Source organism: Coffea eugenioides, chromosome 11 (genome assembly GCF_003713205.1).
Source record: "Coffea eugenioides isolate CCC68of chromosome 11, Ceug_1.0, whole genome shotgun sequence".
Classification (NCBI taxonomy): Eukaryota; Viridiplantae; Streptophyta; class Magnoliopsida; order Gentianales; family Rubiaceae; genus Coffea; species Coffea eugenioides.
Window position 1 is genome coordinate 32,915,201 of NC_040045.1, and position 72,089 is coordinate 32,987,289.

Genomic DNA, 72,089 nt, shown 5'->3' on the forward strand with positions numbered 1-72,089 from the left:
GGCTGTGTTGTAATAACAATGAACCACCCCCTTCAGGGATTAGGAGCCTACCCAATTACTACGGTGAGGTCCACAATCAATGGAGACAATGACGGACACAAAGGGGCCGTGGGATTGGACCATTAGGGGCCTTCCCAATTACTACGGCAAGGTCTACCATCAAAGGAGACAACGACGGGCACAAAGGGGTTGCACTCGGGCAACTGCCTCCAAAATTTTTCAAAAACTCTAACCTTCACTTGGATTATGAGATTTGACGAAAATTTTGAAATTCATTTAAATTGCGCTAGTTGTTTGGATTATTTAAGAGATCTTTGAATTTATAATTCACCAATCATCAAAAAATATTTTAAATAATATAACATAATTTACAAATTCAAATATCTCCTAAATAATCTAAACAATTAGAGGAAGTTTGAACTCTATCCTTTTACCCCATCCTCAGTAAGTGTTTTTGATTATTTAATATGTTTATCTCTTTTAATTTCTCTCTGAAAACGACATCTTTTGTAATAATTCACTCTAATTTCCTTATATATATAAATATATGAATAAATTTTATACATATAACGGTGTATACATTGTTACCATTGGATCCATAATATATGTGGAAAAGTTAAATTTTAAATTCAAATTTTGTATAGTGATCATTCATCTAATATTGAGAGTGTATATACTGTCTGTGCAAGAAAGATTAATCATATGTATATATATATATATATATATGTATATGTGTGTTTTATATATATATATATTAAATTTCATGATTATAATTTTAATGTATTTAGTATATCCTTACATTAGTTAAGGTAAGGAAACAGATAATTGATAAATAAAAGGAAATTTAATCATGTTTAGAATTATACTTATACGTGATTCACTTGATGTATTCGCCAAAAACCAACACCCGAACGAACAATCTAATCAAGCAAGTCAAAAACTAACTTACAAAGGAACAAGCAAGCATTGATATTTCCTCCAAGGCAAGTCTAATTTTTTTTTCCTTTTACAATTTATTGTATTTTGATTCATAATCATTAATTATTTAGACACATACATTATTTTCGATTTGTAATTTAGATATATCTTTTATAATTATTAATTTATCAGTTGTTCTTATTCTAAATTTATCTCCTAGAATTTTTGTGTTAATTTGTATAGGGTTAATGTTTATTCATTGAATTTAATTAATGTTTATATGATTTTGGTTAATGAGTTAATTTTCATGTTTTGCTCTATACTTTGTCTCTTATTACTAAAAACACTTAGTGATTTAATCATTTCTTCAAAAGATATATCTGACATGGATGATGGTTCTTGATACTCTTACTGTTGAAAATCCATTGGCTCTGTTGCATAATTAAAGTTAAAGTTATCTCACCGTCCTTGATCATACCCGTTTGAATAAGGGTCATACCATGCTTGAGATAGGGGTGAAAAATCTCCACAAGTATTGATTGGGGCACTCAGGTCATCTTGAAATTTGGGGCACATGTCTGTTAAATGATGCAAGACATAACAGATCCCACAGGTTGCAACAGCCACTTTCTCTACATGAGACGTTAGTGCATCTAAATATTGATTATTAGAAAAAATACGAGCCTCATTACCCTTTCTAGAAATAAAATCCAGTTTATCACCAAATTATTGAATATTAGCAGCCATAAACTAGTATAATAATAATAATAACAATAATGATGATGATGATGATAATAATAATAATAAGAGGAAAATAAAAATAAAAATAAGATGAACTCAAAAAGAAACAATTTAATCAGGTACCAGTCCCCCGCAATGGCGTTAAAAATTGATAAGTACTGAGCCTGTGCAATAATAAATACCTACTAAAAAAATACAATTTTTGCATATAAGGTGAACATGGTCGAATCCACAGAAACTAGAAAAAATTCGTTTCTTCTAGAGTTCAGAGGCTTGGGGATGTCGCGCCCCATTTTTGAAAATAAATTTTATGTGTTAAAAAAATGAATTTTTTGATTTTAGAAAATAAATAAAGAAAAATTTGTCATTTGGTATTGAGTTTAGATGTACCAAGTCACTCAAGATAAATAATAAATAAAACCCTTTTTAGATAACTCCGGGTCTTTAAAAACAACAGAAAAGAGTTCGGGAGTCACGGTTGAAGAAAAGGAAGGCGAAAATTTGATAGGTTCAAACCTAAAGCGCTTTTCAATTTAACCAAAACTAGTTACGAGATTTAGTCGAAAATTTTCCTAGTCTAACTTATAAAACTTATCACATTTGGATACTTATATATGGATGCATTCTTAAACCTAGGGGGATCGAGAGGGTCGAGATGTCTCTTCAAAGTCTAATTAGTGCCAATCATATTAATTGTGAGACCCAAAAAAGATCCTTCGAAGAGGTCATGAATATGCTGAAGATGAGATTCAAAAAGAGGAAACTATAATATAGATGACTTAAAAGAGAGGATTGCAATAGAATGGGTATGGGAGACTAAGATTTGTGACTCAATTTTTCTTTTACAGAGGGAAATAGGAGCGTGCTAAGGCTAAGAAGGCATACTCGTTCATTTCCCATATTTGAAGGGTAACTCTTCAAGCAAATGGACTAGCCTATTTCTAATTTCTTAAAATAAAATGCAATTCTAAATGATATGGTCCAAACATATAGATGGTAAGGGAATAATAGTAGGGGAAATATCATGCAATATGAGAAAAAAATATCCTAAAATGAAAACATGCATAAAATGCAATAAATGTCATGGAAAAACGTGATTCTAGCGCGTAGGCGGTCCTAAGGGTTTAGCATTGGATTAACTCATGCCTATAAATTCTTACTAGCATTGAGAAATTGGGGAGAGAGACCACAACTAATATTAGACCAGTGTGGTGACATCATGCATTTATTATAAATAAATAAATCTTATAAAACATAGTCAAAGTAAATAAACACATAAAGCACATAGAGTACATAACACATAAGCATAATATTTAGATGCAAACGCCCTAGAGAAATCGAATAAACAAAAGCACCCAAGCATGCAAGCACACAAGAAAATAAACGCATATAAAGACCTAACTATTACATTTTGGGGCCCTAACTACAATTTAAGGGGGAATTTAAAAAAGGAAGAATTGTAATTTTGGTCCCTAATCTATAGACCATGTGCAGAACCAGTCCCTAATCAATTGTACAAATCAATTTTGGTCCCCAATCTATTCAATTTTGGACAATTGATGAAATTTCTTCAATTTAGTTAGAACCAAGTCATGTGAGACCATGTGTCAGCACTTAAAACCCCTTTTTTCAACTTTTAAATTTTTGAAACACATTTTTTAATATTTTCAGCTTTTCTTGTCTTTTTTTTTTATTAAACAAAGACATAAAAGGCTAAAATTCGCTAATCAAGCAGTTAGTAATGATTAGTGGAAAAATCACAAAATAAATAGGGGTATCGATGTCCTCTATTTCTTTCTTTCCTCATGTTCTCTTGTCCAACTCAAGAACATACCGTAGGAGCCTCAAGCACTTTCTAATCAGAGAACAAAAATTGCTGATTTTGGCATAAATTTGCAAGAATTAGGCAGGACTTTGTTTTTCTATTCTCAATTTAGGTCCTCATGGAACCAATGAAAAATTGTGACTGCAAGCAGCGAGCAATAATGGTTACATCCTGGATAGACAACAATTCTAGGAGAAGAAATTTCACTTGTGCCATCAAGAAGGAATGGTTCTCTGTTTTTATTTTGGTTGATGAATTTGACCTTTGCGCTAAAGCTTTATGATGTTGGTTGTGAAGGGTGACGGAGGAAAAGGTTGCAATTATTTTGAATGGCATGATCCGAAAATGTGTAGAAGATCTACTGCTCTAATTCCTAAATTGTTGCAAAGCCTGAACTCTAAGAATGCTATAATTGAGAGACTAACAGCGTGGGAACAAAAATTATTGTTGGCAATTTTCTTGTTGGTATTTCTGCTGATTTCTTTATTATGTGATTTTTTCCACTAATCATTATTAACTGCTTAATTAGTAAATTTTTGCCTTTTATGTCTTTGTTTAATAAAACAAAAGTCAAGAGAAAGTTGAAAATATTAAACAATGCATTTTAGAAATTAAAAAATTTGAAAAAAGGGGTTTAAGTGCCGGCACATGATCTCACATGACTTGGTTTCAACTAAAATTGAAGAAATTTTATCAATTGTCCACTTTCGCACAAATTGAATAAATTGGGGACCAAAATTGATTTTTGAAATAGATTGGGGACTAATTCTGCGCATGGACTATAGATTGGGAACCAAAATTACAATTCTCCTTTTAAAAAATAATAACCTAACTATTACATTTATCTAACTAATTATATTTTTGGCAAAAATAAAATCCATCTATTAAATAATCTAGCTACATACATTTCGTGAACATCTATCTATTATAATTTGGCATTAAATGCCCTCAAAATAATCATCAAAAATCAAATATAATAAATGAAAAGTTTGAAATGAATAAAATGAGTATAATAAATACAATAAAAAGCACTCAAAACATGCAGTCATACATAAAAAACACATAGGAACACATAAAGGGATTTAAAATAATAATAGAAAGTATTTTCCTTGAAGTAGCGATTAAATCAGGTATGATTTGCCCTATTTATACTCCAAAATCAACAAAATAGTCAATGCACCAATTTAATTAATAATTAAAAAAAGGTAAACATATGACAAATTCACTTCACTACTATAAAGGGATATAAATAACCATAAAATTCCTAAGATTTACTAATTAAATCCATTTAAATGAGGCATGATTAACAATTAAAGAAGATAAACCAATTATACTTAAGAAATCAAAGCTATCAGGGATCAAATTGCAAAAATTGAAAAGTTTTTGAGGTCAAAATATAATAAAGTTTGGGACCAAATCGCAATTAAATTAGGGACTTAATTGAAATAAATTCAACATATTAGGGCTACAGTGAATTTTCTCCAAAGACTAGGGACTAGATTTACAATTTTCGTATCAGAATCTTAAGAAACAAAAGCCTGGACCATTTTTATTTATTCCTTGGGTCAGAAGCCCTTGGCCCAACTAAAAAATCCAAAGGGAAAGAGTGGACTAGCCTGGCTTCTAGTCCAATCGAAATGCTGCCTTTGGGCACAAAGCCCATGTGATAACCCCAGAAAATAAAATCAATCCATTTACCGAAACCCAATCAAAGTAACATTACCCAATTCCCAAATAAATAAAAGCCAACAAAATGTTTAGTCCCTAATTATATGCTAAAATTCTGAAATAATTTACTCAAAAGCCTACATAAAATATGCAAAAAAAAATTAGATTAAGGCGTGAAATGGGAAATTTTGACTTATTTTTACAAAGTTTTGGACCTTAGTGTAATTATGTAAAGGTTGAGGGGCCAAGTTGCAATATTTCTAAACTTCCATGCAATCTGTTCGAAGCTTGCTGCAACTTTGGAGGCTTATCATCCACCGAGAAATTGTGTCAGATGATTTCTAAACACACAATATCTTATTACCCATACACTAACAATAGATCTAAACATTCGAACACAACATTATTGGGTGGGAAATCTGGGCTAACAACTTGCAAAAAAGGAGAAAACCACAGAAGAAGAAAAGAAGAAAAGCTAGAAGAACTAGTGCAGCAGCAAAATTTTAACATATTCGATGCAAATCTGAGGATATACGAAAGTAAAAAGATGCAAAAGATTACCTTTAATACTTTATAGCACCAAACAAACGTGGGGAAATACAAAAAGAAAAAAAAAAAACACGTCCCAAAGCTGAATCTGTCAATCCAACTTTGCTGCAAAAACCCTCAAAATTTGACAAACTCACTAATTTGGGCTTCGATTTGTCTGGCTTGGGGACGTTTTTCCTAGATTCTTCTCAAACAAAAGTTTCTTTACTGCCTTCAGGGATAGTGCAGAAATCAAGACTTCGCACAAAAAACTAAAATCGCCGCTGGAATTTGGTAAGGAATCTGGCTGGTTCATCAGCCTGGTTCCAATTTTTTTCCAGAAAAAGTTTTCTTTTTTTTTTTTTTGCTCTCTCCTGCTCTCCTCTTTTCCTCTTTTCCTCTTTTTCCGCCGCTCTCCCCTCTCTTTCTTACCCTAATGGCTGCATTTTCAAGCCTTTCTCTTCCTTTTAAATGGAGCCAAATTGATCAAAACCCTCAGAGGAAAGGCTGAGATTGAGCTGGGTTTTTGTGGTTCTCTTTAGGTCCATTAGATCAATTTCCCAGCTGTTTTTTTGGATAAGAATTGGAAGTTGAGGTGTCCTTGTATGAATTAAGCTTGGGAGGCAAGAAAGGGAAAACAAATTGTATCCAAATTGCCCCAAAATGCCAGCTGCAGTGTACGGTTTCTGCTACAAAAATGCAGCTCGAGGGGAAGATCACGCGCGCGTGCTGTGGATCCCAGATTTTTTTTTTCCTACAAACATCTGATATTTTATTTTTTTTTTATTTTTCCTTTTCTGTCTTTCCTTTTCTTTTCTTTCTAATTTTTTTTTGCAAAAACAATCAAATAAAAACCAAATGAGATGAAAAGATAAAAATATAAATAGAGACAAATAAAATAAATAAAATATAACAAAACGAATAAAAATAATTTTTAAAAATTTTTTTTTTTTGGTGTCTACAGGGGGATTTTTATAAAAATGAAAATAATTAAACAATTCAAATAAAATAAACAAGTAAAAAAAATAAATGACAATTTATTAAAATTGAATCAATAATAAATAACTCTAGCTAAGAAATAACTTCGGAAATAGTTCACTCAATTTATCATTGACGCAATAGTAATTCCATTTATTAACTGATAAATAAGTTATAGCTGCCAAACAAATGATGACAGTCAACTCCTCCTCATTGGTGATTAAGGTACGACCGTTAATCACTGTCCTAATTAAGAAATAATCTTAGGTATGACCTTAGAATTCAATTTTCTAATTGCCTTAAGAGTTAGAGGAGCCCTGTTCTAATCAAATAATGCTCTACGAGAGTTATTTTAAATTAGCTCATATATTTTCCTAACACAAGCTCAATCATGCCAATTACCACTATTTTACAGCAATTAAACAATTACGGATTTAGCTACTCTAATTGGTTTTAAGTTATTAAATTAATTTAAATTCCGGGCCTTAGATATCCAATTAATGTAACAACCATAAGAAATAAATCAGAAAATATACAATTACTAGTAAATAAAAGAAATAAATATAATTAATTTGATCTCACAATTTTAGATGAACCAAATTCTCCGTTGTTTCTTGACTAGAATGAGAAGCTTAGTTCATATCCAAAGAAAAAGCCATGCGCCAAATATAGGAATTAATCGCCAAAATCATTTTCCAAGAATACGAGATGAAGTCTCGAAAAGAAAAGAAGAGCTAGCCGTTTCTGTTGTTTCTTGCAAGGAATAAAAGATATCTACTGCCACTACTCGTGGTAGTCTCCTGTTCCCAGGAAAAGAAAAGATAAAGGCAAACGATAATGCCTTTTTGGTCTTGTTTCCTACTGTGAGTAGACCACTATTCCTTAGCCAAATCAAATTATAACAAATCTCATCCTCTCAATAATCGACAAAGTAGGTAGCGTCCTAATAGAAATCAAATACTATCCATCATCCGAACCTTGTAACTTCAATTTGAATTTTGGAGATCACGTGACAAATCTCGAGTCTCTAGACATGTAAAGCTAGATCTTGACGCGCCCACGCTAAATAGCATAAAAGTCCAGTAAAAATCACGTTTTTTAATTCTTTTTTGCTCCAAATCCCTACAACTAATACCAATTACAAAAAATAAGTAGAATCTATCAATTACTGTAATATTTGATAAAATAAGAGGGGAAACAATCATAAAATTAATGACAAAAATGCAACCTATCACATGATTTGTCATACTACGTTCAATAGACTATTGATTTATTTAGGGATAATTTCATTTGGCATCCTTAAATTATATCATGATTCTTCCTTTAGTTTTTAAATTTTTGTGGTGGATGCTTTACTCTCTAAATTCTTAAACTTGTCTCATTTTATCATGTACAAAATTAAAATTATCAAGAGGACAAAAATCATGTTTTCAATACATATTTATTTTTTATGATATTTTTATCTCATATAAAACACATTAAAAGTACTACGATAAAAAAAATATAAGCAAATAAATTTCATTCAAAATGCACTAATTAATTTATTTCATTTAAAATAAGTATTGATATAAGCATTAAGAAAAAACACATTGAGTTGTTTAGACTTCTTTTTTGTGGATTATCTAATTTATTTTAGTGCTAAAAGATCAAATTCATAGTGTAATTGTATTTAAATATATTTAGTAACTATTAAAGAAAAACATGTTTAGTACTATGTTATAATTATTATGTGTATTTAAAAATTAGCCAAGGATATTTTGGTTATGAAAAATATAATTTCATCTTAATCTCGTCAAAAGGTTGATCACTAGTGGTAAAGTGTATATATTTGGAGTTTAGGGAGGCAAAGTGTTACAAGGGCTCAAATGTAGGGAGCAAAATACAATTAAGCCTATAAATTATTCAGCAAAATTATGAACGGTTTTGGCTTGATACATCTCCTTATCCAATGTAGTAGCTTACGATACTTGCCTAATCATGTTGACGAGCACAGAGTATACATATATCAATTAGCTCATTCATAGTCAAATTTTACATTTATAAAATCCTAAATGCCCTATACGTAATTTTTCGCAAGTATACGAGTAGAAATTGAATATAGGGTATTAAGGGTTGAATCCACATAAAAGATTGTCAATTACCGATGCTTTTTGAACTTTTTTATTATTTAAACTATCACAAGTGCAAGAAATTAACTCTACATTATAAACATAAGATAAAAGTAACAAAAATAACAATATAAGGCTCCTAGAGGTATGAAATTTTTTACTACTCTTACAAATGAAATTACCAGTTAAGTGAATGCTATTATCTTGGTTACTTATGGCGTAATTTTCTAATGTATGTAAAACCTACTTTCGTAGCAAATCAACTATACTTGTAACTAAGATATACCTACTTTCGTGATTATGAAATTAGTTATAATTAATTACCTCTATAAAATTGCATGAAACAAGTCACCAAAACTACATAGGTGCTCCTATATCCTCGTGAGTGAACTCCCTAGGTTTATTAACGCCTTGAACCTAGTGTTAGCTTCCAATTCTCATTAAAAACTTAACACTTTAAGATTATCACAACTAATGGCCGGTTAATCATGATTAGATAAACCCAAGTGATAAATAAGTTGCTCAAAATAATATCATTAAATAACCAAATAAATATCACTAACAAGATATAGCAAGTTCATCCATAACTCTAAGCATAAACTTTAATTAAACATGAAAAAGATGAAAACAAGATCTAAACTTGTATTATAGTTAAACATGAACTTAAACACAAAAGAGAAAGTGATAGAAAAGAAGTCACCCTTGTCACATAAGTTTCAAGCTCTCCCTCTTTGCTCAATTTTTCATCCAAATCTAACTACAAATACAAAAGGATAAACTATTATAACTATACTATATTACTGAACTAAGAAAAACTAGTGAAGACTACATTTTTGTGGAGTTTCTTTAACCTTCCAAAGTTATCATAATGTTCTCCAAAGGCTTCTATTTATAAAGAGATTCTCCTTGAGCACATAAACAAGCTAGATTTGAGTTGTAAAGTTTCTTTGGCAGCTGTCCTGGTTTGTTTCCACCGAAATTCTTGCAGAAAAATGGGTCAAAAAGCTGGTGTGAACAAAACACAAGTTGCAGCTGAAATTGAAGAATACGTGACCTCGAAAACATGACCTGAGGCTGCGTATTGTATTCACGTTTTGCTTTTTTGCAGGTTTGCTCATTTTTGGTCAAGTCTTCTCTTTGCTCTGCTTTTTGTCCAATTTCAACTAATATTTTTTTGCTGATGGAGGTTGAATTAGCTCTTGTACACGACATGAAAGTTGTACTCATTTGAGTTATCTTTCCAACGCACCAAGAATCATCCAAGTTAGAGTTGTGTGGATCGAGAAATGATCAAAATACCCTTGACTAGTCAATCCCCTATTTCAGCTTTCGACAACAAAATTGCACTTCTGTATTTTGACATTTTAACAATGAAAACGATTGAACCGGACTTCGAGGTCTTCACAAGAAATGTAGATCTATCTCTTAATTCAAAATGGTTTAAGAATCACCTCAATCCAATGTGTGTACCTCAAGACATAGTTGAAATACCATAAATTGTCAAAGTTGGAAAACTCCCATCCTTTTATTCTTGATTACATTTCATCTCTTGAACATTTTGCACTTCATGTCTTCTTTAAATTATTTCAAATCATCAATAATCATCCAATTGTCTTTTCAATTAACTCAATTTGATGATTGAATCATTAATCCTACAAAAACATGAAGTTTTCACCACTTTTATTCATAGAAATGCAATTTTCACACTTTAAATCACAAAATGCATAACTTCACTAGAAACTTAGTTAATTATCTATAAAAATAAATAAAATACACCAAAACTAAATAATAAAACACAGATAAAACACACAAAATACATACTTATCATATGTATTCACAAATATATGCTTAAATGTGAGAATTCTTTTTTACTTGTACAAAATATTCATAAAATTAGTAATTTATTGTAACAAATTAGCCCAGATAAATATGCTTAATTACGTTAATTGTAAATATATTGCCACATATTTGCTTGTTTCATCTAAAAGTGACAAACAATGAGTTAGTTAGCACCTAAACTATCACGCCCCGTACCCGGAACGTAACATCGACACGCTTTAGATAAAGTTAAAGGCATAAGGCAGCAAATTTCCAAAGCAACTGCATTCACCTCAAGATCGAGTCTTCTACAATATATACAATAGTCCACTCCTATCATAAAGTATCCTATATAGAGGTACAGAAGTCATTCTCTAACCAAAAGCCATCTCCATCTCCATTGCTTCCCTCACGAGCTATCAAGGTCCACCTCAATGAACTCATCATTAACTGCATAATAATAGCAAAGGAGTGAGCGAAATCTCACTCAATAAGTAGCACATGCATCTCATTATTGGCAAGAGCATGTTACATACATAGTACATTACAAACATCATTAACTCATACATATAATTTTATACGAACATGGTCATTATAAACATTTCAATGGCATATCATACATCACAAATATAATGGAACTCAAACCATAAGACAACAAATGACCATAGATATCCAGTTGTTAATTTAACCGATTAACACGATTCATAGTGATAACTACCACATGATTAGCCTATTTTATATTGCTAATGACAACACGGTTAGCCCATTTCTTATACCAACTACATGTGAGGAACTAGTCCCATCAAAAGTCACTTATACAAAAACTCAACAAATATAGCATTTCACCTCAAAAATGACCATGGCAAGAGTAATAACAAATATCACAAATTATACATGCTCATGCCACTTTAGCAATTAAACAAGTAGTTTTCAAAAGATAAAGGATACATGCACCACTTACTTCGGTCCAACGGATCAATACCCAACTTAACTCAACCAATCCTCGTAGTACATGTCCTTCTCATCTATAAACAATTCCAAATTACTTAATTTGAGACCCGTGAAATGAGAAATATAGAAAACATTCATCCCACAACTATAAGAAGAGAACCTAGTTCAAAGCAGCATTATTACAAACGATTTCCAGCTTTGGATGCGCTTAGTTAAACAAACATAACTTCACCTATACACATTGAAATGCTACAAAATTAGTACCATTTGAAACTAGACTCCTAATACTAATAATGCCTGGAAGACTACTCTATGATTCGAAACACAAACTGACCTATCATCGTTAAAAAATCAGGACACTTGTAGTACTACTGTACAGTGTAGAACTAGAATTTCAGCCCACTTCCCAAATTTTCTGGTATCAATAGGGAAAGAATCAAAATATGAATTTCATACGACTGAAAAGGTTTGTGAATCTAGTTTCAAACGCAATAAAATCACTCAATTCTGAAATTTCTACACAAAGTTATGACCAATTTCCCAAAGTCATGTAGGACTGACTGTTATTGTAGAAATAATGAAATTCAAACTTTTCTTAACTATGTATTACCTAATATCCACTCTATTTGTTATGTCTAATCCTTAATTATAAGTGCAATACCAAGATATACAAGAGATTATTCCAATCCAAAACCATTCAACCTTAATTTCCATTTCCCAACCAAGTTCCAAGTGCAAAATGAGTAAGCTTAATCCTAAATCAAACTAAACCACATAAGTTTCATAAATAGATTCAAGTTTTAGAACTACACATGATCACACCCACACACAAACAATCAACTCATGATCTAATCATCATCAACTCAATAACCACACAATCCATAACTTAAACTCAATATTTGGCCATGAAAAATACAATATCTAACTAAATCAAGAAATCACAAGTTACATACATCCTTACCAAGATTCTTCCAAACTTGAGTCATGAATCTACTCTTCCAAACCAATTAACCCATAACTATAACCAAGAACTAAACCTCACCTTGATAGTAGACAAAGAAGAGCTCCCAAGCTTCACACCCTTCACATAGCTTTGATTCTCCTTGAATCCTTCTTTGTTGTAAGAATAGAGAAGAAGAGAATGTGAAAGACTTGAAGGAAGAAGAAGAAAAGAAATGAAATTGGTAAGGTGGTAAATAGGAATTCCCACTACCATAATATATTCTTCCAACATAATGCTTAATTGCACACTAACCCTCAACTTCTTTAGTCTTAAAAATGAATTCAAAAACTTTATTGATATTCTCTTAAAATCTCCAAAATGAAGACTTGGTCATTACATAAACAAACAAGAAAAGTAAACTTGAAATTCTAAAAAATTTTTAAAAGCAACTATTGAATTACCTGCTATAAAATGAAATGCAAAAGCATAAGTCAAAATCTTAAGGAAAAAATATACTAAACACTTTGATGTAGAGTGGAATCAATGCTAAATTGTATTGATAAGTGTCAGTCAAGCGTGCTCAGAGAACACATAGTTGTTCTAATCATCCTTAATCCACTTGACAAAGTTGTTGAAATTCTTGCCAGAACATCCGTCTTCTCTAAGACTACTCATAACCTTTGCTTTTAAATCCAAGGCCCTCTCCTTGTAGCCTTTAACAGTGACCAGCTGCTCAATTTTGTTCTTAACTTCTCCTTGTGCAATGATTCCATTTTCATCTTTTTCCAATCCTAATCCAACCTTCCAATCATCACATATGTAGCTTCTATTAGTGAACTGGTCTGTAAAGTAAGGCCAGCAGAGGAAAGGGACACCATTGCTTACACCTTCAACTGTAGAATTCCAACCACAATGGCCGAGGAAGCAGGCAACTGAAGGATGACTCAGGACCTGTTGTTGAGGTGCCCAACCAGATAATCTTCCTCGTCCTTGTATTCGCTCTTTGAAACCTTTTGGATATGCATTATTTGTTTCTGCTGTTAAATTACGCCTCACAACCCACAGGAATGGCATATTGGTGCGTTCAAGGCCTAGAGTCTGATAGGTTGCAATTTTATCATTTATTTTATTATTAATTTCCTCTATTATCTAACCCGATGTGAATTAATTATTAGATTCTACTCACTTTTCGTAATTTGCATTTAATTCAGGGAGTAGAACGAAAATACCACAACCAAGGCCAATTTGGCAGTCATCGGGAAAGAATTCAAATAAAAGGCATTCAGGGGCATTTTTGAAACGAGGAGATGCGATCCCATTTTGTAATTTGGCCGAAAATAACAAGAAAGGAAAAGGAACCAAAAAGGCCGAAGTCTTCGGGAGGCATTGAAGCCACCGCACAATAGAAAAGTAGAGTAGGACTTTTGATAGGATTTGGAGTTGCAGAGGATGAGGACTCCTTTAAGCTTTTGGAACTTTTCCCTTTTGGCTTCTTTTTTTTACTTCCTACGCATGTCAGGAGGTGGGGATTTAGCCTTTGACTTTTCCTATCATCTTTAGTTTATTCTCTTTTCTTTTCGGTAGGAGTAGACAAGGGATGAGTTAAATCCCTTTGTCTAGTGAAGAAACAATGGATGCTTTGGGTCGCCTAAAATTGTGAGATCGATTTAATTTTATCTGTTTTTTATTTATTAGTATTCGCATATTCCTTGATTGCAGTACTTATGATTATTTAATTAATTGATTGTCTTGGATCCGGATAATTAGTTAACTTAATAATTTATTGTCAGTTGGAGTATTTAAATCCATAATTGTTTAATTGCCTTGAAATAGTGACAACTGGCACAATTTAGATTCGTGTCAGGGGAATACGCGGGCTAATCTGAAATAACCCTGGTAGTGCGTTATTTGGTTAGAATAGGGCTCTTCTAATACTTAAGGCAATTAGGAAATTAAATCTTATGGGCGTACCTAGAATTATTTCTCAATTAGAATAGTGATTAACGAGCGTACCTTAATCACCGACACAGTAAGGAGAGGTTGACTGTCATAGCTTGTTTGGCAATTATAACCTATTTATTGGTAAATAATTGGAATTGACTTTGCATCGATGATCAATGAGGTGAACCATTGTTGAAGTTATTTCTTGGCTAGATCCTTAATTATCACTCATTTGAATTTAGAAATTGTTATTTAATTTTTAGTAGTTTCTTAGATTTTATTTGCATTTACTTGATTGTCACCGTCTACACAAAAACACCCCTTGGTTACTGTGAATTTGAAAAAAAAACAGTTACACCCAATCCCTGTGGATTCGACCCTGCTTACCACTATCTACAGAAATTAACTTTAGTTGAGCAGGTTTTTATAATTGCACAGGCTAACAACCTGTCAATTTTTGGCGTCATTGCCGGGGACTGGTGTCAGCTTAATTTGTTTCTTTTTGAGTTCATCTTGTTTTCATTTTTTTTATTTTTCTCTTTTTTTTATGTAGTTTATGGCTGCTAACATTTGGTATTTTGATGATAGACTGGACTTTATTCCTGAATGTGGTTATGAGACTCGTGTTTTTTCTAATGATCAATTGGTGGTTGCAAATTGTGGGACTTATTTTGCCTCAGGTTATTCAACTGACATATGTCCCGTATTTCAAGGTAATCTAAGTGCTCCAATTAATACTTTTGGAGATTTTTCATCCCGATTTCAAACGTGGTATGACCTTTACTCAAACAGGTATAATCAAGGATGGTGGGATAATTTCAAATTTAATTATGCGACCGGGCCAATGGATTTTCAACAGGAAGAGTCTTAGCAATCATCCTCCGTGTCAGGTATGTCTCTTGAAGAAATGATTGAATTACTAACTGCTAATTCATATCGATTTCAACAGGAGATACAAGCGATGGCGGATCAAGTACAACTATTGACATCCAGGATGGCAGATCAAGTACATCTATTGATATCCAGGATAACGCGATTAGCTTCTCACCTTGAAGAATTGGCCGCACAAACCAATATCAACCTTGAGGAAGATGAGAGTGCAATTGTCCGGCCAAATGACATTGAACTGCAAGAGTTTCAAGAAAACAGATCTAAAGTTGCAATTGAAAAGGAAGCTGAAGTGCAAGAAATGAGACCCCAGTATCAACTCGAATAAATCCAGTGAACAATCTTCTAATGCGGTGACATCTCATCCATTCCTTTATCAATATTTTTCTGACTCTTATTCCTCAATTTCTGTTAATGAAATTGACTTCATTATACTAGAAAATTTTGAATTTCATGACAGGAATAAATTAAGAGTGGCGATGGTAAGATATCTTGAACCAATAAATGCAAGTGAGGGAGGAGTGAATAGAGAATTCAAATTATCGTTGACTTGTCTAGCATCATTTATTAGTCCAGGGAAGACTGTAGCTCGTGTGCTCAAGAAATATTCTATTTACGAGGGTTATCAAGACTTTATAGAGGATGAAGCATTAAAACGAGCCACAAGATTTTATCCTGCCTGAGCAAATATGACAACGTCTAGCCGGAGACATTAAAGAAAGGCGCTTATTGGAAGGCAACTCAATTCCTTTTAGTTGTTTGTTCATTTTTGTTTGTTAGTTTAAATATGTTTTTTCTTGGATTTGACTGATTTATGGTTTCAATTTTCGTTTTTGATGACTCATAGGTACCTCTCTGACATGACGCGCCCGCATCAACTGGGCGCGTGATACATTGCGATCTCCTGGTGCTTGGTAAAAAGGGTTCCGATCCCCTTGACGTGCTCGAGTCAGTTATATGGAGAGCTCACGGTCAGAAGGATTCTTACCCTTATGACGTGCCCGCGTCTAGTCACCTGGAAAGCTCCTCCTTCCGTGCCTTCATGGCGTGCCCACGTCATGTTCGCGGGAAAGGTAAGTATTTAAAAAAGCTCAAGAACGATTATTGATTTTCTGTTAATCTCTATTTTTGAATTTCAAAAATAACTTTTGTCAATAATAATAATATAAAAAGAAGTTATATATAAAAAATTTCAAAAAAAATTCAAAAAAAAACCTTTTTTTTTAGTAATTAACTAAAAAAAAGGGAGAGTCTTCCCGTAAAAAAATTCTAAAAGAGAAAAAAATAAAATGGAAAAGCAAAAAAAAAAACACAAATACTATTTTCTTTTTCTTTCTTCCCTCTTCTTTCTTTTCTTTTTTTTTTCTTTCTTTCTTTCTTTTTCTTTCTTCTTTCTTTCTTCTCCCCTGTTCTCCTCTGTGTCGACCGAGGCTCCTTCGCACGCCGCCATCTCCTCCATCTCGCTCGTCAGCTGCCATCCCTCTTCCCCACGCACTCTCACTCCATCTCCACCATCACAACTCGCCGCCTCTCTCCTTCCTCTCAGAGACTGCCGCCGCCGTTTCCCCAGGGCAAGCACGCCGCCCCCTCGCGCGCCTCTCTCTCTCCACCGTAGTTCCATTGCCCACCACAGGCGTACCAAGTGCACGACCACTGCTCTGCGCGTCTTCCTTGCAGTCACCTAGCTTCTGAAGCCGCCGTCGCTCAAGCGCTCGCACGCCGCGCTCGTTCGACACGCTACCTTCCTCGTCCCATCCGCGCCGCCCACTGTCTCTCTCTCGCTCTGAGCTCTCCGCCGCACGCCACCCACGGCCGCCACTGCCTTCCTTGTCTTCCTCCAGCAAAGAAAGATAACCCCATTGCTGCCTTAACCACTGTCGCTCTCACGCATGCACACCAGCAGTTCGTGCCAGTCCCACCTTCTTCGACCATCAAACAATAGAGAGTTTTGCATTTGCTGGTTGAATTGATGTCTCACCACATCGGTTCCCCTCCACCGTTTCCGCCTACCCCTTAGCCACTCGAGAGGGAAGTTTTATTGTTCTCTTTGCTTTAATTTCTTTATTTCCTCCGTTGAGAACAATGTAGGAACTAGGTGTGGGGGGGGACAATTGTGCTAGTTTTTCTAATTTTTAGTTTTTAGATTTTTTTTTCTTCCTCTTTATTTTTAGTTTGTTATTAGCCCATCTCTCGTTCATTTTCTTCCTTTCTTTTTAGTGATTAACTCGTATGTGCATGCCAAGATTTGATGTTGGATTGTTGCCTCTATTTCTAATATTGCCAAAATTTTAATAATGAAAGTGTATCAAGTGGACTTGGTTGAGTCTAAGAATATCTCTTTGGTGAATATCGAAAACTGTGTGACTTTTGTAATTTTTGGTTAACTTTCCTAGGTATAGGGAATGATTGTTGGCATTTTCATGTGAATTGGTCCGATTATTAATATTAGTTCTCCATGTTTGAAAATGAGGCTAGCTGATGTAAATTTTCTTTTGATTTTTGTGTTATTTTGAGTTTTTGTGTTATTTGACTGTGAATAAGAGTTGACTGTATTCCGCTAGTCTTTACTGCCGACTAATCGGGGATCTTCACCAAAAATATCGATTCTCGCATCAAAAAATAGTAATTGCTATAAGTGCATGGTCACGTGGCGATAGGAGCTGAGTAACTGGACTCTCTCATCTGGCAAATGTCGGAGTTCGCGTCAAAAAGTTTCAATGGCTAGAGACTAAGTCCTGTGTTACTATTGAAAAAAAACAGAAAAATAGAAAAATATGAAAAAAGAGAGTGAAGGTTGTTTTAGTGTGTGATATAAGTTAGCTTGCCGAATTATGGATTTAATGTTGAGATTTTGGTTAATAGTTGGACCATTTGCTGATAAATGTTGAGCGATCATTCCTTTTTCTTAGATTAGTTAACTTGGAATTGAAGGAATTTGTAGTTTAGTAACTAATCGGGGTGATGTTTCTTGGATTTTGATCACTGATGCTTGATATATATTTTTTCTTGATATCTTGGCAATATGGTAGATAGAGTAATAGCCATTGTCAAATATTGGTGTTTGTTTACTGTTCTTACGCTTGAGAACAAGCATGGTTTAGATGTGGGAGGAATTGATAGGTTGCAATTTTATCATTTATTTTATTATTAATTTCCTCTATTACCTAACCCGATGTGAATTAATTATTAGATTCTACTCACTTTTCGTAATTTGTATTTATTTCAGGGGGTAGAACGAAAAAACTACAACCAAGGCCAATTTGGCAGTCATCGGGAAAGAATTCAAATAAAAGGCATTCAGGGGCATTTTTGAAACGTGGAGATGCGATCCCATTTTGGTAATTTGGCCGAAAACAGCAAGAAAGGAAAAGGAACCAAAAAGGCCGAAGTCTTCGGAAGGCATTGAAACCGCCGCACAATAGAAAAGTAGAGTAGGACTTTTGATAGGATTTGGAGTTACAGAAGATGAGGACTCCTTTTAACTTTTGGAACTTTTCCCTTTTGGCTTCTTTTTTTTTACTTCCTACGCATGTCAGGGGGTGGGGATTTAGCCTTTGACTTTTCCTATCATCTTTAGTTTCTTCTCTTTTCTTTTCAGTAGGAGTAGACAAGGGATGAGTTAAATCTTTTTGTCTAGTCAAGAAACAACGGATGGTTTGAGTCGTCTAAAATTGTGAAATCGATTTAATTTTATCTTTTTCTTTTATTTAATTGTATTCGCATATTCCTTGATTGCAGTATTTATGATTATTTAATTAATTGATTGTCTTGGATCCGGATAATTAGTTAACTTAATAATTCATTGTTAGTTGGGGCATTTAAATCCGTAATTATTTAATTGCCTTGAAATAGTGACAACTGGCACAATTTAGATTCGTGTCAGGGGAATACGTGGGTTAATCTGAAATAACCCTGGTAGTGCGTTATTTGGTTAGAATAGGACTCCTCTAATACTTAAGGCAATTGGGGAATTAAATCTTATGGGCGTACCTAGGATTATTTATCAATTAGAGTAGTGATTAACGGGCGTACCTTAATCACCGACACAATAAGGAGGGGTTGACTGTCATCGCTTGTTTGGCAGTTATAACCTATTTATTGGTAAATAATTGGAATTGACTTTGCATCGATGATCAATTAGGTGAACCATTGCTGAAATTATTTCTTGGTTAGATCCTTAATTATCACGCATTTGAATTTAGTAAATTGTTATTTAATTTTTAGTAGTTTCTTAGATTTTATTTGCATTTACTTGATTGTCACCGTCTACACAAAAACACCCCCTGGTTACTATGAATTTGAAAAGAAACAGCTACACTCAATCCCTGTGGATTCGACCCTGCTTACCATTATCTACAAAAATTAACTTTAATTGAGCAGGTTTTTATTATTGTATAATCTGACAACCTGTCAGAACCAGTTCCTGAAATTGTGTTTGGTCAAAAACTGTGATGCTCCCAAATGCAACATAAATGACTGATTGGACTGGTTGTTTATCCAGCCACACCAAGCAATCCAAGTCTTTAGGCCAGTAGGAACCAACTGATTTTCCAAGCCGGTTGCTAGATAGAAGAGGGCCTATAGGTAACATTTCTGGGTACGAGTTGAAGACCGATGTCTCTAACTCATTACTTGAGTTGCAGATAATCCAATCAGCCAATTTTAGTGTTCTGATATTTTTTAATATAACATCAAAAATAATTCCCTGTGTGGTCGGATCACCAATACAGGCCCAAACAAAGTGTGCAGAGTCCATAACTAATATGGTAGGTGATAACTAAACCATCTGGTTCTTCAAGACACTTCCTGCGACAAAATTTGCCACACCCAATGTCAAATTTGGCAATCACTGTTTTGGCAATACTTTCTTTTTTGGGCTGCTAAAATTTTCTTGTATTGGTAAAATCTAATTCATTTGGATATGCTTTCAACTTTCAACCTATTTTGCAGCAACCAAATTTCACCATTCTGTTTCCTATGAGTTTGCTACTTTGCTTGCATTATAATTTCTAGCTTCATAGCTTCCAATTCTGGTCAGCTTAATATTGTTTACTGTTCCATGATTATGAGGACTTTAAGACCTTACGCAGAAGTGTTGAAACTGTAATAGCATTATGCTGAAAGGAGTCTTACCAGAGCTGTCTATGATTCCATCGTGAATGAGCTTTGGAATATTGAGTTCCAGAACCAATACAGCTGCTGCTGCAGGCCAGAAGGCTACAGCCCTGACTCCCATTTTCTTCGCGATCTCCAGTGCCCAACCCGTGCTCTCATCAGTAATAAGGCATGTGATTTTGTCAGTTTCAGATTCATTTATCTTCTCCATTAGAGCCTCCAACTTTGCAGGCATAACACGAAAAATTGTCTTTGTTAACTTCCCCAGGTCATTTCTATCGTCGCAGGATTCCAGGCCATCTGGGATAGATACCAGATGCATCATATCTGGTACATTCCCTTCACCTGATAATGATTCAATGACTCGTTTGTGATTAAATTCCGTGTTCACAAATGTAACCTTGATACCACTCTTGACTAGGCACAAGGCAAGTTCCATTAGGAGAAGTACATGACCTTGTGCTGGATAAGGTATGGCTAGTACATGTGGAATGCCCATACTGTTTCTTCAACACTACACTGCCACTAATCTCCATATAGGTGTCCCTATTTATATGTTAAATTCATCTTTTTCTAATTAGGTAAAGCACCCATGGCACATCAAATGTCTAATGACCAATATGTGGTCAAGTTTTCCTGAGCCTGAAGGAGGCAATCTACTCCTCTCATTTATATGGTGTCCTTTGTCTTGAGTGCATCCTTCTTTGTCCTGATTTTGGTATCTGTCAAGGTTTTTCACAATCTTGGAATTGTTGCTAATCAATAATTTTAGATTGAAATAAAAACTGAAGATGGATTGCAAGGGACAGATTGAGATTGAAGACTGTTTTATTATTTTAATTTTCTCCATAATTGAAAGGTAGGTTTCAGTTTTGTAACTTCGTTACCATGATTGATATTTTGAGTTAAAGATTGTGCCTCAAGAGAATCTGAGACCAAATTCTGCTGAAACTCTTAAAAAAAACTCATGATATTTTTAAAAAGTGAATAAATTTTCTTTCTTTGAAATGTTTGGATGCATATACTTTTAATTTGAAGGGGCAAGCTTTATACCAATTTGAATGTTGTAATTAATGGAAAATCTTTAAAAAATTTGTGTGGTCGAAACTTTTGATAGGAATGAAGACTCATATTGTACGGGGAGTTGCCATTTTTGTAAGACTTGATTGCCCCTCACTGCCTTCTAAAAATTTTGTGAGATCAAAAGTATTTTATATCTAAAGAGTGAATTCGAATAAAGAAATCTTAAAAAAAATCTTATAAGACCAAAACTTTTTATATTTAAAGAATCAATTCTCATATTTTACGGGGAATAAACAATTTTCTAGAACTTGTCTGCTCTTTCACTGTTCTCTAGATCCGTCTATGGTCCTTAATATATTATGTGATTTTATATGATTTTTGTAAAAATATTCTTTTCATCTCTCATTTTTAAAATGAAACAAATTCATCTTTAACATTTGAAATTGAATAGATAACATCTCTCAATCCAAATTTCAATATGAATCAAACCATCTAATAATCTAGTAATAAATTTCGGGGATAGAATTGATAGATTATTCGGTCAACTCCATCACATTCACATAACATTTATTGAACCAAAAAAGGAAAAAATTAAAAAATTATAACATAAAAGGCCGTTATTTATTTTGGAATAGTAGGGTTTCTTTTTTTTTTTTAATCTTTTTATATACTATTAGAGTATACACTTACGAGTTTAGATGTTATCACACATACAAAGTTTGGTGTTTAAATTTAAATTAAAATGATGTGGCAAGTATTTAGACCCATCAGTGTATAAAATGACAATGTAGGAAAAATTAATCCTTCTTTTTATGTAATAATTTTTTATTTTTCCTTTTTGAGTTCATTAAATTTCATTTAAATATCAAGTTGAGTTAACCAAATAATCTATCAATTATACCTCCGAAATTTGTAATTGGGTTGTTAGTGGTTGGATTCATATTAAAAGTTGACTTTAGGAATGTGATAGTTTCAGTTTTTAAATGTGAAAGATGAATTTGTTTTATTTTAACAGTGAGAAACAAAAAGATATTTTTGTAAAAAGGTATGGGATGAAAATGATCATTTTCCTATTACTTTGTAATTGTGCCCCCACTGACATTTTAGGTGTTGGGTACTAGAAACTTTATGGATTTGGGGCAGGGACGGTCATCAGTATGACCGTCCCTGCACGGTTCATGGTCCAGATTGGACCTCAAAAAAATGTGCGGCTCAGATAACAAGTGGTAACTCGATTTCCGCGCCATGTGTGGGGCCCACCACTATCTGTTGTGAAAATACAGCCTGTGAAAAAAAAGTTACACGGTGAACAAAAGAAGTTACGCGCTGTTGATGAGGAGGAAAATTGCCAGGGACGGTTGCACCTGCCCGAGTCCAAACTTTATATACTTAACCAGATAACTTGTACAATGTCCACGTGGACGTATCTATAAGCGATTTGATAGCAATTCTTTATTAAGAAAGCAAAATAACCGATAAAATTTATTAGTTAATGATTCCTACCAGTGCAAGCCCAATACATTAAGGAGTACAATTCGTTAATGAGTTTTTCTATACACAAAAATTCTTCGTACTCAAACGAATTCCTTATACAACATTTGAATGAGTTGTGGTTAAAGGAGTTCGAATTTTAACCGCATAGATAGAGGCATTCTGGAAATGTGGAATATTTTGTAGTTTTTTTAAAACTTTGGGTACAATTAAGAGTAGCATCTGTTTAAATATATTTATCGAAATACCCTCATTTTGATACATTTAAAGTTTTGATTTATGAAGACATCTAGCTATTTTTGGAATGTAAAATTATTTTGCAATTATTTTTGCATGGAGTACAACTCATATAAGATTACGTGTTAGTATAATTATTGAAATGGTGTTATAGACATATTTAATTAAAGTATGGCTTTTGTTGTGCAATTAGCACATAGATATATTAATACGTTGTGTAATTAACACGTTGTTATAATTAGCCATTGGAAGATATTCTTTTGATTGAAACAACTTATATCTGCTCTTGGACGATTTTCAACTGACATTTGTAGGGACCTTTTGGGAATGGTAAAATTGTAAAAGTATTGATAAAATAAAGTGTACAAGCATATGCTACAATTAGAATGTACTATTATTAGTTTTGTCATATTTGATGATTATTGTTTTCCAAAATGTACTATTATTTGTCCAATGAAAAATTTTCTCTAACGACAAGCACTAAACACCCGCACGATGCACGGGCACTCCGCCTAATATAGGATATTAATAGGGGAATTATAGGATTTTAATAGGGTCCTCCCATTCTCTTATGATAGTTATTAAAAATATATATTGCTACTTGCTAGCTACTACTTGCTATAAATAAATTTATGCACCCACTGAATATACTATCCTAGCTCAGCCCCTGGTAACACCACCTTTAATCTTTTAATCAGCACCTTCTAATATAACACTCTGAGTAATATATTGAACAAGTCGTAGGACTAAAATATCCTTCACACTTGCAGGATTTAAGACCAAAGTAATATCCTTCACACTCTGGACTTGGAGTCATAATTTATTCCAAAGTAAAGTGTAAGGTACGCTACTATGCTGCCATCTTTCCTTTAATTCCTGGTCCCCACAATCTGCGCTCCAATTTTGACGACCTTGCACTTCATTTCAATTTCCACAGCCCAAATTGACCGAAACAGAGCATTAAAGCTCTACTTGTGAACAGGTCAAAGGATCAAATTTTTTGACATACGTTATAAGATCCGAGCTTTTTTAAAAATATTTTGCCAGTCAATGCATAAGTACCTGTCTGAACCGATGGTAGTTCACCGGATTCTCCTCAACCTCTTTGTGTCCCCCTCCTCCTAATAAATATAGAGTAGGAGTAATTGTAATATAAAATTTATCGTATTGATAAATTAAAAAAAAAATTGACCAAAATAGAAATTTCTTATAAAAAAATACGAAAAACAGCAACAACTATAAATGCCCTCAAAATAATAACGCAATATAAGGACCACGATAATAAATGAGTTAATCCGTGGCGTTGCTTTCATGAATGTGAAAAAACCTCTATAGCTAATTCTGGACTTTGTTGGCACATTTCCAACTATGAACATGGGAGTATCGTTGGTCAAGTTCTAACTTGTAAGACCCCCAAACGGGTCCCCATTCGAAGAAAAGTAATATAGCATGAATTAGTCAAGTAAGACTTTTTTTTAAAGCCAAATAAGACTTATTCAACCAATTTTAGGTTTATTTAGATACATGTATTTCAAATAATATTTCGTTTGCATCGTAAAGTAGTTTCTCATCTCATCTTTTTTTCAATCTCACACCTTGAAAAGGATACAATTTATACTCTCATATTCTTTTAGTCCCAAAACCTATCTCAAGTCGCGTTTTGGTTTTGTGTACCCATGCTAATTTAGGGGCTCAAAATAACATCACAGCTCAGTTGGTGCCCAAAAGAAATAGCAGAAAATTCTAGTAACATGTCCACTAGAAATTGTACAAGCAAAACTCTAAATGAAAACCAGAAAGAAGCAAAATCACACTGATTAAGTTGATAGATGAATATAATCAATCAAATACTGCTAAGGAGCTACACAAAGCACCAATAAATTCAATTTCATAAAAGATTACAGTTATATACTCGAGATCAATTAGTGAACATGAGTCGAACCATAGGTGCTCAATTGATTTTCAGTTTAAGTTCGAGCCAAAAATTTAAGTCGAGATTGACTTGATTAAATGTCCGTTTGATAAAACTGAAATCTAAAATTTAAATTCATTAACTTAATGAATTGTTAACTATTAAATCTAGTACATTTGAGTGCATATCATATTCAGTAATAAGCGACTAGTTTATCACTTAATTTTGGAAGCAAGTTTTGCCTAAAAAATTCAGTGTCATTTAATTAATTCATATATTCAATTTTGGGTTATCAAATAGTTTGAATATATTAACATCTGAATCCATTAAATTGAAATGTTGAACTGAGTTATCAAACAGGGCATAAATCTAAACTTGACTTGCTGGGTGCAGTCCTCTCCACTCCATCACTTTGCTACGCAATTGGAATCGGGTCAATTATACAAGGAAAATTGTTGAATGTCATCTTAATGGTCTGACAGACAATATTATAACCTAATACTAACTTCCAAAGGAAAAGGCAAACATCTTTGTCCAGTTCATTTGTTCCCTCTTTTCTTGGCACTAAATTAGTGCTAAATTAAGGAGTCATCCTCTGCAGGCCAGATTTACTCCACAAGAAATTTCTTATCAAAAACAGGAAACCGTAAAAATACTTAATTCACTCTTCCAAAGTAAAGGGGAAGGAAGGCAACATCTTTGTCCAGTTCATTTGTATTTCCCTCGTATTTTGCACTACAATTTGGACAGTCTAGCACTAAATCAAGGAGTCATTTTTTGTAGGCCAGATTGACTCAACAAGAAATTTCTTATCAAACAACAATAAATTCACTCGAAATTATTGATGCAACATAAGGACTTTGAATAAATATAATGATGTAGAAACCTCTATAGCTGCTTCTCAATGCACCAAAAATTGTACCCAAAAAAAAAAATTTACCGGTGCAACCAAAATCCTGGTTCTAAAATGGGCAGATAGGAAAGAGATTAGCAAACAAAAGCACTTTGCATATATACAGGTTGAATCTTCTCCCTTTCTTGGAGAATGGAGATTAGCAAACATTTATGCCCCCACTGAATATATTATCCTAGCTCAGCCCCTGGTAACACCACCTTTAATCTTTTAATCAGCACCTTAGAATATAACACTCTGAGTGATATATTGAACAAGCAGTAGGACTAAAATATCCTTCACACTTGCAGGATTTAAGACCAAAGTAAAATCCTTCACACTCTGGACAGTCATAATCCAAGACCAAAGTCTCTGGACTTGGAGTCATAATTTCTTCCAAAGTAAAGTGTAAGGTACGCTACTATGCTACCATCTTTCTTTTAATTCCTGGTCCCCCATAGTCTGCATTCCAATTTTGATGACTTTGCACTTCATTTCAATTTCCACAGCCCAAATTGACTGAAATAGAGCTTTAAAGCTGTACTTGGGTATCGATCAAAGGATCAAAATCTTTTAGCCTGCATTCTAATATCCACACTTATCTAAAAATATTTTAGTCATCTAGTGTGTAGGCACCCGTCTGGACCGTTGTGATTCACCGGGTTCTCTTCGACCTCTTTAGGTCGCTCTCCCCATCGTGTAGAGTAGGAGTAATTGTAATATAAAATTTATCATGTTGATAAATAAAAAAAAAGATTGACCAAAATAGAAATTTCTTATAAAAAAATTACGAAAAACAGCAACAACTATAATGCACTCAAAATAATAACTCAATATAAGGACCATGATAATAAATGAGTTAATCCGTGGCGTTGCTTTCATGAATGTGGAAAAACCTCTATAGCTAATTCTGGATTTCGTTGGCACATTTCCAACCATGAACATGGGAGTATCATTGGTCAAGTTGTAACTTGGAAGACCTCCAAACGATGAATTAGTCAAATAAGACTTTTTTTTTAAGCCAAATAAGACTTATTCAACCAGTTTTAGGTTTATTTAGATACTATGTTATTTCAAATAATATTTCGCTTGCATCAAAAACATATTTTTCAATTCATTTTTTTATATTTCGAATCATCTTTTTATTTCACATACATCACATCACAAAAAGTACTACAGTAATTATTTCAAATAACACTCTATCCAAACAAAATGTTTTTCTTTTTTTTTGGTAAAAACTAGTGAATTATGTAATATTTCTGTGGGACATAGCATTTGCTACATCACTGATTGTGACTCTAAAGAAAAATCGACGAAATGTCATATTTTATCACAAGGGGTGGATAATTCTATGTCTCCAATATCTCTTCTAAGTTTAGTCCATGAGAAAGTAATGGATTATTCTCGGTCATTTTGCTTATGTTAATTTTTCAATTAGAAAAATTACGTGTTTTTTTTATTAATCACTTATTTTCGCAACGATACAATTGGAGTGTCTTCCATTCAAAATAAACTTTCTTTTATCCCAAAATCCATCTCGCGTCACATTTTTGCGTCATTTGCATGCTAATTTCAAAGGACAACAAAGGCATCACATTTCATTCCTGCTGAAATTTCAGCATAAAAATTCTAGTCAATAAAATATAATAGAAGAATCCCTTAATGAATCAAAATCATGCACATTAACTTGATAGATGAAAATAATGAATCAAATACTAGGAAGTAGCCACCAAGAAAACACAAGTGCACTTACCAGTAATTGCCTCAGCCAGTTTCGCTGGCCAAAACATTTGCGCGAGTTACACGCTCAATATTTGTCTACTGCCCCTTGACCAATACGAGTAGTCATATTTTCTTGAAGTGTACTGAAATTCTACTGAATATCTCCAGTGTAGAAACAGAATGTTCTAATTTTTTAAATCATTAAAATTATCAAATTTGTATTTGATTATTTATTTGTTTTCGTGCCATGGACCAGTCTTGAAACATACTTTAAGTTCGAGCTATTACAGCCACCGATTTGAACATTTAAATCAGACTCACTGGACTATTGAGAGAGGCTTGTGGATTTGAAGAAAAAGTTACCTTTTAAGTCAATGTCTATCGATGACTATTGAGAGAGGCTTGTGGGTTCCCGTTGGTTAGGTTTCCTTTTCCCTAAATTAGGCTAAAATAGATTATATAAATACTATCGTTACGATAAAAAAAATGTCAATGTCTACTCCACTAAAGCGGCCCAAATTAAGTTCCACTGACCAGGCTTTTTTTTGCAACTTTAAAGACTCTTTTTTTTGGAGCATGCAACTTTAAAGACTTAAACCTGAGTTGACTCGTTGAGGATACGCAACTAGAAGGAATACAGGATTTTATAAATTATCCTGCCTTCCATTTTCATTACAGCACTTTCCTTCACTAATTCTCCAGACTGAAATCATGCGCGGTCATTCCATTCTGATTGCCTCATGGGCTCTTGCTGTATCAATAATACTCAACGGAAGACAACTTTGCTCAGGTTGCTTTTTAGAAGAAAAACATGCTCTCTTGGACTTCAAAGCTTCCTTAAATGTGACTACAAATGCTCATCTTATCCTTTCTTCGTGGACTGGAAAAGAAGGTGACGGAGCAAATGCCGATTGCTGCACCTGGGAACGGGTCAAGTGTAGTAATATTACTGGGAGAATTGTTGAACTCCACCTTAGTTATTTGCAAGAGAGTATGCTTGACTATTGGTATGTAAATATAAATATTAGCACTTTCATACCTCTGAAGGACCTGCGAACTCTAGACTTGAGTAATAATGGCTTCCAGGGTGACGTGACAGGTAACTACCGTACCCTACTATCTTTTTTTCAAATCATTGGTTTTCTTTAGTGTTGTAGTCGTTTTTACTGTATAATTTGAAGTTTCTTGTTCTTGGTATCTACTATTTTGGTATTCTCACCATCTCATGAAAGAGTTCTCCCACAATAATTAAGAAGATTTTTTTGCAGGTTAATATATTTAAACTTGACGTGGTACAAATGTTAGATATAGTAAGTGTAGTTGGTGATGTATTGCTTGAGAATCCCATATTTAGTTTGTACCAATCCAATTGGAGGGATCTTTATGCTCCAATTGGAGGAAAGTGGTATTTATTTTACCCGACAGCAACATACTGGGAGCATAATTTCCTGGATTATTCGCATCAAAACCTAATTTTTACATTATGTTGTTATATAAATTTTTCCAACAGCACAAGGAGGCAAACTTTTTGAGTTTTGAGATGTTAGTATGAACAATGAATGGTTTGGCTCGACGACTGAACCATCGAACTGGACCAATTTTGATTAAAGGGTTTAGTTCTTTGTATTAGTCAAAGTTGGTCAACCCAAGAAAGTCTCCGTCAACCCAAAATCCTTTAATTTTCCCCAGCAATAATTGAATCTTGGCCTAAACCACATACACCATGTTGAATCTTTTCCCTCTTTGTACTTTGTAATTTACTAATTTTCCAGAGTAAAATATAAAATTTAATCTTGTATATGTTTTGATTTTGCTAAGATATTGCATTACAAAGTATACTTTTTATTTTTTGAATTCGAATTGCTCTCGCTTCTTACCATCATTTTCTTTTAGTCAGTTAGCAACTAAGTGTTACTTCCACGCTTTTTGATAGTGTGTCTTATTTATTTATCAAATAGTTTTCAATTCAATGGGTGACCGGTTACAAATTAGTTTGTGTGATGTACAAACATTTATATCTTTGCCGACGTGGAAAGTATAAAAGTCTTAAAAAGTTTAAATCTTACATCATTTTATTTAGAGTCAAATATCGAAAACCTCTTTTGGTGGACCGCTGCAAAGCTCTAATAAGTGTTTCTTTTGCCAGAAATCAGTAGGGAAGAAGAAGCTTTATTATGAAATTTAATTTTTGCAATGATGTCATTTTGGAATTATATTTTGAAACCAAATTTTGTCTACAATTTATATATGACTTGGTTCAAAGGTCGATTTGATTATTTCATCATTGTTTTTCTATTAAAAACTTTAATCATGCTCGAATATTAAATTTAATAAAAAAAAAAACTAACAGTTGTGGGCACGGCCCGCCGTCACTAAACGATCATTGACGAGTCGATCCTCAACCCCGACAGGACGGGTTCAAACGACTTCAGTTAGTTGCTTTCTTTTCACGCTTTGAGCTAATATGCACTCGTGCGCTACTTGCTGCTAAAATGTGTTGATACTGCGGCGCATGGGGAAAGGAAAGCAATTGAAATCACAATCATACAAAATACCTGTGCACGAGTTGCGCTTTGGTGTTCATAATTCCAATTTGGATTTATCAACCGAGTGCCCAATGTTTTCAAATGTTATAATTTTAAAATTATAAGATTAATTAGAAAAATAAAATAAATATAAGAAAATATAGGTCAGATTAAATAGAAAAATATACAAATGCTAGAAAATGCAATAATTATTAGTATGCGTATATACGTAATAGGTCAGATGAATATTAAATATGTAGGGTGCCCATTAGAAAATACCTTCCAATTATATCGCAATGACATTTATTGTTACCTTTACATTAGATACTTTCTCGATTTGGTTGTATTTTTACCCAAAAAAGAAAAAAAAAAACTTGAAACTGTCCGGGACACCCCAATAAAAAAAAATGTTAAATACATCTGAACCTCTTATGCACGAACTAAGTTTTATCCTTCCGTCTCAATGGCCTTAAATCTCACTCAATAGTTCGGCGAGTGCCATAATTTTCACACCCCCGGTATTTTGTAGCTATCCATATTATCCTCTTCATTGTTAGCAGACAACTGATAAAGAAAGTTCAGCAAATGTTAAATGGTACGTTTTCAAATTATTAGCCAAAGGGGTTTCTTTGGCATTTAGTCCGTTTATTAGAATCTGACCCGTGCTTTGCAGGCTGCAGGAATTGGGCTAAGTTGCAAAATCTCGAGTCCTTATACCTAGGGAATTGGAACAACTTCAACAACAACATAATTCCATGTATAACTGCAATTACTGAACTTAAAAGGCTGTCTCTCCGTCATTTGGGTTTAGAGGGATCGTTTCCTATAGAAGGTATATTCACTTGCTATCTATAATTCTTATATGAGACTTTCAATAACCTTTTTACACAATTTTCTTTGACTTTGCGTCTGTTCTATTTTTGCTTTTCTACTTCATTTGTTTTGGGTCCTGTTCAGCACATAAAAATTAATGAATATCTAAACTTAGAATGATTCAGCATTATTTATTTGTAATCTATTTCAATTAATAGCTCTTAAATGTGAACTTTATTGATGTGGAGCAAATTGCAAAGCATCTTATTTGTTTTTCCTTTTACCTTCGCAAGCATGGGATTAGAGGGTAACTTAATTCACATATCCAAAGTTGGTTTACATTTTAATAATTGGCTATGGACTTAAGAAAGAAAACAAAGGGCAAATTATATTTTACATTTTATATTTTACATATTTTACATTTTTATACATAACCTCCTTATGGTTTCAAAAACTATACATAACCCCCTCATGATTTAGATTAAAGTGTCAAAGTGATAGAAATAATCATTCGTAACAGAACCTTTAAAAATGTCGAAATTACATTTGTTTAAAATTTAAAATGACTGAAGTGATGAAAATATATAAACATAATATACATGATGCACTAATCCCATATGATTTTATATTTTATCATATAACCTCCTTATGGTTTAATGTTTTACCATATAACCCCCTTATGGTTTTCAAAATATACACATAACTCTCATTGTAGTTAATAAATAATTTTTAACTTTACATAGAAGCATTTTTGACGTTTTAGGTGATTCCGTTATGGATTACAGATTCCATTACTTTGGTACTCTAATCCAAACCATGAGAGAATTGTATAAAGTTTTTAAAACTATAGGGGGATTATGTATAAAAATACTAAACTATAGGGGGGTAAAGTGTAATTTGCCCAAAACAAATCGCCTGTGGGCTAACATGTGAGCAGTTGTTTGAAAGATGATAATTAGTTAATGTTTTTTTTTGTAGTTGTGAGAGATGTTGCATATGCCAAAATTATAAAGCATAGATATACAGAAAAGATAAAATTGTAGAAACCATTAGCATGAGAGCTGTTGGACCGCAGTCTGCCCATTCTAGGAGTTCTAATTGGATCATCTTCTTGCTGCAGATTTCAAGCGTCTGGAAAAATTGGAGTTTCTTGACTTAAGCTATAATCAATTTTCTGGTTCCATGTCCTTTAAAGGTACGCATATCCAAGCGTCTGATTTCAAGTGTTTTTTTTTTTACAAAAAAAAAAATTACAGTCCCATGATTTGGATCCTGTCACATGATTTGGAGTATAACCATTATTATAAGGATAGGACAGAACTATCTGTGTACTTTTCCCTATTTCTATAATTTGATGTTATATTATGTCCAAATTCCAATAAGGAAAATAAATTCCTAAAATTAACAAATTTGCCATAATTTCTAGATTAGCTGAACATTAGAATTATCCATCGTTTTAGGTGGTTTAATTAACTTTCATTTGAAAAATGGAACATGAATAAAATGTGGGAGTTCTTTTTGTGACTCTAGAAGGATCAGGTATTTAATTTTTCTTTTCATTTTAATTTAGAAACCCATTCACTAACTACCAAAGAAAAATCAAGTACACTTTTGTCCTTTTCTGATGTTACGTTAAATATCAATACTTAATATTATAAAAGTTACAGATCTAGTAATGAATTCAAAATGTTATTTTTAAAGATAAAGTGAATCACCAATCACCAAACCTTTCTAAAATCTAATTTAGCTGTAGTGTTTCCTATGTCAACTGAACTGCTAAACTCCTAAAAACAATTAATTGGTCGTTCTATTTATTTTTTTTTAATTAAAAAGAACAAAATTTACGGCATGTGATGAATTGCACGTTAATTTGGAACATTTTCATCACTGCATATATGAAAATAAAAAATTGTACTAATGAGAATTTAGAAAAGTTTATTGATTGTTGACATGCTTTATTAGAAAACATTTTGGAAATTAAATTAAAAAATAAAAAACTATATCAGCAAAACATGATGACACAGGTGGTCCTTGCACTCCTAAATCTTTTGAGAAATAATAGAAGTACTTTAGTAAGAAAATAAATTGATTCATAAAATAATAGAGAAATAAATTTTACAAAAAAAAAATGTCGCTGCAAATTTTTAAGAAAATATTATATTGGCCAACAAGTAAAGAAGAATATAACGCAGAATTTCTTCGAAAAGAAAGAAATTTTGCATTTCCTAATTCTTATATGAGACTTTCTTTGACCTTACGTAAATTTCTTTGACTTTCTGTTTGTCTATTTTTTCTTTTCCGCTTCATTGTTGTAGGTCATGTTTCGCACATAGAAGTAAATGAGGATCTTTACTTATAATGACTTAGTATTATTTATTTGTACTCTATTCCAATTAAAAGCTCTTAAATGTGAACTTTAATTGTAAAGTGTCTTATTCTTTTCAATTTTACCTTCACAAATATGGGATTAGAGATTAGAGGGGTGACTTAATTTACAAATTCAAAGTTGTTTACATTCTAATAACTATCTGTGGACTCACATGCGAGCAGCAGTCTGAAAGATGTTAATTAGTTAATTTTATTTTTAATGTGGTGATATACCAAAATTATAAAGTATAGATATACCAGAAAAGAGAAAAAAAAAAGCCCAATCTATAGGCATTAGGGTTGTGGGCGTGGAATCTGCCCATTCTGAGTTCCTGGATCATCTTGTTGCTGCACAATCATCTTATACTTCTTTCGTTGTTAGTTCAATCTTTGAATCACCTCTCAACCAATCATCCCATTCTTCATCACTGCAAGAAAATCCTTTAATTTTCCCCAACAACAATTGAATCTTGGCCTAAACCACATACACCATGTTGAATCTTTTCCTTCTTTGTACTTTGCAATTTACTAATTTTCCAGAGTAAAATATAAAATTTAATCTTGTATATGTTTTGATTTTGCTAAGCTTCTATCGAATGATTGGCCATTTAGAACCTTGATTACACAGACAAGTAATTCATCTTTCTTCATCATCTTTTTTTCTTTCGTTCTAGCCTTACTTTTACCATTCTTGTCCGCAGCTTGAGGCAAGTTTTTCATATTTCTTCTTTCTTATAATTTCTCAGCCTTATTTCTTATAATTTCTCTTAATCTGCGTGTATATCTGTATTATAATTGTAGAAGACTCAAAATCCCATACAAACTGACGATAGTTTAATTAAACAGGAAACTATTTTGCATTAAATTTTAGGGATGATTTCAAAAACCTCCCTTGAGTTTTTTTAACAATTTTACTTAGTCCTCTCGAGATTTTTAAAATTACACATACCTCTCTTGTTATTTAAAATGACAATACTACCCTTAAATAATTTAATGAAATTCTCTTGTTTGGTATGCTTCTAGTTAGAATGACTTTTTAAATTATTTTTTCATTATTTTTCCTTCTTATTCCTTTTAATTTTAATTTTTTACCAATAAAACTGTAGAACTATCACTATTATCTCTAACTTATATTGTAACCAAATGTTGAACCAGTGATTTTTTTTGACGAGTTAACTTTATACGTAATCCAATGTTTTTTTGCTAATCTTTGTTTTCTATTTTTTGGTATTAAAATTAACAATAAATCAAAAAGAAACGGCCCAAAACCACTATTAAATTATGATAATCCCACTACTCGAAAAACTCATAAACACTACATCAATTATTTCGACATTTTCTTTTCTATCTTATAAATCTAAATCCATAATAAAATACTATCAAAAGTATCCTATTATAGTGATAAAATTATTATTATAGTTGTTTATCAAATAGTAGGTATGGACATAAAAATTTTGGCACCTTTTCCTTATAATTACACTAGATAATCTTATAATTGTGTAGGGAAGTAAATTAAAACTTAATACACGAGGGCATTTTTGAGTATTCATTTAAAAATTTGATGAAGTTAATATTATTTTAAGATTTTGTTACTAAAAATATCAAATCAGAGGAGGTAAGTATAATTTTTCAAATCTCAGGAAAGCTCAGTAAAATTGTCAGAAACCTCTCCTGAGGTTTTTGAAATTATCCCTAAATTCTTCAAAACTACAAGAATTAATATATCATAAATTGAAAGAAGTCAAGAAAAAATAGCAATTAAAAAATAGATCATACAGGCATAAAACATCAACCTATCGTGATGGATTAGGAGCAATAATTAAGGAATGTATACATGAGTAAAATTGATGTCTCTAAGAAAAAAAAAGGCAATTTATGTGGAAAAGAATGAATGGATCAAGAGAAAAGACTAAGATATTGCATTACAAAGTATACTTGTTATTTTTTGAATTTGAATTACTCTCGCTTCTTACCATCATTTTCTTTTAGTCAATTAGCAACCAAGTTTTTCTTCCACGTTTTTTGATAGTGTGTCTTATTTATTTATCAAATAGTTTTCAATTCAATGGGTGACCGGTTACAAATTAGTTTGTGTAATGTACAACAATTTTACCACTTGCATCAAGTTTTATGCATAGTACTTAGTTAGTTTCTGTTTTTCTTACTTCGACCTATCACCAAATCATCAAGTTTCACTATAATCCAAAACCATGCAGGTTAAATTGTACTTTTTCAAATTATAAGGAGGAAATGTGTATATTGGATTAGCCAAAGGGGTTTCTTTGGTATTTAGTCCGTTTATTAGAATCTGACTCGTGCTTTGCACGCTGCAGGAATTGGGCTAAGTTTTTTTTTTTTTGGCAAATATCCCCTGGCTTGGGGAGGGGACGCCACCCCATAATTTATTATAGGAAGGAATTGGGCTAAGTTGCAAAATCTCAAGTCCTTATACCTTGATTTAAACAAATTCAACAACAACATAATTCCATGTATGACTGCAATTAGTGAATTTAAAAGGCTGTCTCTCAGTGATTTGGATTTAGAGGGATCGTTTCCTATAGAAGGTTTATTCACTTACTATCTATAATTCTTATATGAGACTTTCTTTAACCTTTTTACACAATTTTCTTTGACTTTGCGTCTGTTCTATTTTTGCTTTTCTACTTCATTTGTTTTGGGTCCTGTTCAGCACATAGAAATTAATGAATATCTAAACTTATTTGTAATCTATTACAATTAATAGCTCTTAAATGTGAACTTTATTGATGTACAGCAAATTACAAAGCATCTTATTTGTTTTCCTTTTACCTTCACAAGTATGGGATCGGAGGGTAACTTAATTTACATATCCAAAGTTTGTTTACATTTTAATAATTGCCTATGGACTTAAGAAAGGAAAAAAAAATGTGCAAATTATATTTTACCCCCCTATGATTTCAAAAGCAATACATAACCCCCTCATGATTTGGATTAAAGTGTCAAAGTGATGGAAATGATCATTCGTAACGAAACCTTAAAAATGTCACAATTACCCTTGTTTAAAAATTAAAATGGTTGAAATGATAAAAATATATAAACATAATTTATATGATGCACTAACCCCATATGTTTATGTTTTATCATATAACCCCGTTATGGTTTAATATTTTATCATATAACTCTCTTATGGTTTTCAAAATATACACATAACCCCCTTGTGGTTAATAAATAATTGTCAACTTTACATAGGGGTATTTTTGATATTTCAGGTGACTCCGTTATGAATCGCAAATTCTGTTATTTTGACACTTTAATTCAAATCATGAGTGAGTTGTGTATATCTTTTAAAACCATAGGGGGATTATATATAAAAAATACTAAACTATAAGGGGATAAAATGTAATTTGCCCAAAAAAATCGCCTGTGGGCTAACATGTGAGCAGTTGTTTGAAAGATGATAATTAGTTAATGTTTTTTTTTTTTTGTAGTTGTGAGAGATGTTGCATATGCCAAAATTATAAAGCATAGATATACAAGAAAAGATAAAATTGTAGAATCCATTAGCATGAGAGCTGTTGGACCGCAGTCTGCCCATTCTAGGAGTTCTAATTGGATCATCTTCTTGCTGCAGAATTCAAGTGTCTGGAAAAATTGGAGTTTCTTGACTTACGCGGTAATCAGTTTTCTGGTTCCATATCCTTTAAAGGTACGTATATAGTTGAACTGGGATACTTTTTTTTTTTTTTACAAAAAAAAAAAATTACAGTCCTAGAATAAGCTAGATGCGAAATAATTTTCTTTGGATCCTGTCACATGATTTGGAGTATAACCATTATTTTCTCTTTCTATTTCAAGATTATAAGGATAGGACAGAACTATCTGTGTACTTTTCCCTATTTCTATAATTTGATGTTATATTATGTCCAAATTCCAATAAGAAAATAGATTCCTAAAAATTAACAAATTTGCCTAAATTTCTAGATTAGCTGTACATTAGAATTATCCATTCGTTTTAGGTGGTTTAATTAACTTTCAATTGCAAAATGGAACATGAATAAGATGTGGGAGTTCCATTTGTGACTCTAGAAGGATCAGTAATTTGATTTTTGTCCTATTCTGATCTTATGTTAAATATCAATACTTAATATTATAAGGGCTATTTGGTTGATGAAGTTACAGATCTAGTAATGAATTCAAAATGTTATTTTTCAGGATAAAGTGAATCACCAAACCTTTCTAAAATCTAATTTAGCTTACTGTAGTGTTTCCTATGTCAACTGAACTGCTAAACTCCTAAAAATAATTAATTGGTCGTTCTATTTATTTTTTCAATTAAAAAGAGACAAAATTTACGGCATGTGAATTGCACGTTACATTTGGAACATTTTCCTCATTGCATATATGAAAATAATAAAATGGACTAAATGAGAATTTAGAAAAGTTTACTGATTGTTGACGTGCTTTATTAGAAAACATTTTGGAAATTAAATTAAAAAAGTAAAAAACTATATCAGCAAAACATTATGACACAGGTGGTCCTTGCACTCCTAAATCTTTTGAGAAATAATAGAAGTACTTTAGTAAGAAAATAACTTGATTCATAAAATAATAGAGAAATAAAATTTACAAAAAAAAAAATGTCACTGCAAATTTTAAGAAAATATTATATTGGCCAACAATTAAAGAAGAATATAAAGCAGAATTTCTTCGAAAAGAAAGAAATTTAGCATTTCCTAATTCTTTTATGAGACTTTCTTTGACCTTACGTAAATTTCTTTGACTTTCTATTTGTCTATTTTTTCTTTTCCGCTTCATTGTTTTAGTTCTTTTTTCGCACGTAGAAGTAAATGAATATCTATACTTATAATGACTTACTATTATTTATTTGTACTCTATTCCAATTAAAAGCTCTTAAATGTGAACTTTAATTGTAAAGCGTCTTATTCTTTTCAATTTTACGTTCACAAATATGGGATTAGAGGGGTGGCTTAATTTACAGATTCAAAGTCTGAAAGATATTAATTAGTTGATTTTATTTTTATTGTGGTGATATACCAAAATTATAAAGTATAGATATACCAGAAAAGATAAAAAAAGCCCAATCTGCCCATTGTAAGAGTTCTTGGATCATCTTGTTGCTGCAGAATGCAATTGTCTAAAAAATTGGAGCTTCTTAACTTATATGATGCTGGATTTTCTGGTTCCTTATCCTTTACCTAGAATAAGTTAGAATCGAAATTATTTTCTTTGGATCCTATCGCATGCTTTGAAGTATTAAGTGTCATTTCTCTTTCCATTTCTCTTTCCATTTTCTCTCTCTCACACACCTACACACACACACACACTCTCTCTCTCTCTCTCTCAGATGCACACATATTCTCTCTCCCTCTCCTACACGTATTTCTTGTATAACATGCACTTTTAAACATAATCTCTCCATCAAACACACAAAATATATATTTTACTTCTCTTGAAGATAGACATTTGCACACTAAATTTTGCAAATTGTTTCTCATATGCACATACAAAAAACATACTTTTCCTATTAGCATGCAGATTATTAGTATAAAAAATTGATATTTAAAAAGTTAATATAGTACAAAAGTAAAACGTAATATTACTATTCAACTATATAATTAAAAACAAAATAAAATATTTTAATTTAGTGCTCGAATTTAGCTGGTTATCAAACATATTTCACTTTATGAAATTTAGTAAATTTAGGTTTCAATTAAGTTTTAGTTTTCAAGTTTTAGTTTTTAGTTTTATCAAACGTCCCCTTTGTCTACCATACAACTTTTTACTACCAAATGACAAAGCTGCCCCTGCAGAGTGTGCAGCTCACATGCAATGAATTTCGTCTATTTTAATCGAGCAAATGGATAGAATAGCCCAATTTGATCCTTTTTAGCTGTTCAGTGGATCAATTGACGTGAAAAAATAGTATAGTGGATTAAATAAGACTTCGAAAATTTTGTCGACCTGTGGCATAATTTACCTTGTTTGAAATATACAAATTCTTATAGAATAGGGAATGGAGATGCAACAATAGTTATGTAATTTTGATATATCCAAAACTATAATACTAACATAAAGTTTTGAACTGCAGAATTGAAGCTGGAGAACTTGAAGGTACTCAATCTTGAATATACAAAATTTAACAAACTCTCCGACATTGAGGCTTTAACTTCTCTCAAAGCCTTATCTTTGAACGGTATTGGTATTAATGATTCCTCCGTCCTTCAAGGTAATAAGATAGGCTATGAAAGGCTCGGTTGCTTGCAGGAAGTTGCTATTTACTTTTCAAATGTTGAGCTAGACCGGATGAAATTTGGAAACCAACATTTCAATTTTTTTGCGTGTAACATATGATTTCATGGTTTCTGAATTGGCTATATATTGACAATTCATACCTAGCATCAACTATTACTGTATGAAAAGCTTACAATGCACTTGTTTTTTGGACAGGAATTTGCAGTTTGAAGAATCTCGATGAACTTCACCTGAGTGACAATAATTTTTACGGGCCTGTTCCTATGTGCTTCAGAAACTTGACGTCTCTTCGAGTTCTTGATCTCTCCAACAATATTCTCAGCGGAAACATCCCTGCAGCTCTCATTACTCCTCTCGTACACCTTGAGTATCTATCTCTCTCTGGCAACCTTTTTGGAGGTTCTTTTTCTTTCAATTCTTTGGGCAACCATTCAAAGCTTCAGGGGTTCGAACTTGGACCTTTGAACAATGATTCACATGTCGACACTGAGGATCTTGCTCTGCCCCCACCATTTCAGCTAAAGGCTCTCTATTTATCTGGCTGCAACTTGAATAATCAGACTCGACAAATCCCAAGTTTCCTGCTCTATCAGAAAGAAATGCAAATTCTTGATCTGTCTTCCAATAAGTTAGTTGGGGAGATTCCTACTTGGCTTCTGCAAAATAATACAAACTTTGAAGTTCTTGTTCTAAAGGATAACTCTTTTACGGGTCCGTTTCTTGTGGATGATTCTCTGGGAATAAATCTAAGTCAATTAGACATCTCAAACAATGACGTCAGTGGTAAGGTTCCTCAAAATATCGGTTTATCTTTTCCATTTCTGGAGTGGTTGAATTTGTCAGGAAATTCATTTGAAGCCAATATTCCCCAGTCATTGGGAAACTTGACATGGGCAGATTCAATTGATTTGTCCCATAACAAGTTTTCGGGGGAGGTGCCAAGTCAAATTGGAACTGGATGTTTAGGTCTTAGAATATTGGTATTGTCTTATAATAATTTGCATGGCAATTTTCCTTCTGGGTCCACGAACTTAACAAGCCTAGAATTCCTTCACTTGGATAATAACCATTTTATTGGGAGCATTTCACATGGATTATCTCGCTCTCCAAGTTTATATTGGCTGGATATTTCAAACAATTCTTTTCAAGGCAAAATTCCAAGTTGGATTGGAAATTTTTCATATTTGAAGGGTCTTGACATGTCAGCCAACTTGCTAGAAGGTAGCTTACCAGATGCTATATGCAAACTTTCACATCTTGAATTTTTAGACCTCTCCAAAAATCAGTTGATCGGACCTTTACCAGCCTGCTCCGAGCTTACGTCATTGAAGTTCATCCACCTGCATCACAACATGATCTCAGGGCCCATCTCAAACATGCTGTCTGGGAGCTTCAATTTGATGACACTCGATTTGGGTTACAACAAGCTGTCTGGCGGTATACCACGCTATATTGGTAAACTTAAAGAGCTCAGGGTTCTTCTACTGGGGGGAAATGAATTGCTTGGTCATATTCCTTTGCACTTATGTCAGCTGCAGAATGTGACAATTATGGATCTTTCTCAGAATAAGTTTTCTGGGCCACTGCCTACATGCTTCAACAACATTTCTTTTGGCAGAGGGCAGTTCTCCACAGATGCATTTTTTGCCTATGACCAGCCTTTTAGTAGTGATTACGCCATAAACCTTCCTTTTTTGGCCATGGAGATATACTCGAGTGAGTATTCTATAACTTTTTCCGAGCAAGAAAAAGTGATATTCATAACAAAAAGTAGAAGCGAACACTATGCAGGGAATATATTGAATTTCATGTCTGGACTTGATCTGTCATGTAACCAATTGATTGGAGCGATTCCTCCTGAATTTGGTGATCTCAGACATATCCGGGCATTAAATTTATCCCACAACTACTTGCAAGGATCTATTCCCTCAAGACTTTCCATGTTGAACCAAATAGAGAGCTTGGATCTTTCTTACAACGATTTGAGTGGTGAAATACCTTCAGAGCTAGCATCATTGACTACCTTGTCCATCTTCAATGTGTCATTCAATAACTTGTCTGGCAGGGTGCCTGATACATGGCAGTTTGCAAACTTTGACGAAAGCAATTATAGAGGAAATCCAGGTCTCTGTGGACCACTGCTCAAGCGAAGTTGTAACCCCTTTGCTCCACACCCTGAAAATGTTGGTGATCAAGACATAGAAGTTGATGGTGCAATTGATGTGGCAGCATTCACCTGGAGCTTTTTTGCTTCATATATGGTGATCGTGATTTCATTAGTGGTAATTCTTTGTGTTAGCCCTTATTATAGAAGAGCATGGTTTTTTTATATTGATTATTGGATCCTGTCGAGATTCTACGAGTATTGCAGGTCTCGTTCCTCAGAGAAAAAGCAAACATGGAAAGTGTTCAATTGGAACATGAGAAGGAGATGAATTGGTCCTAGTTACTCTATTGGGATTCTTGAATTTGGAAAAAGGTCCAATAAATTTGCAAGTATTGAAAGAGGAACTATATGAGCTGAAATTCTGGTGTTCAATATATTTTGCACTACAGTTTTTTTTTCTCATATTTGCGGTTTTATTTTCTTTATTTGCACAATTACCATTTCTTTTCTGAATAACCATAATTTTTCTGATTAGAGCGGCTTTGGATAATTTTTAATTGGTCAAAAGCAAATGAATGATCAAGTTGCCATTTTGCAATACAAATGGCCAAATTGTACAGTCGCTCAACTTTTTGTTTTCCTTTTTCTAGCAGCATAGGGGGAGGAGAGCGGAATTAAAACTCAAAATTTTTATATTCTGGGTTTCAACCTTAGCCACTAGATGATTAACAAAAATGTGGCACAGAAAGTAAATAATTTTTTATTTCTTGATTATTAGTTTAATTACCTTGTAAAATTTGTGTATTTTTCACTAATTATTTTTTTTTGCAAAAAAAAAAATTGTATCAATATGAAAATTAAAGCAGTCCAAACTATTCTACCTATTCCCTTGACAATGATACAATTTAGACCCACATATTCTCTTGGTCCCAAAACCCATCTCAGGTCATGTTTTGGCTTCAAGTACCGATGCTAACATTGGGCCGCAAAATGTCACAACTAAGATCGTGCCCAAAAGAAATGGCACAAAATTCTAGTAACATGGCCACTAGAAATTGTACAAGCAAAACCCCTAAATGAAAATCAGAAAGAAGCAAAATCACACTGGGTCAGGTGACAGATGAAAATAATCAATCAAAATACTGCTTAGGAGCTACCCCAAGAAGCAACTTTACTAGGCAATAACCACCTCATTCGGCACCGAAGTCGCCTGGCCAGAACATCCGCCCCGGTGAAATCTTTCTTTGCTGCCTGTTGATCATACTTTTTTGTTTTTCCTTGAGTTATACTGAAGTTCAATCCATAATATACCCCGACGAAAATGAACCACCCGAATCTTGAAATAATTTTTTTAAATTTGACTCACAAATATGCTTCCCATAAATTACCCTGAAGAAAATGATTATTTCTAGTCTTAAAACTTCTTTTTTTAGTGGGTTCGATTCTGGTCACCTTCACATGTCAGAATATGCCTTCAGAACCATGGCAGTGGAATTTGAACTCACAATTTTTTGTGAAAAAGTAATACGTTCTTGTCAACTAAGCCGACTTACTATTCTTGAAACTAACACGTTGAGTTTGGGTGTTTAAGTTAGAATCGTTGATGTATTAAAAGATGGTTTTGAATTAATAGGAGTAGAAATTTTGTTTGAGACGGTTGTGCACTTTCCACTTTTTGATGAGAATTTTTCTTTCCTCCTAAAATGATCCTCATAATGGTAGTGGCTTAGCTCAACTCGAGTTTGAGTAATATGATTAAAGGCTCTAACAGAGCTCGGTCCAAAGTTATTTGTGAATATAGTTTTGTACCTTCGTTAGTCATTATCCCCAAGTGCTACTAAATTCATTTTTAAAAAAGATCATAGTTATGCACCCAAGGTCAATTAGAGAACATGAGATGTACGACAGGTGCTCAATTGATTTTTAATTTAACTTCGAGCCAAAAATATAACTCTAGCTTCACTTGATCAAGTCTAGGCTCGACTCGCCGATTTGCAACCTTACATTTGAGTTGACTTGTACAGTAGTCTTCAGTACATCATTTGGTACGCAACCCGGATCGGGTTTGTCCTAATACTTGCCTTCCCCTTTGGGAAGGCAACATCTTTGTCCTAATAATTTGGACAGTTTAGCACTAAATTAAGGAGTCATTTTCCGTAGGCCGGATTTACTCAGCAAGAAATTACTTGTCAAAAACACGTAAACGGCCACAATAATGAATTAACTATTCCAATGTAAAGTAGAGGGGAAGGATTCATTTTAGTAGAACAGATTGACTCAACAAGAAATTTCTCGTCAACGACACGGAAACGTCAACAATAATAAATACACTCGAAATTATTGATGCAATATAAGGACTTTGATAAATATAATCATGTAAAAACCTCAATAGCTGCTTTTCAATGCACCAAAAAATTGTACAAAAAAAAATAAAAGAAATTAGCCGTGCAACAAAAATAATGGTTTTAAAATGGGCAGATAGGAAAAGAGATTAGCACTTTGTATATGTATACAGGTTGGATCTTCACCCTGTTTTGGAGCATGGAGAACGTAGCTAATATATACAAGTTACTTTTTAGATATTACGATAATAAATATCTCCAGCGTAAAAATAGAACCTTGTAATTTTACTCATTAGAATTACCAAATTTGATACTTGAAAATGTTTTTTTTTTCTCACCATGTATTGCCTTGAATACATACTTTAAGTTTGAGCTATTAAAGTTACTGATTTGAGCCTTTAAACCAGACTCATTGCTCTAATAAGAGATGCATGTGGATTTAAAGAACAACCAAAGTTTTAATCCAGTGTCAATCCAGTGCAGTCCTCTACAGTCTCCGCTCCATTTCACTGTAAAGTTATATCGTTCTTGACTCTGCAGGGCCTGCAAGCACTGGACTTTTTGAGTCATAATTTATTCCAAAGTAAAGTGGAAGGCACGGTACTGTGCTACCATCTTTCTTTTAATTCTTGGTCTCCATAATCTGCACTCCAATTTTTACGACTTAGCACTTTTTCTGTTGGTTAGATTGACCGAAGTAGAAAAACAGCAACAACAATAAATGCCTGATAGGTTGTAATTTTATTATTTATTTTATTATTAATTTTCCTTATTATCTGACCTGATGTGGATTAATTGTCAGATTCTACTCACTTTTGGCAATTTGCATTTATTTCAAGAAGTAGAACGAAAATACCATAACAAGTGTCAATTTGATAATTATCAGGAAAGAGTTCAAGTAGCAGAGACATTTTTGGAACGTCAAGACGTGACCTTTTTTAGTAATTTGGCGGAGGGAAAATGACCTATTTCATCCCTCACATTTCTCAAAAATATTCTTTTCGTCCCTCACTTTTAAAATGAAGCAATTTCATCCCTGACATTTAAAAATTAAACCTATTACATCCCTGAACCTAATTTTCAATCTGAATCAAACCATCTAATAACTCGGTAATAAATTTCGGAGATAGAATTGATAGGTCACTCGGTCAATTCATCATATTCAGATAACATTTATCAAACCACAAAAATAAATATTATAACATAAAGGCCATTATTTGTCTTGGAATAGTGGGGTTTTTCTTTTGGGTAAATCTTTTCATGCACCGTTAATATATTCGCTTACGAGTCTAGAAGTGTATCATAAATACAAAATTTGGTATTTAAATTTAAATTGAAATGATATGATAGGTACATAAAACCATCAGTGTATACAATGACAATGTAGGAATTCAAGTTGAGTTGTATTCAAGTTGAGTTAACCAAGTAATCTACCAATTATACCTCCAAAATTTGTAATCAGGTTGATAGGTGGTTTGATTCAGATTGAAAATTGGGTTCAAGGATGTAAAAGCTTTAATTTTTAAATGTCAGGGATGAAATTGCTTCATTTTAAAAGTGAGGGATGAAAAGAATATTTTTGTGAAATGTGAGGGATGAAACAGGTCATTTTCCCTTTGGCGGAAGACAGCATGGAAAAAAAAGGACGGCTGAAGGGCTTCTTCTTCTTGGTGGGAGCCGCGGCACAGATGATGCTTAGTTAGTAATAAGATAGAATAGGAATTAAGAGCAGAGAACTAGCACTATCTTTAGCTTTTGACTTTTCTTCGTTTCTTTAGTTCTGAGTAGTTTTTCATCTTCTTGGTACGCAGGACTTTTAGCTTAGCGTTTCTTTTGACTCTTCCTTGGATTCTTGGGTGGATTCCTCCTGTGCATGTCAGGAGCACTCGGAGGATTCAATCACTTTCTGTATTCTTTTACCAATTGAACGAACTGAACCCCTCGATCAAGGACAATGGCCGCGACTTTTACTTCAATTTTGTATAGATTTTTTGCATCGAATATGAATTAATTTTCTCACTCTAGTAAAAGGACAACGGAGGCTCTGACTCGCCTAAAAATTGTGAGATCGATTTAATTTTATCCTTTCCTTTTATTTATTGGTATTTGCATATTCCTTGATTACAGTACTTATGATTATTTAATTAATTGATTGTCTTGGATCTGGATAATTAGTTAACTTGATAATCTATTGTCAATTAAGACATTAAATCCGTAATTGTTTAATTGCCTTGAATTAGTGACAACTGGCATGATTAGATTTGTATTAGGGGGATACGCGGGCTAATCTGAAATTACTCTGGTAGTGCGTTATTTAGTTAGAATAGGACTCCTCTAATACTAAGGCAATTGGGGAATTAAATCTTACGGGCATATCTAGGATTATTTCTCAATTAAAGCAGTGGTTAACGGGCGTACCTTAATCATCAATGCAGTAAGGAAGTGTTGACTGTCATCGCTTGTTTGGCAGTTATAACCTATTTATTAATGAATAATTTGAATTACTTGTACATCGATGATCAATTAGGTGAACCATTACTGAAGTTATTTCTTAGTTAGATCTTTAATTATTGTTACTCTAATTTTTAGTGAATTGTCATTTAATTTCTAGCTAGCTATTTATTTTTATTTTTATTTGAATTTCTTTGATTGTCATCGTTTATACAAAAACACCCCCTGTGTTGTTTTGGATTTCATAAGAGACAAATATCTCCAATCCTTGAGGATACGACCTTACTTGCCCTGTCTACAAATTCATAATTATTTGTGAAAAAAGTCATCCCATTAAGGTATATCGGACCAAGCAAACTCTTCGGGAACAGGGTGAATCAAACAACCCATTGCACATCTAGAGTCCTTACTCCAGTACTTGGAATCGGATTTTGGTTACTTTAACTGGCAATTAGCTTTATTTTTTATTATTGCACAGGTCTCGACACCCTGTCAATTTTTGGCGCCGTTGCCGGGGTTTGCAATATTGATTTGCAATATTTAGGGTTTCCAATTTGCATGGCCTCACAATTTCTTATTGCCTTTACACACACACACACACACATATATATATAGGCCAAATTTTCATTGCATTTAAACTGCTATTGTTTCTCTCTCTCTCTTTTTTTATAAAAAAATTCTAATTCCTAACAAATGTCAATTTTATACCAAATTGAGGTTGTGAGTAAATCATATTTTTGGACCAAATTCAACTAAATAACAGTAAAAATGGTAATTCAGGTTTTTATACTCAACGTAGAGTTAAATTTTTGCTACTTTGCTCATTCAAACTTGGTCACAATGTCTATTGAGCAATCAACAAGTAATACCTACGACGGCAAATTGTTGAATAAGATATAACAAAAGTATTTTAACTCCAACAATTTCTTGTGTAATTTAAGGCACTGCTTCTCTAGGACGAGGAAAATATACACACATGTTACACTAGATAATCTATTATGCACAAAAGAAAGTTTTTGCCTATTAAGGATGTAAAAAATATAGTAAAACGTCCATAGATCTATTGTTTCTTCAGATTGATTTGTTGCACTAAAAAGAATAGGATGCTAATTGTGTGGCGGCCCCACTTCTCCCTAGGACGTACCCCAGGGTTCGACGGGTCGCATGTCCAGCTCTCGCCGGGACTCACTCACTCATAAAACTAGAAAATAGATTCACGCGAAAAGAAAATTCTGTTTAAATGATTACATCTTCAAAAGTTGCACAACCTAGTATATCAAGTCATGCATACCACGAGTACCAGAAAACAACCCTAGAAAAGCTGATAACTACAACCATCACGACAACTATATACATCTTACCCGTCAATTTATAACAAATACAAGTTCAACCCGTCTATAATCATAATACTAAACCCCTTCTCGATCGATCCCCGCGTCGGCCCCCTGCTAAAGAAAACAAATAGAATGGGGTAAGTTATATGCTTAGTGAGTAATCAGGGGAAAAAATGTAAACTCACATAATTAAACAAGTAAATCAGGATATTTCACATCAATAACAGAAAAGTAACATCACAATGATAGGATACGGATGGCTCCAAAACCAATTCAATTCCCCGAGCTTGAACGCCTGTTGACACTCCGTCAACTAAAGTACTTATGGTCCGTAGACTCCACTTAACTTTTCCCGTTCACCTTATCAACCCCCGCTGGCCAGTCAACAGCACACAACAGCCTGAGCGAAACAAAATAACTTAGCTTTCATCAAAACTTTAACAAGGAACTAAATCCCAAGTTTAGCATGGAACTATCTTCGACCAAGCCCCAACTGGCTCGAATAGTTCGTCTAACCCTTGGAATTGGGTCGGAACCAAGCCCTAAGATATCCGATCTCTCAATAGGTGGTATCTCTCAACAAAGTACTCAACAAATTACTTACCCCAAACAGCACACAGTAAATGGGATTTAATTCAAGTTAGGTAATCACCCCCATAGCACACAGCAAAAGAGTGATACTCAAGTCAGGTAATCACCCTCATCAGCACACAGCAAAAGGGTGATACTCAACATAAGGCATGTATTCTCACATAGGAAATCAAAACAAAAGATGGGATTAGGTCGAGTGAGATAAAGTACACCCTCGCCTAAGTACTCATTTAACATATACAAGGTATTTCAACAATTCCACATCAATAAACAACCCAATTACTCACTTGATAAAACTTGGCACGAAAACGATACAATTCACTGAGTTTGACCGTCACCGTCAAAGGCCTCACAATCTGTATTGATAGATAATATACACACATAAGTGAAATGGCCATACAACAGCAGTTTATAACTTAAACGATCGAATACGGTTGAAAACGGTCAAAATAATAAAAAACGGTCAAAAATGACGTTAAACCCAAAAGAATGTCGAAATTGGCCAATACGGTCGAAATGGTAACAAAATAACAAAAGTAGACCTAAACGGTACAAAACGGCAAAAACGGTTGAGAAATACACGTGCGCGTGCGTGAAAATGAAAATGGTACAAAACGGGTTACACGATTTTGCCCATAACTAGAGTTGTGGTTATCGAATCAAATGTACTAGGTAGTGTCTCGAAACTTAAACAAAAGGTTACAACTTCCATGAAGACACCTCGACTCAGTTTTTAGTGTATCCAAGTTAAATTTGCAAAATACAGAACTAGAACTCCAAAGGCTAGTTTATCTTTCTCGTGAGAATTTGGCGACATGCCCCTTGTGTTTACCCAATTTTCAGCCATTTATGGCTTCAATATTTTCCTCAAACAGTTCCAAAATCACACATAGAATAACCTCATTTCAATGGCTGTTCAATAGGCTCAAAGTCATACAAATACCAAATTAAATTAGGTACATGTTCGGAAATGAAATGTAAAGCATAAATCAAAAGACAGATTCGCCGTTACTTAGCGTATCGGACAAGCTACGCTTATCGGATTGGGATGCTATTGGCACAATTTCGAAGCTAAGACAGAGGGCTACAGTTTTTATGCAGACCACTTAGTCCAAATTCCAGTGTAACCCAATCAAATTCCCAATTCACAGAAACAAATTCCAACTAATCGGCTAGTTAACCGTACTACCTTCAAATAGCCATATCTCAAGTTACCAAAGTCTGTTTAAGACGTTCTTAGAGGCGTTGAAAAGCTAAGACAACGTACTAAAACTTTCATGTTTTGACTAAAAGCTAGTTCAGTACGTATCCAGGTGAACAAATGCAACCAATTTAGTGTACTGGCAAAACTGTTCACCGATTTCACTCCTAGGGCAGTCAGGGTATTTTCATCTTTTCATAGGGTACGTTGCTCCGATTGAGCTGAAATTTTGTAGACAACCACAAAATATCATTCTATACAACTATCATGTTTTGTGCTAAGCCTAATTCGGCCTCTAACATAGAGAAATGGAACCGGGCAGAACTGAAACTAAATTTTCCAGAAATCTGAAATTTTTGTTATTTCAAGCTATAATTCACATTTTCACCTTGAAACTACCACTACTATCACCTTCACAAGATCATATACCATATATATACATCATACCACACCTAACCCACAAGAACCCTAATTCAAAAGTCATCAATCTAATCATCAAATCACTTGAAACAAGCATCACAAACACAATACCAACATTAATACCCAACTTAATCATGATTAATGGAGAAAGAATGGTTGATCAGCCATTATACCTCAAGACAAGGCCTTGTAAGAATGATCCTTCACCTCTCCTTGAAATTCTTGTTTCCTTAAGCTTCCCAAGCTTCCAACTAGTGATTAATAGGTTTAATTTTTCTTGGTTGCACTCAAGAGGTTGGATTCAAGGTAGAAGATTGAACTTTCTTCACTCTCTTACTCCTCCTAGCTCTCAGCCAAAACAGGAAGAAAAATGAGGAAAGATGAACTCAAATGGAAGATAAGAAGGTGAGACTTGGCTTGGTCAAGAAACCATAGGTGGTTGACACTTGTCACCACCAAAGCCTTCCAAGTTTCTCTTTCTTTTCCTTGCATTTTGGCCACAATTTTCGGCCATGTGGCTGAGGATGAGGGGGGATATTTTACAAAAATATCAAGGGTATGTGGTGGTAAGGAAGTGGTGGTCAAGGTGTGGGTTCAATCGGTAGTGATCGATACCCGTCGGTTTGAACCGATTTTTCTTAAATCGCGTATACTAGTGTTTTTACCTTCTACTCACTAACTTATTATTATCACTTCTAATCATATAATATTTCCTTATCCAAAAGTCACTCTTAGCTACCAAATTTGTTTCTCACTCCGTATCGAATAGTCATACTACGGAAAAACGTAAAAATCCTAATTCGCTCTAATTTGAAAACGGACAACGAAAACCCTTACTTCTATATTTATTTACACTTATTGTGGTGTGATTGGGTAGTAGGGCTATTATAAAATCATAAGTTCCAAATAAATGGGAATTTTTAAGAAAAATGTAAGGGGTTTTACAATCCCATAAATTGAATTTAGCGTTTCGGTTAAAATATGAGAAATTTGAAAAATGGTCAGTCACAAGTGAAACTAGGGTTTTGATTAGACTTTTAGGGTTTCTAGTCTTTTAAAATAAAACAAGGTTTTAAATCAAACCCAAAAAAATAGCTTTAGTTCCTTCTTTAAAACAAAATAATGTTTTAAAATAAAAATAAATTAAAGGAACCGTAAGATCCTCTTTGAGACTAAACAAAAGATGATCCTAAAAGTTGGGGTATCACAATCTCCCCTCCTTCAAAGAATGTCGTCCTCGACATTTTTTCAATAGGTGATTTAGTATGTAACACAGTAAATTGACTAAAACAACAAGATATAACACACCAAATACACAAGGAGACATATACATAATATAATGCACCATATACACCAAGAGACATTTCAAGTTAGACAAAGTCAAGTGCAGCAGGTACTATATATGTAGGTATTAACATACCACAAGTAAATGACATGTAGGAACAATGCAAGGGCAAAACGAAAGAAAACGTGACTTGTCGTCCCTCACTCAGTGAAAATCACCCCCATCCGGTTTCCTATCCACTTCCCAAGGTGCCCATTGATCTCTTGTACTCACTCTAGCCGGACAAAGCCTGTTCATGTTCCCAAAATGCAAGTCTCAAGTTCAATTCTGGAGTACTCAGGCACGAAAATCTGAAATAAGATAATTCACATCTCGAGCTGGCCACTCCCAAGAGTAAACTATCTACAATCGAAATTCCTACCTGACGTACTTATCTATAGTTCTCGGATACCATGAGAAATATTTAAGACCTATAACATTTATGATTCATAGCTTATGCTCGAACGAGCACTTAGTCCTTCATACTTATTCACCACTTAGCCCAATCTCACTCCACGCAGAGACCACGCGAAGCAGGCTCTAATACCACCTGTGACGGCCCCACTTCTCCCTAGGGTGTACCCCAGGGTTCGGCGGGTTGCCTGCCCAACTCTCGCCGGGACTCACTCACTCATAAAACTAGAAAATAGATTCACGCGAAAAGAAAATTTTGTTTAAACGATTACATCTTCAAAAGTTGCACAACCTAATACATCAAGTCATGCATACCACGAGAACCAGAAAGTAAACTCTAAAAAACTGATAACTACAACCATCATGATAACTATATACATCTTACTCGTCAATTTATAATAAGTACAAGTTCAACTCGTCTATAACCAAAACATTAAAGCCCTTCCCGAGCGATCCCCGCGTCGGCCCCCTGCTAAGGAAAACAAATAGAATGGGGTAAACTATATGCTTAGTGAGTAATCAGGGGGAAAAATGTAAACTCACATAATTAAACAAGTAAATCAGGATATTTCACATCAATAACAGAAAAGTAACATCACAATGGAAGGATACGGGTGGTTCCAAAACCAATTCAATTCCCCGAAATTGAACGCCTGTTGACACTCCATCAACCAAAGTACTCATGGTCCGTAGACTCAACTTAACTTTTCCCGTTCACCTTATCAACTCCCGCTGGCCAGTCAACAGCACACAGCAGCCCGAGCGAAACAAAATAACTTAGCTTTCGTCAAAGTTTTAACAAGGAACTAAATCTCAAATTTAGCATGGAACTATCTTCGACCAAATTCCCAACTGGCTCGAATAGTTCGTCTAACCCTTGGAATTGGGTTGGAACCAAGTCCTGAGATATCCGATCTCTCAATAGATAGTATCTCTCAACAAAGTACACAACAAAGTACTTACCCCAAACAGTACACAGCAAATGGGGTTTAATTCAAATTAGATAATCAACCCCATCAGCACACAGCAAAAGGGTGATACTCAACATAAGGCATGTATTCTCACATAGAAAATCAAAACAAAAGATGGGATTAGGTCGAGTGAGATAAAGTACACCCTCGCCTAAGTACTCATTTAACATATACAAGGTATTTCAACAATTCCACATCAATAAACAACCCAATTACTCACTTGATAAAACTTGGCACGAAAACGATACAATTCACTGAGTTTGACCGTCACCGTCAAAGGCCTCACAATCTGTATTGATAGATTATATACACACATAAGTGAAATGGCCATACAACAGCAGTTTATAACTTAAACGATCGAATACGGTTGAAAACGGTCAAAATAATAAAAAACGGTCAAAAATGACGTTAAACCCAAAAGAATGTCGAAATTGGCCAATACGGTCGAAATGGTAACAAAATAACAAAAGTAGACCTAAACGGTACAAAACGACAAAAACGGTTGAGAAATACACGTGCGCGTGCGTGAAAATGAAAATGGTACAAAACGGGTTACACGATTTTGCCCATAACTAGAGTTGTGGTTATCGAATCAAAATGTACTAGGTAATGTCTCGAAACTTAAACAAAAGGTTACAACTTCCATGAAGACACCTCGACTCAGTTTTTAGTGTATCCAAGTTAAATTTGCAAAATACAGAACTAGAACTCCAAAGGCTAGTTTATCTTTCTCGTGAGAATTTGGCGGCATGCCCCTTGTGTTTACCCAATTTTCAGCCATTTATGGCTTCAATATTTTCCTCAAATAGTCCCAAAATCACAAATAGAATAACCTCATTTCAATGGCTGTTCAATAGGCTCAAAATCATATAAATACCAAATTAAATTAGGTACATGTTCGGAAATGAAGTGTAAAGCATAAATCAAAAGACAGATTCGCCGTTACTTAGCGTATCGGACAAGCTACGCTTATCGGATTGGGATGCTATTGGCACAGTTTAGAAGCTAAGACAGAGGGCTACAGTTTTTATGCAGACCACTTAGTCCAAATTCCAGTGTAACCCAGTCAAATTCCCAATTCACAGAAACAAATTCCAACTAATCGGCTAGTTAACCGTACTACCTTCAAATAGCCATATCTCAAGCTACCAAAGTCTTTTTAAGACGTTCTTAGAGGCGTTGAAAAGCTAAGACAACGTACTAAAACTTTCATGTTTTGACTAAAAGCTAGTTCAGTACGTATTCAGGTGAACAAATGCAACCAATTTAGTGTACTGGCAAAACTGTTCACCGATTTCACTCCTAGGGCAGTCAGGGTATTTTCATCTTTTCATAGGCTACGTTGCTCCGATTGAGCTGAAATTTTGTAGACAACCATAAAATATCATTCTATACAACTATCATATTTTGTACTAAGCCTAATTCGGCCTCTAACATAGAGAAATGGAACCGGGCAGAACTGAAACTAAATTTTCCAGAAATCTGAAATTTTTGTTATTTCAAGCTATAATTCACATTTTCACCTTGAAACTACCACTACTATCACCTTCACAAGATCATATACCATATATATACAACATACCACACCTAACCCACAAGAACCCTAATTCTAAAGTCATCAATCTAATCATCAAATCACTTGAAACAAGCATCACAAACACAATACCAATATTAATACCCAATTTAATCATGATTAATGGAGAAAGAATGGTTGATCAGCCATTATACCTCAAGACAAGGCCTTGTAAGAATGATCCTTCACCTCTCCTTGAAATTCTTGTTTCTTTAAGCTTCCCAAGCTTCCAACTAGTGAATAATCGGTTTAATTTTTCTTGGTTGCACTCAAGAGGTTGGATTCAAGGTAGAAGATTGAACTTTCTTCACTCTCTTGCTCCTCCTAGCTCTCAGCCAAAACAGGAAGAAAAATGAGGAAAGATGAACTCAAATGGAAGATAAGAAGGTGAGACTTGACTTGGTCAAGAAACCATAGGTGGTTGACACTTGTCACCACCAAAGCCTTCCACGTTTCTCTTTCTTTTCCTTACATTTTGGCCACAATTTTCGGCCATGTGGCGGAGTATGAGGGGGGATATTTTACAAAAATATCAAGGGTATGTGGTGGTAAGGAAGTGGTGGTAAGGAAGTGGTGGTCAAGGTGTGGGTTCAATCGGTAGTGATCGATACCCGTCGGTTTGAACCGATTTTTCTTAAATCGAGTATACTAGGGTTTTTACCTTCTAATCACTAACTTATTATTATCACTTCTAATCATATAATATTTCCTTATCCAAAAGTCACTCTTAGCTACCAAATTGGTTTCTCACTCCGTACCGAATAGTCACACTATTAAAAAAGTGAAAATCCTAATTCGCTCTAACTTGAAAACGGACAACGAAAACCTTTATTTATATATTTATTTACACTTATTGTGGTGTGATTGGGTAGTAGGGTTATTATAAAATCATAAATTCCAAATAAATGGGAATTTTTAAGATAAATGTAAGGGGTTTTACAATCCCATAAATTGAATTTAGGGTTTCGGTTAAAATATGAGAAATTTGAAAAATGGTCAGTCACAAGTGAAACTAGGGTTTTGATTAGACTTTTAGGGTTTCTAGTCTTTTAAAATAAAACAAGGTTTTAAATCAAACCCAAAAAAATAAGTTTAGTTCCTTCTTTAAAACAAAATAATGTTTTAAAATAAAAATAAATTCAAGGAACCGTAATATCCTCTTTGAGACTAAACAAAAGATGATCCTAAAAGTTGGGGTATCACAATCTCTCCTCCTTCAAAGAATGTCGTCCTCGACATTTTTTCAATAGGTGATTTAGTATGTAACACAGTAAATTGACTAAAACAACAAGATATAACACACCAAATACACAAGGAGACATATACACAATATAATGCACCATATACACCAAGAGACATTTCAAGTTAGACAAAGTCAAGTGCAGCAGGTACTATATATGTAGGTATTAACATACCACAAGTAAATGACATGTAGGAACAATGCAAGGGCAAAACGAAAGAAAACGCGACTTGTCGTCCCTCACTCAGTGAAAATCACCCCCATCCGGTTTCCTACTCCACTTCCCAAGGTGCCCATTGATCTCTTGTACTCACTCTAGCCGGACAAAGCCTGTTCATGTTCCCAAAATGCAAGTCTCAAGTTCAATTCTGGAGTACTCAGGCACGAGAATTCGAAATAAGATAATTCACATCTCGAGCTGGCCAATCCCAAGAGTAAACTATCTACAATCGAAATTCCTACCTGACGTACTTATCTATGGTCCTCGGATACCATGAGAAATATTTAAGACCTATAACATTTATGATTCATAGCTTATGCTCGAACGAGCACTTAGTCCTTCATACTTATTCATCGCTTAGTCCAAGCTCACTCCGCGCAGAGACCACTCGAAGCAGGCTCTGATACCACCTGTGACGGCCCCACTTCTCCCTAGGGCGTACCCCAGGGTTCGGCGGGTTGCCTGCCCAACTCTCGCCGGGACTCACTCACTCATAAAACTAGAAAATAGATTCACGCGAAAAGAAAATTCTGTTTAAACGATTACATCTTCAAAAGTTGCACAACCTAGTACATCAAGTCATGCATACCACGAGTACCAGAAAGTAAACTCTAAAAAACTGATAACTACAACCATCATGATAACTATATACATCTTACTCGTCAATTTATAATAAGTACAAGTTCAACTCGTCTATAACCAAAACATTAAACCCCTTCCCGAGCGATCCCCGCGTCGGCCCCCTGCTAAGGAAAATAAATAGAATGGGGTAAACTATATGCTTAGTGAGTAATCAGGGGGAAAAATGTAAACTCACATAATTAAACAAGTAAATCAGGATATTTGACATCAATAACAGAAAAGTAACATCACAATGGTAGGATACGGGTGGTTTCAAAACCAATTAAATTCCCCGAAATTGAACGCCTGTTGACACTCCATCAACCAAAGTACTCATGGTCCGTAGACTTAACTTAACTTTTCCCGTTCACCTTATCAACCCCCGCTGGCCAGTCAACAGCACACAGCAGCCCGAGCGAAACAAAATAACTTAACTTTCGTCAAAGTTTTAACAAGGAACTAAATCTCAAATTTAGCATGGAACTATTTTCGACCAAACCCCAACTGGCTCGAATAGTTCGTCTAACCCTTGGAACTGGGTTGGAACCAAGCCCTGAGATATCTGATCTCTCAATAGATGGTATCTCTCAACAAAGTACACAACAAAGTACTTACCCCAAATAGTACACAGGAAATGGGGTTTAATTCAAATTAGGTAATCAACCCCATCAGCACACATCAAAGGGGTGATACTCAAGTCAGGTAATCACCCTCATCAGCACACAGCAAAAGGGTGATACTCAACATAAGGCATGTATTCTCATATAGAAAATCAAAACAAAGGATGGGTTTAGGTCGAGTGAGATAAAGTACATCCTCGCCTAAGTACCCATTTAACATATACAAGGTACTTCAACAATTCCACATCAATAAACAACCAAATTACTCACTTAATAAAGCTTGGCACGAAAACGATACAATTCACTGAGTTTGACCGTCACCGTCAAAGGCCTCACAATCTGTATTGATAGATTATATACACACATAAGTGAAATGGCCATACAACAGCAGTTTATAATTTAAACGATCGAATACGGTCGAAAACGATCAAAATAATAAAAAACGGTAAAAAATGACGTTAAACCCAAAAGAATGTCGAAATTGGCCAATACGGTCGAAATGGTAACAAAATAACAAAAGTAGACCTAAACGGTACAAAATGGCAAAAACGGTTGAGAAATACACGTGCGCGTGCGTGAAAATGAAAATGGTACAAAACGGGTTACACGATTTTGCCCATAACTAGAGTTGTGGTTATCGAATCAAAATGTACTAGGTAGTGTCTCGAAACTTAAACAAAAGGTTACAACTTCCATGAAGACACCTCGACTTAGTTTTTAGTGTATCCAAGTTAAATTGGCAAAATACAGAACTAGAACTCCAAAGGCTAGTTTTTCTTTCTCGTGAGAATTTGGCGACATGCCCCTTGTGTTTACCCATTTTTCAGCCATTTATGGCTTCAATATTTTCCTCGAACAGTCCCAAAATCACACATAGAATAACCTCATTTCAATGGCTGTTCAATAGGCTCAAAGTCATACAAATACCAAATTAAATTAGGTACATGTTCGGAAATGAAATGTAAAACATAAATCAAAAGACAGATTCGCCGTTACTTAGCGTATCGGACAAGCTACGCTTATCGGATTGGGATGCTATTGGCACAGTTTCGAAGCTAAGACAGAGGGCTACAGTTTTTATGCAGACCACTTAGTCCAAATTCCAGTGTAACCCAGTCAAATTCCCAATTCACAGAACCAAATTCCAACTAATCGGCTAGTTAACCGTACTACCTTCAAATGGTCATATCTCAAGCTACCAAAGTCCATTTAAGACATTTTTGGAGGCGTTGAAAAGCTAAGATAACGTACTAAAACTTTTATGTTTTGACTAAAAGCTAGTTCAGTACGTATCTAGGTGAACAAACGCAACCAATTTAGTGTACTGGCAAAACTGTTTGCTGATTTCACTCCTAGGGCAGTCAGGGTATTTTCATATTTTCATAGGCTACGTTGCTCCGATTGAGCTGAAATTTTGTATGCAACCATAAAATATCATTCTATACAACTTTCATGTTTTATTCCAAGCCTAATTCGGCCTCTAACATAAAGAAATGGAACTGGGCAGAACTGAAACTAAATTTTCCAGAAATCTGAAATTTTTTTTATTTCAAGCTATAATTCACATTTTCACCTTGAAACTACCACTACTATCACCTTCACAAGATCATATACCATATATATACATCATACCACACCTAACCCACAAGACTCCTAACTCAAAAGTCATCCATCTAATCATCAAAATCACTTGAAACAAGCATCACAAACACAATACCAACATTAATACCCAACTTAATCATGATTAATGGAGAAAGAATGGTTGATCAGCCATTATACCTCAAGACAAGGCCTTGTAAGAATGATCCTTCACCTCTCCTTGAAATTCTTGTTTCCTTAAGCTTCCCAAGCTTCCAACTAGTGATTAATAGGTTTAATTTTTCTTGGTTGCACTCAAGAGGTTGGATTCAAGGTAGAAGATTGAACTTTCTTCACTCTCTTACTCCTCCTAGCTCTCAGCCAAAACAGGAAGAAAAATGAGGAAAGATGAACTCAAATGGAAGATAAGAAGGTGAGACTTGGCTTGGTCAAGAAACCATAGGTGGTTGACACTTGTCACCACCAAAGCCTTCCAAGTTTCTCTTTCTTTTCCTTGCATTTTGGCCACAATTTTCGGCCATGTGGCTGAGGATGAGGGGGGATATTTTACAAAAATATCAAGGGTATGTGGTGGTAAGGAAGTGGTGGTCAAGGTGTGGGTTCAATCGGTAGTGATCGATACCCGTCGGTTTGAACCGATTTTTCTTAAATCGCGTATACTAGGATTTTTACCTTCTAATCACTAACTTATTATTATCACTTCTAATCATATAATATTTCCTTATCCAAAAGTCACTCTTAGCTACCAAATTTGTTTCTCACTCCGTACCGAATAGTCACACTACGGAAAAACGTGAAAATCCTAATTCGCTCTAACTTGAAAACGGACAACGAAAACCCTTACTTCTATATTTATTTACACTTATTGTGGTGTGATTGGGTAGTAGGGCTATTATAAAATCATAAGTTCCAAATAAAAGGGAATTTTTAAGAAAAATGTAAGGGGTTTTACAATCCCATAAATTGAATTTAGCGTTTCGGTTAAAATATGAGAAATTTGAAAAATGGTCAGTCACAAATGAAACTAGGGTTTTGATTAGACTTTTAGGGTTTCTAGTCTTTTAAAATAAAACAAGGTTTTAAATCAAACCCAAAGAAATAACTTTAGTTCCTTCTTTAAAACAAAATAATGTTTTAAAATAAAAATAAATTAAAGGAACCGTAATATCCTCTTTGAGACTAAACAAAAGATGATCCTAAAAGTTGGGGTATCACAGATTGCTGCACTTACTATTTTCTTGTGATTCAGTAACTTCGCTGACAGTTTTGATTTGCAAGTCTTTTAGGAAAAACTGTATATAGGGAACTGCCTTTTGTCTTGAAGGGGTGTTTGTTTGTCGATAGTACCCACACGTGAAGTCATGGCTCTCTTACGCCAAACATGTTTTATTGCATGATTTGTCATACTATGTTAAATATACTATTGATTTATTAGCGTTAATTTCATTTTGGCACCCTTAAATTATATCTTGATTCTTGCTTAAGTTTTTAAATTTTTGTGGTGGATGCTTTACTCGCTAAATTCTTAAACTCGTCTCATTTTATCATGTACAAAAATAAAATTATCAAGAGGGCAAAAATACACATTTATTTTTTAATCATGTTTTTATCTCATATAAAACACATTAAAAAGTACTACAATAAAAAATATAAGCAAATAAATTTCATTCCAAATGCACTAATTAATTTTATTTCATTTAAAATAAGTATTGCTATAAGCATTAAGAAAAAAACACATTGAGTTGCTTAGACTTCTTTATTGTGGATTATCTAATTTATTTTTGTGCTAAAAGATCAAATTCATAGTGTATTGATCACAAGTGGTAAAGCGTATATATTTGGAGATTAGGGAGGTAAAGTGTTAAAAGGGCTCAAGTTCAGGGGGCAAAGTGTAATTAAGCCAATAAATTATTCAGAAAATTATGAACACTTTTGGCTTGATACATCTCCTCATCCTATGTTGTTGCTTACTATACTTGCCTAATCATGTATTCACAAATATATGCTTAAATGTGAGAATTGTTTTTTACTTGTACAAAATATTCCTAAAATTAGTAATTCATTGTAACAAATTAGCCCAGATAAATATGCTTAATTACGTTAATTGTAAATATATTGGCAAATATTTGCTTGTTTCATCTAAGAGTGACAAACATCGAGTTAGTTAGCACCTAAACAAACAAGAAAAGTAAACTTGAAGTTCTAAAAAAATTTTAAAAGCAACTATTGAATTACCTGCTATAAAATGAAATGCAAAAGCATAAGTCAAAATCTCAAGGAAAAAATATACTAAATACTTTGATGTAGAGTGGAATCAATGCTAAATTGTATTGATAAGTGGCAGTCAAGCGTGCTCAGAGCACACTTAGTTGTTCTAATCATCCTTAATCCACTTGACAAAGTTGTTGAAATTCTTGCCAGAACATCCGTCTTCTCTAAGACTACTCATAACTTTTGCTTTTAAATCCAAGGCCCTCTCCTTGTAGCCTTTAACAGTGACTAGCTGCTCAATTTTGTTCTTAACTTCTCCTTGTGCAATGATTCCATTTCCATCTTTTTCCAATCCTAATCCAACCTTCCAATCATCACATATGTAGCTTCTATTAGTGAACTGGTCTGCAAAGTATGGCCAGCAGAGGAAAGGGACACCATTGCTTACACCTTCAATTGTAGAATTCCAACCACAGTGGCTGAGGAAGCAGGCAACTGAAGGATGACTCAGCACCTGTTGTTGAGGTGCCCAACTGGATAATCTTCCTCGTCCTTGTATTCGCTCTTTGGAACCTTTTGGATATGCATTATCTGTTTCTGCTATTAAATTCCGCCTCACAACCCACAGGAATGGCATATTGGTGCGTTCAAGGCCTAGAGCCAGTTCTTGAAACTGTGTCTGGTCAAAAACTGTGAAGCTCCCAAATGCAACATAAATGACTGATTGGACTGGTTGTTTATCAAGCCACGCCAAGCAATCCGAGTCTTCAGGCCAGTAGGAACCAACTGATTTCCAAGCCGGTTGCTAGCTAGAAGAGGGCCAATTGGCAACATTTCTGGAAATAAGGTAAAAACTGATGTCTCTAACTCATTACTCGAGTTGCCGATAATCCAATCAGCCATTTTTAATGTTCTGTTATTTTTTAATATAGCATCAAAAACAATACCCTGTGTGGTCGCATCACCGACACTGGCCCAAAGAAAGTGTTCAGAGTCCACGGCTAACATGGTGGATGATAACTGGACCATCTGCTTCTTCATGATAGTTCCTGCCACAAAATTTGCCTTAATAAATGCGAAATTTGATAATCATTGTTCTGGCAAAGCATTTTTTTACTTTGCTGCAAAAATTTCCTTGCATTGATGAAAACTAATTCACTTGATATGTTTTTCAACTTTCAACTTATTTTGAAACACCCAAAATTGCACCTCCCTGTTTCCTATGAGTTTGTTACTTTGCTTGCATTATGATTTTTAACTTCATAGGTTCCAATTCTAAATCAACTTTATATTGTTTTACTGTTTTATGACTACAAAAAAGTAAGTGCCTATACGAAAATGATGAAACTGTAAAAGTATTATGCTGAAAGGAGTCTTACCAGAGCTGTCTATGATTCCATCATCAATGAGCTTTGGAATATTGAGTTGCAGAGCCAATAGAGCTGCTGCTGCAGGCCAGAAGGCTACAGCCCTGACTCCCATATTCTTTCAATCTCCAGTGCCCAACCCATGCTCTCATCAGTAATAAGGCATGTGATTTTGTCAGTTTCAGATTCATTCATCTTCTCCATTTGTTTGTCTTTGTTAACTTCCCCAGGTCATTTCTGTCTTCCCACGATTCCAGGCCATCTGGGACGGATACCAGATGCATCATATCAGGTACATTTTCTTCACCTGATAACGATTCAATGACTCGTTTGTGATCAAATTCCGTGTTCACAAATGTAACCTTGATGCCATTCTTGACTAGGCGCAAGGCAAGTTCCATTAGGGGAAGTACATGACCTTGTGCTGGATAAGGTATAGCTAGTACATGTGGAATGCCCATATTGTTTCTTGAACACTATACTACCACTATTATGTGTCCCTATTTATATGTTATAATTCATCTTTTTTTGTAATTAGGGAAAGCACCCATGGCATATCAAATGTCTAATGACCAATATGTGGTCAAGTTTTCCTGAGCCTGAGGGAGGCAATCCACTATGCTTTTGTTTTATAAGGCTCCTCTGTCTTAAGTGCACCTTCCTTTTTCTTAATTTTTTGATAATCTTGGCATCATTGCTAATCACTAATTTTAGATTGAAATGAAAATTGAAGATGGGTTGCAAAGGACAGATTGAGATGGGAGATGTTTTATTATTTTGACTGTCACCATAACTAAAAAGCATGTTTCATTTTTCTAACTTTGTTACCATCGCAGCATTGAAATGCAATGCAATATATGTAAGCAAATTTTGCTATCTTATCTTTAGTTGATAAGCAGTTTCGCTTAAGAGATATAACCGTGGAACTGAAAATTGCTAGTAGACAAAGTTTATGGGATGAGATGTAAATTTCCCATCACACAAAACTGCTCTTCTCAAGGACGGTCCTTTGTCTGACAAAGAAAACCAGACAATATATTATTGCTATTAATTGTGAGATAGGAAAATCAGTCTGCTCACATTCTTGTTAGCTTTAGAGTAATAAATGAGGTGATTATTTATTTGTCGGTGGGAGATTTTTCTTGAATTTGAACATCAAAAGAAAAAAAGAAATCCAGGGCCTCGGTCATTGAAAGCAGGGATTAAGGTAAAAAGGAACAGATGAAGTTACCGCTTCTTTTCCTCGTATTTTATTTGTAGTAAATCAAATCTAACGTGAAAGAATTTATTGCCTTCTTAGTGATTATCATTAAACAAAACACCTGGAATAACTAAGGGCATTCTTAGTTCCGCGTTGAACTGGTAGAATAGATGCAAGAAACTCGAAGCATAAAGAGACTGCATGCTGCTGTATTTCTTTCAGCATGCTGCATGCGAATGGAGGAGCAGCGTGTGGAAGTAAATATTGTCTTCTGGCATTGAATTTGTCTACAACTACAAATTTGGCTGTGTTGTAATAACAATGAACCACCCCCTTCAGGGATTAGGAGCCTACCCAATTACTACGGTGAGGTCCACAATCAATGGAGACAATGACGGACACAAAGGGGCCGTGGGATTGGACCATTAGGGGCCTTCCCAATTACTACGGCAAGGTCTACCATCAAAGGAGACAACGACGGGCACAAAGGGGTTGCACTCGGGCAACTGCCTCCAAAATTTTTCAAAAACTCTAACCTTCACTTGGATTATGAGATTTGACGAAAATTTTGAAATTCATTTAAATTGCGCTAGTTGTTTGGATTATTTAAGAGATCTTTGAATTTATAATTCACCAATCATCAAAAAATATTTTAAATAATATAACATAATTTACAAATTCAAATATCTCCTAAATAATCTAAACAATTAGAGGAAGTTTGAACTCTATCCTTTTACCCCATCCTCAGTAAGTGTTTTTGATTATTTAATATGTTTATCTCTTTTAATTTCTCTCTGAAAACGACATCTTTTGTAATAATTCACTCTAATTTCCTTATATATATAAATATATGAATAAATTTTATACATATAACGGTGTATACATTGTTACCATTGGATCCATAATATATGTGGAAAAGTTAAATTTTAAATTCAAATTTTGTATAGTGATCATTCATCTAATATTGAGAGTGTATATACTGTCTGTGCAAGAAAGATTAATCATATGTATATATATATATATATATATGTATATGTGTGTTTTATATATATATATATTAAATTTCATGATTATAATTTTAATGTATTTAGTATATCCTTACATTAGTTAAGGTAAGGAAACAGATAATTGATAAATAAAAGGAAATTTAATCATGTTTAGAATTATACTTATACGTGATTCACTTGATGTATTCGCCAAAAACCAACACCCGAACGAACAATCTAATCAAGCAAGTCAAAAACTAACTTACAAAGGAACAAGCAAGCATTGATATTTCCTCCAAGGCAAGTCTAATTTTTTTTTCCTTTTACAATTTATTGTATTTTGATTCATAATCATTAATTATTTAGACACATACATTATTTTCGATTTGTAATTTAGATATATCTTTTATAATTATTAATTTATCAGTTGTTCTTATTCTAAATTTATCTCCTAGAATTTTTGTGTTAATTTGTATAGGGTTAATGTTTATTCATTGAATTTAATTAATGTTTATATGATTTTGGTTAATGAGTTAATTTTCATGTTTTGCTCTATACTTTGTCTCTTATTACTAAAAACACTTAGTGATTTAATCATTTCTTCAAAAGATATATCTGACATGGATGATGGTTCTTGATACTCTTACTGTTGAAAATCCATTGGCTCTGTTGCATAATTAAAGTTAAAGTTATCTCACCGTCCTTGATCATACCCGTTTGAATAAGGGTCATACCATGCTTGAGATAGGGGTGAAAAATCTCCACAAGTATTGATTGGGGCACTCAGGTCATCTTGAAATTTGGGGCACATGTCTGTTAAATGATGCAAGACATAACAGATCCCACAGGTTGCAACAGCCACTTTCTCTACATGAGACGTTAGTGCATCTAAATATTGATTATTAGAAAAAATACGAGCCTCATTACCCTTTCTAGAAATAAAATCCAGTTTATCACCAAATTATTGAATATTAGCAGCCATAAACTAGTATAATAATAATAATAACAATAATGATGATGATGATGATAATAATAATAATAAGAGGAAAATAAAAATAAAAATAAGATGAACTCAAAAAGAAACAATTTAATCAGGTACCAGTCCCCCGCAATGGCGTTAAAAATTGATAAGTACTGAGCCTGTGCAATAATAAATACCTACTAAAAAAATACAATTTTTGCATATAAGGTGAACATGGTCGAATCCACAGAAACTAGAAAAAATTCGTTTCTTCTAGAGTTCAGAGGCTTGGGGATGTCGCGCCCCATTTTTGAAAATAAATTTTATGTGTTAAAAAAATGAATTTTTTGATTTTAGAAAATAAATAAAGAAAAATTTGTCATTTGGTATTGAGTTTAGATGTACCAAGTCACTCAAGATAAATAATAAATAAAACCCTTTTTAGATAACTCCGGGTCTTTAAAAACAACAGAAAAGAGTTCGGGAGTCACGGTTGAAGAAAAGGAAGGCGAAAATTTGATAGGTTCAAACCTAAAGCGCTTTTCAATTTAACCAAAACTAGTTACGAGATTTAGTCGAAAATTTTCCTAGTCTAACTTATAAAACTTATCACATTTGGATACTTATATATGGATGCATTCTTAAACCTAGGGGGATCGAGAGGGTCGAGATGTCTCTTCAAAGTCTAATTAGTGCCAATCATATTAATTGTGAGACCCAAAAAAGATCCTTCGAAGAGGTCATGAATATGCTGAAGATGAGATTCAAAAAGAGGAAACTATAATATAGATGACTTAAAAGAGAGGATTGCAATAGAATGGGTATGGGAGACTAAGATTTGTGACTCAATTTTTCTTTTACAGAGGGAAATAGGAGCGTGCTAAGGCTAAGAAGGCATACTCGTTCATTTCCCATATTTGAAGGGTAACTCTTCAAGCAAATGGACTAGCCTATTTCTAATTTCTTAAAATAAAATGCAATTCTAAATGATATGGTCCAAACATATAGATGGTAAGGGAATAATAGTAGGGGAAATATCATGCAATATGAGAAAAAAATATCCTAAAATGAAAACATGCATAAAATGCAATAAATGTCATGGAAAAACGTGATTCTAGCGCGTAGGCGGTCCTAAGGGTTTAGCATTGGATTAACTCATGCCTATAAATTCTTACTAGCATTGAGAAATTGGGGAGAGAGACCACAACTAATATTAGACCAGTGTGGTGACATCATGCATTTATTATAAATAAATAAATCTTATAAAACATAGTCAAAGTAAATAAACACATAAAGCACATAGAGTACATAACACATAAGCATAATATTTAGATGCAAACGCCCTAGAGAAATCGAATAAACAAAAGCACCCAAGCATGCAAGCACACAAGAAAATAAACGCATATAAAGACCTAACTATTACATTTTGGGGCCCTAACTACAATTTAAGGGGGAATTTAAAAAAGGAAGAATTGTAATTTTGGTCCCTAATCTATAGACCATGTGCAGAACCAGTCCCTAATCAATTGTACAAATCAATTTTGGTCCCCAATCTATTCAATTTTGGACAATTGATGAAATTTCTTCAATTTAGTTAGAACCAAGTCATGTGAGACCATGTGTCAGCACTTAAAACCCCTTTTTTCAACTTTTAAATTTTTGAAACACATTTTTTAATATTTTCAGCTTTTCTTGTCTTTTTTTTTTATTAAACAAAGACATAAAAGGCTAAAATTCGCTAATCAAGCAGTTAGTAATGATTAGTGGAAAAATCACAAAATAAATAGGGGTATCGATGTCCTCTATTTCTTTCTTTCCTCATGTTCTCTTGTCCAACTCAAGAACATACCGTAGGAGCCTCAAGCACTTTCTAATCAGAGAACAAAAATTGCTGATTTTGGCATAAATTTGCAAGAATTAGGCAGGACTTTGTTTTTCTATTCTCAATTTAGGTCCTCATGGAACCAATGAAAAATTGTGACTGCAAGCAGCGAGCAATAATGGTTACATCCTGGATAGACAACAATTCTAGGAGAAGAAATTTCACTTGTGCCATCAAGAAGGAATGGTTCTCTGTTTTTATTTTGGTTGATGAATTTGACCTTTGCGCTAAAGCTTTATGATGTTGGTTGTGAAGGGTGACGGAGGAAAAGGTTGCAATTATTTTGAATGGCATGATCCGAAAATGTGTAGAAGATCTACTGCTCTAATTCCTAAATTGTTGCAAAGCCTGAACTCTAAGAATGCTATAATTGAGAGACTAACAGCGTGGGAACAAAAATTATTGTTGGCAATTTTCTTGTTGGTATTTCTGCTGATTTCTTTATTATGTGATTTTTTCCACTAATCATTATTAACTGCTTAATTAGTAAATTTTTGCCTTTTATGTCTTTGTTTAATAAAACAAAAGTCAAGAGAAAGTTGAAAATATTAAACAATGCATTTTAGAAATTAAAAAATTTGAAAAAAGGGGTTTAAGTGCCGGCACATGATCTCACATGACTTGGTTTCAACTAAAATTGAAGAAATTTTATCAATTGTCCACTTTCGCACAAATTGAATAAATTGGGGACCAAAATTGATTTTTGAAATAGATTGGGGACTAATTCTGCGCATGGACTATAGATTGGGAACCAAAATTACAATTCTCCTTTTAAAAAATAATAACCTAACTATTACATTTATCTAACTAATTATATTTTTGGCAAAAATAAAATCCATCTATTACATAATCTAGCTACATACATTTCGTGAACATCTATCTATTATAATTTGGCATTAAATGCCCTCAAAATAATCATCAAAAATCAAATATAATAAATGAAAAGTTTGAAATGAATAAAATGAGTAAATACAATAAAAAGCACTCAAAACATGCAGTCATACATAAAAAACACATAGGAACACATAAAGGGATTTAAAATAATAATAGAAAGTACTTTCCTTGAAGTAGCGATTAAATCAGGTAGGATTTGCCCTATTTATACTCCAAAATCAACAAAATAGTCAAGGCACCAATTTAATTAATAATTTAAAAAAAGGTAAACATATGACAAATTCACTTCACTACTATAAAGGAATATAAATAACCATAAAATTCCTAAGATTTACTAATTAAATGCATTTAAATGAGGCATGATTAACAATTAAAGAAGATAAACCAATTATACTTAAGAAATCAAAGCTATTAGGGATCAAATTGCAAAAATTGAAAAGTATATGAGGTCAAATTATAATAAAGTTTGGGACCAAATCACAATTAAATTAGGGACTTAATTGAAATAAATTCAACATTTTAGGGCAACAGTACATTTTCTCCAAATACTAGGGACTAGATTTACAATTTTCGTATCAGATTCTTAAGAAACAAAAGCCTGGACCATTTTTATTTATTCCTTGGGTCAGAAACCCTTGGCCCAACTAAAAAATCCAAAGGGAAAGAGTGGACTAGCCTGGCTTCTAGTCCAATCGAAATGCTGCCTTTGGGCTCAAAGCCCATGTGAAAACCCAAGAAAATAAAATCAATCCATTTACCAAAATCCAATCAAAGTAACATTACCCAATTCCCAAAATAAATAAAAGCCAACAAAATGTTTAGTCCCTCATTATATGCTAAAATTCTGAAATAATTTACTCAAAAGCCTACATAAAATATGCAAAAAAAAAAAAAAAAGATTAAGGCTTGAAATGGGAAATTTTGACTTATTTTTACAAGTTTTGGACCTTAGTGTAATTACGTAAAGGTTTAGGGGTCAAGTTGCAATATTTCTAAACTTCCATGCAATCTGTTCGAAGCTTGCTGCAACTTTGGAGGCTTATCATCCACCGAGAAATTGTGTCAGATGATTTCTAAGCACACAGTATCTTATTACCCATACACTAACAATAGATCTAAACATTGGAACACAACATTATTGGGTGGAAATCTGGGCTAACAACTTGCAAAAAAGGAGAAAACCACAGAAGAAGAAAAGAAGAAAAGCTAGAAGAACAAGTGCAGCAGCAAAATTTTAACATATTCGATGCAAATCTGAGGATATACGAAAGTAAAAAGATACAAAAGATTACCTTTAATACTTTATAGCACCAAAAAAACTTGGGGAAATACAAAAAGAAAAAGAAACACGTCCCAAAGCTGAATCTGTCAATCCAACTTTGCTGCAAAAACCCTCAAAATTTGACAAACTCACTAATTTGGGCTTCGATTTGTCTGGCTTGGGGACGTTTTTCCTAGATTCTTCTCAAACAAAAGTTTCTTTACTGCCTTCAGGGATAGTGCAGAAATCAAGACTTCGCACAAAAAACTAAAATCGCCACCGGAATTTGGTAAGGAATCTGGCTGGTTCATCAGCCTGGTTCCAATTTTTTTCCAGAAAAAGTTTTTTTTTTTTCTTTTCTCTCTCCTGCTCTCCTCTTTTCCTCCTTTCCTCTTTTTCCGCCGCTCTCCCCTCTCTTTCTTACCCTAATGGCTGCATTTTCAAGCCTTTCTCTTCCTTTTAAATGGAGCCAAATTGATCAAAACCCTCAGAGGAAAGGCTGAGATTGAGCTGGGTTTTTGTGGTTCTCTTTAGGTCCATTAGATCAATTTCCCAGCTGTTTTTTGGATAAGAATTGGAAGTTGAGGTGTCCTTGTATGAATTAAGCTTGGGAGGCAAGAAAGGGAAAACAAATTGCATCCAAATTGCCCCAAAATGCCAGCTGCAATGTACGGTTTCTGCTACAAAAATGCAGCTCGAGGGGAAGATCGCGCGCGCGTGCTGTGGATCCCAGATTTTTTTTTTCTACAAACATCTGATATATTTTTCTTTTATTTTTCCTTTTCTGTCTTTCCTTTTCTTTTCTTTCTAATTTTTTTTGCAAAACAATCAAATAAAAACCAAATGAGATGAAAAGATAAAAATATAAATAGAGGCAAATAAAATAAATAAAATAAAACAAAACGAATAAAAATAATTTTTTTTAAAATTTTTTTGGTGTCTACAGAGGGGATTTTTATAAAAATGAAAATAATTAAACAATTCAAATAAAATAAACAGGTAAAAAAAACTAAATGACAATTTATTAAAATTGAATCAATAATAAATAACTCTAGCTAAGAAATAACTTCGAAAATGGTTCACTCAATTGATCATTGACGCAATAGTAATTCCATTTATTAACTGATAAATAAGTTATAGCTATCAAACAAACGATGACAGTCAACTCCTCCTCACTGGTGATTAAGGTACGACCGTTAATCACTGTCCTAATTAAGAAATAATTCTAGGTATGACCTTAGAATTCAATTTTCTAATTGCCTTAAGAGTTAGAGGAGCCCTGTTCTAATCAAATAACGCTCTACGGGAGTTATTTTAAATTAGCTCATATATTTTCCTAACACAAACTCAATCATGCCAGTTACCACTATTTTACAGCAATTAAACAATTACAGATTTAGCTACTATAATTGGTTTTAAGTTATTAAATTAATTTAAATTCCGGGCCTTGGATATCCAATCAATGTAACAACCATAAGAAATAAATCAGAAAATATACAATTACTTGTAAATAAAAGAAATAAATATAATTAATTCGATCTCACAATTTTAGATGAATCAAATCCTCCGTTGTTTTTCGACTAGAATGAGAAGCTTAGTTCATATCCAAAGAAAAAGCCATGCGCCAAATATAGGAATTAATCGCCAAAATCATTTTCCAAGAATACGAGATGAAGTCTCGAAAAGAAAAGAAGAGTTAGCCGTCTCTGTTGTTTCTTGCAAGGAATAAAAGATATCTACTGCCACTACTCGTGGTAGTCTCCTGTTCCCAGGAAAAGAAAAGATAAAAGGCAAACGATAATGCCTTTTTGGTCTTGTTTCCTACTGTTAGTAGACCACTATTACTTTTTCTTTTTTTTTTGTCACTTGTCATCATCTACATCTACACCTACTCCTAGTCCTAATCTAGCCTATACTAGGGGAGGAACCCAACAGGGTCACGAGGAACCGATGGGGGTTAAACCACCATCGGACCATACGGGTGCACAGCACCCACATAGATCTTAAGCAAAACCACATTAGTAGACCACTATTACTTAGCCAAATCAAATTATAACAAATCTCATCCTCTCAATAATCGACAAAGTAGCTAGCGTCCTAATAGAAATCAAATACTATCCATCATCCGAATCTTGTAACTTCAATTTGAATTTTGGAGATCACGTGACAAATCTCGAGTCTCTAGACATGTAAAGTTAGATCTTGACGCGCCCACGCTAAACAACATAAAAGTCCAGTGAAAATCACGTTTTTTAATTCCTTTTTGCTCCAAATCCCTACAACCAATACCAATTATAAAAAATAAAGTAGAATCTATCAATTAATGCAATATTTGATAAAATAAGAGGGGAAACAATCATAAAATTAATGACAAAAATGCAACCTATCACATGATTTGTCATACTACGTTCAATAGACTATTGATTTATTTAGGGTTAATTTCATTTGGCATCCTTAAATTATATCATGATTCTTCCTTTAGTTTTAAAATTTTTGTGGTGGATGCTTTACTCTCTAAATTCTTAAACTCGTCTCATTTTATCATGTACAAAATTAAAATTATCAAGAGGACAAAAATCATGTTTTCAATATATATTTATTTTTTATGATATTTTTATCTCATATAAAACACATTAAAAGTA

At 33.8% G+C, this 72,089-nt stretch overlaps 1 protein-coding gene and 2 pseudogenes across 1 annotated transcript; 1 reads left to right on the top strand and 2 right to left on the bottom strand.

Annotated features, from left to right (window-relative positions):
- Positions 1-13,008: 13,008 nt before the first annotated feature.
- LOC113754045 lies at positions 13,009-20,934 on the bottom strand (annotated as a pseudogene).
- Positions 20,935-28,393: 7,459 nt separating this feature from the next.
- On the top strand, positions 28,394-42,091 carry LOC113752311 (receptor like protein 21-like). The gene is made up of 5 exons (XM_027296427.1): positions 28,394-28,798; positions 30,898-31,056; positions 32,158-32,232; positions 39,493-39,630; positions 39,852-42,091. Exons 1-5 carry the CDS (start codon positions 28,411-28,413, stop codon positions 42,089-42,091), a joined length of 3,000 nt encoding a protein of 999 aa, XP_027152228.1. The 5' UTR covers positions 28,394-28,410.
- An 18,854-nt stretch (positions 42,092-60,945) lies between these two features.
- On the bottom strand, positions 60,946-62,794 carry LOC113753514 (annotated as a pseudogene).
- Positions 62,795-72,089: the final 9,295 nt, after the last annotated feature.

Coding starts and splice junctions, on each gene's coding strand:
- LOC113752311 (XM_027296427.1), top strand. CDS start 28,411: ATGCGCGGTCATTCCATTCTGATTGCCTCATGGGCTCTTGCTGTATCA. Junction 31,057..32,157: donor GGGATCGTTTCCTATAGAAG/GTATATTCACTT, acceptor TTCTTGCTGCAG/ATTTCAAGCGTCTGGAAAAA. Junction 39,631..39,851: donor TGATTCCTCCGTCCTTCAAG/GTAATAAGATAG, acceptor TTTTTTGGACAG/GAATTTGCAGTTTGAAGAAT.